This window comes from Poromitra crassiceps (assembly GCF_964638095.1).
Source record: "Poromitra crassiceps genome assembly, chromosome: 23".
Lineage (NCBI taxonomy): Eukaryota > Metazoa > Chordata > Actinopteri > Beryciformes > Melamphaidae > Poromitra > Poromitra crassiceps.
Genome location: NC_139639.1, coordinates 555,001 through 615,000, shown reverse-complemented (window position 1 = coordinate 615,000; position 60,000 = coordinate 555,001). Strand labels below are relative to the sequence as shown.

The following is a 60,000-nucleotide window of genomic DNA, read 5'->3' as shown; positions in this document are numbered from 1 at the left end:
CCTGGCTTCCACCCGCCGCGCCCTGGCTTCCACCCGGAGCTCCCTGGCTTCCACCCGGAGCTCCCTGGCTTCCACCCGCCGCGCACCTGGCTTCCCCCCACCGTGCACCTGGCTTCCACCTGCCGCGCCCTGGCTTCCACCTGCCGCGCCCTGGCTTCCACCCGCCGCGCCCTGGCTTCCACCCGGAGCTCCCTGGCTTCCACCCGGAGCTCCCTGGCTTCCACCCGGAGCTCCCTGGCTTCCACCCGCCGCGCACCTGGCTTCCCCCCACCGCGCACCTGGCTTCCCCCCGTCGCGCACCTGGCTTCCACCCGCCGCGCCCTGGCTTCCCCCCGCCGCGCACCTGGCTTCCCCCCGTCGCGCACCTGGCTTCCACCCGCCGCGCCCTGGCTTCCCCCCGCCGCGCACCTGGCTTCCACCGCACCTTTTAGTCGGGGTGACGGGGAAACGGGAGAAGGGGCAGTGCGGTCGCCGCGTGGGGGAGGGCCTGGTGTCGTTGGCTAAAGCGTGTGGCGTTGATCAAGTGCTTTGAGGCTTTGAGACTTTGTTGTGGAATGTGAGCTGATGGAGGCCCGCTGCAAACGTCTGAGAGGAACTTTTACGACTCAGAAAAACGACACTCTTGTCTTGACTTGACTTTTGCCCTATGCACCTCTTGGCATGTTGAGAGATGTGTCGTATTTTACCCTTTTCAATGGCATACATAGACATTCTCTCTCACACGCACACACACACGCACACGCGCACGCACGCACGCACGCACGCACGCACGCACACACACACACACACACACACACACACACACACACACACACACACACACACACACACACACACACACACACACACACACACACACACACACACACACACACACACACACACACACACACAGAGAGAATGAGCCAAAGGTACATTTTCCATATGTCCACTACCAGTCAAAGGTTTGGCGACACCTAATTCAGGGGTGGGCAATTATATTTCCTTGGGGGGCCACATGAGAAACCTAGATTGTTGCCGGGGGCCAATATTTTGTTTTGGTCATAGCGTAACCTCAAATTTGATCACTGGATTAAATGATAGAAAACATACGGTGCACTTATTCAGGAAGAAGCACATTCACGACACACAAGTGTTTCAAAATAAATCATACAAATGTAGGTCATCTCATTTGATTTTTCCAGCTTCATAAGTAAAATGGTGTAGTTTGTCTTAGGGCCAGGCAGAACCAGCACGAGGGCCGCTTCTGGCCCCCAGGCCGCATAATGCCCGGGCCTGACCTAATTGAATGCATGAATGCATGTTTTTCCATTATCTTCAAGCCATTTTCATCTAAAGGTTTATGCTTGAAATATGTTTCTTATTAGACGGATATAAATAGTGAGGCTGATTGATGCCTCTGTGAATTTATTTCCAAAGCCTTTGCCTTTCCATCAAGGCAAAGGGCGGATAATATAAGATCGTTTCGATTTGTTTAACACTTTTTTGGGTCGCTGGGTAATCCCATTTTTGTTATTTCATAGTTTTGATGTTTTTTCTATTATTCCAAAATTGAACAATTGTAAAAAGAAAGAAAAATGGCGTGTGTCCAAACTTTTCACTGTGGCATTGAGTGGAAACATTGAATTGAGGCATGCGCCACACGGTCAATGTTCACCCAAACAGGCTGATGGTGTTCATGTATGTGGGTCAGTCCTCCTCAGATGGTTCACTGAAGAATGATGGCCAGAAGCAGGTAACCAAAGCCCAGGATGTAACCGCAGCCCTCCTCCTTTCCACCATCAATCCTGTTCAATTAGGTTATTGGAAGCAGCGTTCATGGGATGTTATCCATTCTCCTCTCAGGCTGTGGTCCCACGGCAGTCACAACATGGCCACATTACTTTGATGTATCATCATGTAATTACTCATCGCAGAGAAAATCACCGCTGCAACGCTTGATGGCACATTTTTCCAGCGTTTCTGTCCACAATATGGAAATGATTTTAGGGGAATTTAAGGATATAAATGATGAGAACAAGCTATTGGCTTTTGTAGAATTTACTGTAATAGCCCCGATGAGAGGAAGGACTAAGACGCTTTGCAAACATTTGCCAGGCACCAGACGTTTTTCCACCATGATATACTGTACGCACAATGTCTCCACAGCGTTTGGAGAATTTAGCACATGAAGAAAGTGCTATTTTCAATCCCGTAGTAGTATCAGTACTAGTTCAAACTGTAGTTCCAGCCCTGCTGATAATTCCCACAAAGCATGACAGGCATGTTTGACAAAAGTGGAATTTTGTTTCTTCACTAACTAGTGTTGTAACAAGGGAACTAGTTAGCCAACTAGTTAGCCGACCACTGGTTTTCAACCAGTGGTCTGCGGCAGTGGTCCGTGAAGGCATTGCAGGTGGTCCCTGACCATGCAATAATCTAGTGTCACTGTGGGAATCTCTCTTTTAATACATCTCTTAATACATTTCCATAATACATTTCCATAGCCTATTAATTATTGTTTGTGAATAATCAAATTCATGCAAAATAGTATAAAATGTAGAAAAGCCAAACTGACTTTCAGGATTAAAATAGTGCCCATCACCTTGGTAGCCTAGCTGTGCTTTTGCTAATGTTGGAATGCATGCATCCCTAATGTCCCATGCGTATGCATAACGAACATATTTGTGCCTGAGGATATATAAAAAACATTAGTTTACTGACCATCTAAAAAGAGTTACTACTTGATTTAGCCAATGAAGGGGCCTTCTTGCAAGTTTCGGTGAAAAGTAATAGAGATAATGTTAGTGTCTGAAGGGCGAACTTAAATTTTGGAGTGGGCTAACTGCTATGCTGTTAGCTAGTCAGCTCACCAGCAACCACCATGGATTGGTTACTGGATTAGCTTCCCTCACACCAGTAGTAGTCCCCAGGGTGCTTCTTAGTCAGAACGGTGGTCACTGGGTCACAATTAGTTGCAAACCCCCCTGCTATATATTAAATAACGCCACCGTGGCTATTATTGCCATATCAGCATCTATTTCTATTTCCTGTCAGTCAGACGTAAAGTTCACTAGTGCACAGTCTTCACAGCTGTCGAGGGGATCAGACGTAAAGTTCACTAGTGCACAGTCTTCACAGCTGTAGAGGGGATCAGACGTAAAGTTCACTAGTGCACAGTCTTCACAGCTGTCCAGGGCTCCTAATGGCAGTGATTAAGAAGCTCTTTAATACAGTAAAGGGGATTAGAAACACTAGGGGCAGCACTAATCCTTCACCTTTAGTCCTGTTCTCATGGAGCCACAATATGCACCAGGCGATAGCATCACAGGACTGAACTTAGTCAATGTCCATTAGGGCCATGTCCTGCTTTATTCCCACCAGCACATTTCAAGGCATTACGCGTGCTTTGTCAAGCCTCATAAAAAGGCCTTGCAGTGCGATCACACACACCCCCGACTGGTTTGGGGAAAAAGCACTGTTCCATGTGAAGTTTTCATAAGCCATTATAATAATGTGCCTGAGTCTCTGAAGGGCAGGAAACAGACAGGCAGATATATGCTTCTGGGATGACTGTTCCTCTTCCTTTGCATGAATTGTACAGTTTCTCTCTGCATAACCAGGGGAGGTGCTCACTGCTCACACACACACACACACACACACACACACACACACACACACACACACACACACACACACACACACACACACACACACACACAGGCACCAAACAGCTGAGAATCCTCACTCAAATACATGCAAGCTCTGTCTCCCAATTCTGCATCTGATTTGCTAATATACATTCCATCTGTGGCTTGGGTCATGCTTAAAACATGGCAGCAGGTTGGAGAGGGAAGGAAGGAACAATATTTTTTTTCTGCAGGTGAATTTAAAGTTGACGTGTTTAAATCGACTGCATAATATGATGCATAATGCACCGAAAGCTGTTCTTTCACACATGGCCATGGCCATAGTCACATAATACATGACAACACATGGCCATAGTCACATGACACAGTCACATGACATGACATGACATAGTCACATGACAACACGTGGCCATCGTCACATGACATAGTCACATGACATGACATGACATAGTCACATGACAACACATGGCCATCGTCACATATACTGTAGGTTACATGGCAACACAGGTTTTGTCCCTTTACGAGATCAGAATCTTCCATTTTGAAGAAAGCACCCACACACATGTTGAATGGATCCAGGTCCACATCGCCTTGGAACAATGGATCTTCCATTCTCCATTGCATGGCCTTCTCCACCCTGTTTAACTTCTCTCTCCCAGCTGAGCCAATTTAGAAATGATATCCTTGTGCTGTTTGTCGTATTTGAACATGATATCTGTATAACATATGCATGCAGCTCTATGTTCCTCCATTCATTGTTTTCCCAATCCCATCCAAAATGAGGCCCTACGCTCCCTCAGGCCTCAGCCCCATGTTCCCTCAGCATCAGGGTTAGGGTTAGCTAGGCAAAAGTTATTTTCCCAGGATGGCAAAGGCATGGCACGCCATACTGTGCCTCTGATTGGGTTATGTTTAGGCATGGGGAGTGAGGATTGGTTGGGTTTAGGCATGGGGAGTGATGATTGGTTGCGTTTAGGCATGGGGAGGGATGATTGATTAAAGACAGGTAATATCAGGGTAAGCCAATCAGAGGCAGAGTATGGCGGGTCATGCCTTCGTCATCCTGGGAAAAGAAATATCACGTTAGGTACTGATCTGAGGGAACATAGGGCTGTGAGAATTTAGGTCTAAGGGAACATAGGGCTAAGGGAACACAAGGCAGAGGGAACATAGGGCTGAGGGAACATAGGGCTGTGAGAACATAGGTCTAAGGGAACATAGGTCTAAGGGAACAGAGGGCTAAGGGAACAGAGGGCTAAGGGAACAGAGGGCTAAGGGGACAGGGCTGAGGGAACATAAAGCTAAGGCAAAACACCAGCCAGCCAGGCTGCGTTCGGCTAGTAGTTCCCTGCGAAGTGGACTGCACAGGGTATTCAGCTGTATTACTTAACATGGCTGAATACCCTGTGCAGTCCACTTCGAAGGGGAACTACTAGCTGATCGGAACGCAGCCACGTGTTCTTCAATGTACACTTGCCTTAAGCAGGAACCAGTAACCATGTTTTTACTGCGTCAATCATTTTGTTTTGCCAGCAAACTCACAGCTTACAATTTTGTAAGACACATTTTGTAAGACAATGTTCTTTGCCCCCAAGTTTACCCTTTACCCCCCACAGAGAGGAGACGTACAGTATACAGTATTCTTTAGTTTACCCTTTACCCCCCACAGAGAGGAGACGTACAGTAGACAGTATTCTTTAGTTTACCCTTTACCCCCCACAGAGAGGAGACGTACAGTAGACAGTATTCTTTAAGAAGGAAGGGTTGCTCTTGTTTTTCTTGGTAAAATCACATTTGGTCTCTGTGGCATGGCTGATTGGAGAAAGGTCCACTCTCTCCTCTCATCTCCTCTGTTTTGGACGGCCCACTGCTCGTCTCTGCAGGGGAGAGTGTTTCTCTGACAGGAAACAGGGTCATGCCAAGCATTAATCATTCATATCTAAATTTGTGCCGCGCAAAGATTCAATTTTCTGCACTTTGTAGGGTCCGCTATTGGCTATATGGTTTTATTTATACATCTAGGGCCATTCATTATTTATGTGTTTTTTTTTTGCCATCCAATCTTCACGTCACTTTCTTGAGGGAAAGCTGATATGCGTGCAACTGTATGAATACAGGGGGCGTTTTGGACCCTTAATTGAATTCCTGTATAGCCTAATGCTTTTCCATACTTGTAGTGCCAAGATCTAAGACCTGCTAAATGAACCAATCACGTCTGTTTCTCCAGCTCTCAGTATCTGGTGAAGGAAGAAGACCTACTAGGGCCCTATTTAAATGATCTATTCATAGTATTCCCATGATGTCACAAGCATTTTCCTACCAATATGGCCCTATAATACACACAGCTCATCGGCTGTTTGTGTCACTTGATTGTAATCACCTGTTAATTGATTACAATCACCTGTTACTTTCCTACCAAGATGGCCGTGTGGTGATGTAACAGAATACTCTCAATAGCACATGGTCTAAAGCTCATGGAGCAAGTGCATTCCGTGATGTCACCCATTGTTTGTGGACTCCCGTTTTGAAGCCTTGACTTTGGCATTTTGACCGTCGCCATCTTGGTATTTTTGGAGCCAGAAGTGATGTGCATACAGTACGGACAAGAAGAGCCACAGGGCAGCGTGCCATTGGTCTGCGATCGGTGAGCTGCACGATCACTGGACAGGCAACCTGTCAATCATGCCCCAAAACATACCGTCTTTTTCATTGTCTATTTTACTTATTTAAGGAGACTTGAAACTGGAGATTGAGGCCATAAACTCATTAGCAAAGTGTTTACTGGGGCCATAAATGAAGCGAGAAGTAGCGGGAAGGGATTTCCTCTCCGCTCCCTGCGTGTCGCTCTCAAATGCCTCTGCCGCTGTGAAACAACAACAACAATGCTAGCTAGCGTTGCTACACACACTGAAAATGGCAAGTTTTGATGGAGATTTGGATTGTGCAATAAAGCAGGCCTGCTTGGTACTTTCAGTGGATGGTTGTAAAGATAACAGAGCTTTTTTCCCGCTAGGCCAGAGTGAGAGTCAGAGCAGCCATTCTCTCTTATGAGCGGGTACAGCGCGAAACGGAGATACTCTCGCCAACGAGACTAAGTGAGAAGTAGCCCCATTTTCTCATGCACTTCCATGTAACCGGACTCCTTTTTGCAGCCAGTGGAGTCGCAACCCTGCAGGCCATTCGAAAGAATGCAGTTTTAAGTGACTTCCTCATTCCTCATCACAAAACAGAGCTACGAGCTAGCCCACTGCTCTAGGTGTGTTTTGGCATACCAATCATAACCAATCAGAGTGCCATCTCCCATTCCAGGTGCGCTTGCACCTCGGCATACTGCGAGGCTATTTCAATGGCGGATCCGGCAAGTTGGAGAAACGTTCTGTGAGGAAACGGATCAGTTTGTGCACACGAGCAGACCATCTACGTGAGCTCCCTGAGGTGAAGGAGGCAGGTGAGACAGATACCGTAGTGCAGGGTGTGTGTGTGTGTGTGTGTGTGTGTGTGTGTGTTGTGTTTCGAGTGAAGGGTGATGCCTTTGCAGTTTATTTTCACGACTTTTTGCTGGGCTGTGCTTTTTAAAACATTTAGGCTGCTGCGTTGTTTTTCTTGGTTGTAGGTTGCATATTTAGCTATCGGCAAAGTCTGATGATGGTTAAAGGGACATGCACATTGTGCATTGGTGAAATGGTGAAAAAGTATATGGCAATTAGAGAGAGAGAGAGCGAGAGACAGAGAGGCGGTGCTGTCCGTGGTGCTGAATGAGGTAGGAAGTGTGTCACCAAAATATTGTAGATGTTCCTCTGTTGTGGTGTCTGTCAACTAACCAGGCGATGGACAATAGCTACTACAGGAAGGAGGAGCAGGAGAGGACGGCCACAAATTCCCCATAGCTGTAAATGGTTTATTGATGGAGTCATGGAGAGACGGGTCAATGTGTGGCAATAACAATGGGCATCATATTTGTTTTTGGGGGGGCATGCTGGTGCAGCGGTAGCGCCCTCGCCTCGCACACTCGTCCCAACAGCAAGAAGGCCCAGGGTTCGATTCCCGTCCGGGATACTGTTGAGACCGGTCCAATTTCCCAACACCCCTCCCCCCTCCCCACACATGAAAGAGTTGGAAACCGGCAGCATTGACACTAAACTTTGTGCCACTTTTCACCGGGTTTAAAATTGTCTATTTGCCCTTCAAACCAGAGCAACAGAAAGCAACCCCATGTAAGGATATACCGCTGTTTCTGTTTAGACACATGTCCTGGTGAGAACTCAATCTGCCTGCTTTTATAACAGAATTTGTTTTGCAGAATCCCTCCCTCTCTTGGCTCTGGCAAAGATATAACCTCCCACATCAGTGCTCTATTTAAAGCCTGTACCTGTGTGTCTCTTCCACATGCTGCTGGCTTGGAGCCACTCTGCTCTGATAGTATTGTGTTTCTCTCTCCGTCTCTCTCTGTGCACAACAGGCCACTACTGAGCCCAAGAAGCTGAGCCATGCTGGATCCAAGCCCTCCCTCTCCGAGAGCAGCGGCCGACTCCCTCAGATAGCCATGAACACCTGCAAGTACAATGGCGGCGTGGTGAGACCACTAGTGGGCAGCCTGGCGTCCTCGTCGCGCCGCAACCTCGCGGAGCTCGACTCGGAGACGCAGCCCCTGCAGACGCTGCACAGCTCTGGCCTGGAGGTGGTGGTGTCCAAGGGCAACGGCGGCGAGGACCCCAGCAAGGCGTCCAACGAGAGCCTGGTCAGGGAGGGCGGCGGGTTAGGGGGCGGGGTCAATGCGCCGCAGCAGTCCAAGAAGAACAAGGACATTGGCTACAGGCTCGGCCACCGGAGGGCGCTGTTCGAGAAGCGGAAGCGGCTCAGCGACTACGCGCTCATCTTCGGGATGTTTGGGATTGTCGTCATGGTGACAGAGACGGAACTGTCATGGGGCGTTTACACTAAGGTGGGTAGCTCGTGCCGGTGTGTGTGTGTGTGTGTGTGTGTGTGTGGGGGGGGGGGGGATTGTGTGTTGTCATTGCTATTGTTCATTTTTGAGTTGTGTGGGCTTGTGTCTGATGTTGCTGTCAGATCTATTTAGAAGGATTGTTAGAGCAGCAAAATATTTGAAAATGGCGGTAGGAATGATGCACAAATGCAAACAGATAAGAGTGTTTATTATAGTGATATTTGCAAGATCTGTATTATGACAAATAGTTTGTCATAAAATTTGGAAGTATGGCTACAGTATTCTACTTGGTGAATCTCAATTGCAGTCATCATTATGAGTTACCTACAGTGGTTCTCAAAGTGGGGTCCGGGGACCCCCAGGGCTCATTGAGGGTGTTCCAGGAGGGCCGCAGCAAAAAGGGGAATAATTTATTTTCACTATAATTACATCAATAAGTAATACAAGGACAGAATGTCTGACTATTTCGGTCATGGATTTCATACCATTTCTGTAATAAAACATCTGAAAGCAAAAATCTTATCAGATGAGGGGCCCTGGGACAAAATCTTATCAGATGGGGCTCTGTGGTCTAATTTGTGTCAGTTTAGGGTACCTTGACGTGAAAAAGTTTGAGAACCACTGACCTAGATTATTCTTAAATATTCAGAAGCTTCACTTGCTCAGTCTGAACATCAGATTGGAGTTTAACCAAAGCGCCCTACTGTTGGCATCATGGCTCTCTGTCATTTCACTTGAAGCAGACATCGAAAATCACTACCTCAAAGCAGGAGAGGGAGAGGGAATGAAGAGAGAGAGAGAGAGAGATGGAGCGGTTTAGAGAGAGAGAGGAGGAGAAAAAGAGAGATTATGCAATTCTGCATCCTCATATGATGCCAGCTTTCTCCTAACGCCGGGGACACACCGGTATGCGGAACTTGCGCGCATGCGCCGCGCCGCGCACCTCCGCGCAGAAGTCGCTTAAAGTGTCCACACAGAGAGCGCAGCTCACTTTGCGCGCTCTGCTCGTCCGCTATATATTTTGCCCCAGATCTACTGTCTTCGTTATCATGGGTAGTAAATAACGGCATAAATATATAAAGTAATATGTTTGGGATAACTGTTAATGGCTACCTTCGGCGGTATAAAATGCAATTGCATCATATTTAAGTCTGTTCTCCTCCCGTTTTCCCAGTGCGTGCTGTTGTAGAGAGAAGGCGAGTCCTAGCTCTCTACTTGTTGCTCCGCAGGCAACGAGCCCCTAGAAGCCGCTCCCCCTCTCCAACTGCTCTTTCTCTCTTTTCACACTTCCAAAGGGGCAATCAACAATGTCAATAAACATTATTTCACTTTGAAATTGGTTTTATTTGACCAATGTCCGGTTTCGGAGTTCCTGTCTGCCCTGATCTGATCTGCTCTGCTTGACAGAGTCGCTCACGGGCGCAGACGGCCGCGCAGGAAAATAGAAATCCAGGCTATGTTGCGTGCCCTGAGCGTCCGCTGAGCTGAGCTGAGTTGCGCGCAATTCGGTGTGGACTGACAGATCTGTTAACATGGTGTCCTAATGAAAACTGGCTGCGCACAAGGTCGCGAATCGTCGCGCCGCGCAGCTTACGTGAAGGAGTCGCGTGCGGTGTGTTTTCACCGTAATTATGATTGCTTGGCGATTGCCGACGTCAGCAATCTCCTAAGATTACTGCCCACTTTTTCAAACGGCCAAAAAATGCGAATTGATTTTTTTTAAAGATCTAGGTATAATTGAATTTTCATATTTTGTATGCCGTTTTTATACTCGTTCAAGACCACAAATAACATATTTACAAGAAAATCACAGAATTGCCTCACCACAGGCTTTAACCAAGTTGCTTTAGTTGCCTAAACCTAACAAAGTTGTTTTACTTGCCTATAAACACAACCAAAATTGTTTTATTTTTGCGAAGGCAGCAAAGTTGTCAAAATAACCGTCATTTTGCTTCAAATTTACGTTGTGATTGTAGATGTAAATTGCCACATTTTAGAAACGTATGTTGCGAATGATTTTGTTTAGAATCTCCATTGATATTGTAGGCTACATATTATGCTGGTTTTCAGACATTTAAAATTCCAACGTTTTACTCTGGCAATTGGGTTGGAAAGAAGAGTCGGATGCGTCACACTGTCTGGCGCTGACCCGAGTCGAGACGGAGCCACAAAACCAGGAACAAAGGGAAGGCGGGAGTGAGGACATCAGCGGGGGGGGGTTTGGTTTCAGGGAGGCAATGACCGTTTCGCCACCCCGTGACCCGACATTGGCCTCCTGCATCAGCCAATCAATTCTGTTATGTCAGCATGTTTGGGTGTCAGTCAGACAGAGCAGGTTCTAGCACAGTATCTATAGGCTGTGTACTGCTGCACACAAGTATGTAATAGGTCAAAAGTGTGGGTGTTTGCAAACTGTGCTTCATCTGTGGACAGCAAAACAAACCACTTTAACGCCACAGTCTGTATGTGAGTAAAGACTGAACAATGCCTCTTTAACTCCACAGTCTGTATGTGAGTAAAGACTGAACTATGCCTCTTTAACTCCACAGTCTGTATGTGAGTAAAGACTGAACAATGCCTCTTTAACTCCACAGTCTGTATGTGAGTAAAGACTGAACAATGCCTCTTTAACCCCACAGTCTGTATGTGAGTAAAGACTGAACTATGCCTCTTTAACTCCACAGTCTGTATGTGAGTAAAGACTGAACTATGCCTCTTTAACTCCACAGTCTGTATGTGAGTAAAGACTGAACTATGCCTCTTTAACTCCACAGTCTGTATGTGAGTAAAGACTGAACTATGCCTCTTTAACTCCACAGTCTGTATGTGAGTAAAGACTGAACAATGCCTCTTTAACCCCACAGTCTGTATGTGAGTAAAGACTGAACAATGCCTCTTTAACTCCACAGTCTGTATGTGAGTAAAGACTGAACTATGCCTCTTTAACCCCACAGTCTGTATGTGAGTAAAGACTGAACAATGCCTCTTTAACCCCACAGTCTGTATGTGAGTAAAGACTGAACTATGCCTCTTTAACTCCACAGTCTGTATGTGAGTAAAGACTGAACTATGCCTCTTTAACTCCACAGTCTGTATGTGAGTAAAGACTGAACAATGCCTCTTTAACTCCACAGTCTGTATGTGAGTAAAGACTGAACAATGCCTCTTTAACTCCACAGTCTGTATGTGAGTAAAGACTGAACAATGCCTCTTTAACTCCACAGTCTGTATGTGAGTAAAGACTGAACTATGCCTCTTTAACTCCACAGTCTGTATGTGAGTAAAGACTGAACTATGCCTCTTTAACTCCACAGTCTGTATATGAGTAAAGACTGAACTATGCCTCTTTAACTCCACAGTCTGTATATGAGTAAAGACTGAACTATGCCTCTTTAACGCCACAGTCTGTATGTGAGTAAAGACTGAACTATGCCTCTTTAACTCCACAGTCTGTATATGAGTAAAGACTGAACTATGCCTCTTTAACTCCACAGTCTGTATGTGAGTAAAGACTGAACTATGCCTCTTTAACTCCACAGTCTGTATGTGAGTAAAGACTGAACTATGCCTCTTTAACTCCACAGTCTGTATATGAGTAAAGACTGAACTATGCCTCTTTAACCCCACAGTCTGTATGTGAGTAAAGACTGAACAATGCCTCTTTAACTCCACAGTCTGTATGTGAGTAAAGACTGAACAATGCCTCTTTAACTCCACAGTCTGTATGTGAGTAAAGACTGAACAATGCCTCTTTAACTCCACAGTCTGTATGTGAGTAAAGACTGAACTATGCCTCTTTAACTCCACAGTCTGTATGTGAGTAAAGACTGAACTATGCCTCTTTAACTCCACAGTCTGTATGTGAGTAAAGACTGAACTATGCCTCTTTAACTCCACAGTCTGTATGTGAGTAAAGACTGAACAATGCCTCTTTAACTCCACAGTCTGTATGTGAGTAAAGACTGAACTATGCCTCTTTAACTCCACAGTCTGTATGTGAGTAAAGACTGAACTATGCCTCTTTAACTCCACAGTCTGTATGTGAGTAAAGACTGAACTATGCCTCTTTAACTCCACAGTCTGTATATGAGTAAAGACTGAACAATGCCTCTTTAACTCCACAGTCTGTATGTGAGTAAAGACTGAACTATGCCTCTTTAACTCCACAGTCTGTATGTGAGTAAAGACTGAACTATGCCTCTTTAACTCCACAGTCTGTATGTGAGTAAAGACTGAACTATGCCTCTTTAACTCCACAGTCTGTATGTGAGTAAAGACTGAACAATGCCTCTTTAACTCCACAGTCTGTATGTGAGTAAAGACTGAACTATGCCTCTTTAACTCCACAGTCTGTATGTGAGTAAAGACTGAACTATGCCTCTTTAACTCCACAGTCTGTATGTGAGTAAAGACTGAACTATGCCTCTTTAACTCCACAGTCTGTATGTGAGTAAAGACTGAACTATGCCTCTTTAACTCCACAGTCTGTATGTGAGTAAAGACTGAACAATGCCTCTTTAACTCCACAGTCTGTATGTGAGTAAAGACTGAACAATGCCTCTTTAACTCCACAGTCTGTATGTGAGTAAAGACTGAACTATGCCTCTTTAACTCCACAGTCTGTATGTGAGTAAAGACTGAACTATGCCTCTTTAACCCCACAGTCTGTATGTGAGTAAAGACTGAACTATGCCTCTTTAACTCCACAGTCTGTATGTGAGTAAAGACTGAACTATGCCTCTTTAACTCCACAGTCTGTATGTGAGTAAAGACTGAACTATGCCTCTTTAACCCCACAGTCTGTATATGAGTAAAGACTGAACTATGCCTCTTTAACTCCACAGTCTGTATGTGAGTAAAGACTGAACAATGCCTCTTTAACTCCACAGTCTGTATGTGAGTAAAGACTGAACTATGCCTCTTTAACCCCACAGTCTGTATGTGAGTAAAGACTGAACAATGCCTCTTTAACTCCACAGTCTGTATGTGAGTAAAGACTGAACTATGCCTCTTTAACCCCACAGTCTGTATGTGAGTAAAGACTGAACTATGCCTCTTTAACTCCACAGTCTGTATGTGAGTAAAGACTGAACTATGCCTCTTTAACTCCACAGTCTGTATGTGAGTAAAGACTGAACTATGCCTCTTTAACTCCACAGTCTGTATGTGAGTAAAGACTGAACAATGCCTCTTTAACTCCACAGTCTGTATGTGAGTAAAGACTGAACTATGCCTCTTTAACCCCACAGTCTGTATGTGAGTAAAGACTGAACAATGCCTCTTTAACTCCACAGTCTGTATGTGAGTAAAGACTGAACTATGCCTCTTTAACTCCACAGTCTGTATGTGAGTAAAGACTGAACTATGCCTATTTAACTCCACAGTCTGTATGTGAGTAAAGACTGAACAATGCACAACAATCGTGAGGCAACCCAGTGGCATTTTACGTTTCTGCAAATGTAAATTTGAAACAAAACAGCAGTTCATTTGAAAACCTCGCCGCCTTTCCAACGTTCAACACAAATAAAACTTTAACAACTTTGCTTATGTTCAGACGAGTAAAACAACTTGCTTCAGGTTACTACATTATTATGGTTTGGGTTAGGCTTAAATAACAAAAACGTTAAATGTGACTTACTATCCACCTTATTTTTGAATGCCCCACTGTAAAAAAGAATCGTGGGTACAAGGTCCGGTTTAACGTGACTCATTGTTGCCGCTTGCCATTTCCTTTGTCATACTCTGGCTGCAGAAACCGGAAGCTGGAGTCCGTTATAAAAGTTATAAATATAGTCACGTTATAAACAACTAACCAACGCTGGAGGTCCGTATGGAAACTCAAAATGTGTGTTACTCGAAATGGTTAAAAGTTAAATCAATTTGGTGGCGTTTCACTGCCATGTAACATAGCTAGCTAGCCGCTAACATTAGCCACAGTTAGTAGCCGACTACCCACAATGCATTACGTTATCCCAGCACCCAAACGACACGGCTGTAGAGCAGAATGGCTTTGCTGTAAAAGGGTAAAATCCTCATAGACGTTTTTTTTGTCGGGGGCTGGGGGGTTATCTAAATTGGTTACACCGGAAATAGAACCCATAGTTAACGTAAGGCAAAATGGCCGCCAAAAATAAGGTGGATACGGTTGAAATGTAGACGTTCAACATGCCGGGACATGAACATGGCGAAAGGGAATCGTATTCACGGCCTCCATCCACCCCGACCACAGCAACGCCCTTACTGGCCACCGTGCTGTTTCAATAGCAGACTATTTACATTGATATACACGCATCTCTAGAAACATATATTATGCGACTTATTTTTGGTTCGTGACCAGGCTGCGTGAGGGGTTTGTGTGTGTGTGTGTGTGTGTGTGTGTGTGTGTGTGTGTGTGTGTGTGTCAGTACGATATGGTTCATCGGTGATGTGTGTGATAATCTATTGGAAGATTTATCGGGTTTTAAGAAAGCCAATAGGTTTGTCTATGGAGGGCCACTGCTATGTGGGTCTCAAGTCAGTTCATCAAGCTCACCTCAGCGGAGACGTAAATGACCTCCCGTGCCTGAGTGGCACGACAGCACAGACACCCCTCCCTCCCTCCCACCCAGACACCCCTCCCTCCCTCCTCCCACAGACACCCCTCCCTCCCACAGACACCCCTCCCTCCCTCCCACCCAGACACCCCTCCCTCCCCCCTCCCTCCCTCCCACCCACAGACAGTCCCCCCCCCCCACAGACAGACGGGTAGCGCCTGCTGTGGATGGTCCACTTTGCATCCCTCATGTCACAGCGTGCACGGCCTGACAGTGGAGGCTCAGCCAAGGTGTTCTGAGCCCTGGAGGAGGGAAACACGAGCGCTGGGACCCAAAAATCCTTGAACCTCTGGCAGGTGGATTAATTGGTTTACTCAATGTTATTTCACCGGGGGACTTCTCCAAACAATTTTCAGACATTAGAGTGTCTTGAGAACCTGAGGGGCAAAGCAATCTAGTTGATAGCTAAAAATACACTCCCTATAACACGGACCACCAAAGGACAAAGTGATATTCGGCAAACAACGCCCCCCCCCCCCCCCCCCCCCCCCCCTGTCACGGCCGTGACGATCATGAGCGGCGCGTCGACTCCGCTTGTGGGTTTTGTCGTTTGTTGTTGTCGGGGTGCCGCGATTATCATAACAACCCTCCAATCATAACAACCCTCCAATCATTAGCCCACTGCAGAGCGGCGTTTTTACACCGCGCCCGTTAAATTGATTTATCAAATGGCATTTTACCAACAGAGAGGGGGGACTCCAGTTGTACAGGTTCTCATTTCCAAGATCTATTGCCCCTATATATACACACACACACACACACACACACACACACACACACACACACCGCTGCAGCGCCGGCGTCCGCTTGGCCTATTTATCACGGCGCCCGCTCACGGTGGTGGCCTCCTGCCTAATGCTAGCCTCGCCGTTTCTGCACCTACCATTAAACGGAAAGTCCCCCTGTTAGTGCTGCACGGGTTGATTAATTGGTAGTTTAGGTGGTGGGCAACAGCGTCCATAGATAATCTCCCCCTGCACCTACACACCTGCCAGCATATTGTTTAGCAGCAGTGTCCCGACTGTGCCGTTTGTGTGTAAAACAGCCATTATCTGCTCTCAGCTAGCGTTTAAAGCTAATAAGTGGTGCGTGCGTGTGTGTGTGTTGTGTGTGTGTTGCATGTGCATGTGTTTGTGTGTAGATATTTGTTTATACTCCCCCAAGCCAACGTTCTCAACCTCACACGACTCCGGCAGTCTCTTCAACAGAAGGCTATTCTAATCAGTGGGGTTATTAACACACCTCACGAGGAACTTTCAGCTGGTTATGAAGCGGTCTAAATGTGTAATACTGACGCATCACATCTTTTTAGGGTTATTATTATTTTTAGGGTAATTTAGGGTTTAGGTGATTTTCTAAATGCCAGTGTGCTAGTCTCGAGACAGATGTGTTGGCTTGGCTCCAGCAGTTTACAAATGAACCCACCTACCCGTCTGTACTTTGCAGCTCTCAGAGTTGGTCCAAAAATAAGGCAGGATGTTCTGGCAAAATAAGGCAGGATATCCGCTTATTTCCCCCCAATCACCTGCCTCGGTTATGTTTCCGAGATTCGTGATTGGTCGAATAGCATCAAACTTCCTTCCAGTCTAAAGCCCGGAGGAGACTCAGGAAATGCAATCTTGCCACACTACCGCTTTTGTCCACAGGGGATGCTTAATTCAACACAGAATGAAAGTTCCTCATAGCTGCTTTACATTTCCTTGATAGTTGCTTCCTTCCATGTAGAACAGGGGTGTCCAAACTTTTTTGAATGGGGGCCAGATGGGGCCGGCCAGCTGCTTCTTGCATCAGTTATATAAAATAATAAAAATCACATACAATACAATTGTACTCTAAGGATTTTGTTTACCATCTGAAAACATTGGTTCTGCCTGTGTTGTTCCTACTTGGTGCTTGTCTACAAACTGTATGATAGAGCTGTCATTGTTAGGTGTACAGATTTTTTTTTAACTTGAACTTGCTTGATTAACCAATACTGTGTGGAGGGCCACAAATAGTATATTTTGAGAGACAAGCCGAGGGCCACTTAAGATCGGTCAAAGGGCTGCATCTGGCCCCCTGGGCCGGACTTTGGACTTGCCTGATGTAGAAGATAGAAAAGGTGTTAAAGGCACCTTTCGCAAATTCAGCTTTTCTTTTTATTCGATTTTTCTCAGCTAACGCATTTCACCTTGTTGTTTAGCTGCAGAATATAATGCAGAAATCAATGCTCATGTCACCATTGCTGTCTGAAGTTGAATATAGACATTGCAAATATGGAATACGTTCTCCATTATTCAAGCTAATAAGAGTGCGAAATAGTCTTTAATGCTTTTTTAATAGATGGTGTATTGTCATGAAAGATATGTTGTTTCATAATTTGACTATTTCTAATCATTTCTTCCGTGTGTTTGTTTCTCACCACAGGAATCTTCGTACTCATTTGCACTGAAATGCCTTATCAGCCTTTCCACTGTTATATTGCTTGGTCTTATAATAATGTACCATGCCCGGGAAATCCAGGTGAGTCTATTATTGCAGATGAAAATAACACCATTTCATTATACCTTCATTTTATTTTATTTCTGATTTCTCATTGTGGTGATGGTGATGATGATGATGAGGAAGAGGAGGATGATTTCTGTTTTGAGGGAATAGGACATTTTGTGGGCTCCAGTAAAGCAGGCAGTGTAAGGAAATATGAGTATCTTGTTGCATTAGATTAAATGGTGTGTATGACACATTTGGATGGTTCTGGGTTTTTTAGGTTCTGTTTTTTTTTTAGAGCCATGCAGGAAAACTGGCAAATAATTGGGTGTATTGTGTTTTTCACGTCATAAAGTGATACGGGTTGTGAACCGTGGGTGGTGTGCAGACATGACAGACAGACAGACAGACAGACAGACATGACAGACAGACAGACAGACAGACAGACAGAGAGACAGACAGACAGACAGACAGACAGACAGGCAGACAGAGAAAGTAGGAAGTTAGCGTTTCAGGAATCGGTCGCAGACGAAAGTGCATCACAACGTTAAAATGTCAGCTGACTAAAAATGCTACCAGTCTGTGTGTGTGTATGTGGAGATTCAGTTGGAACCGGTTTGATAAGAAGGAACTTCGTCTGGAACATATTTAAATAAAGCTGTACCCCCCTCTTTTGACAGGTTGTTTGTTGCACTGAAGTCTAGTCTTTAGATCCTCTTTGTCTCCACACGGCTCTACAATTCTATCATGAACTCACTCATTTTTCCCTGATACGATTTACTCCACTTTTTACAGTGTAGTTACAAAGTAATCATGTTGTGCGAATAACAATTCTACACGTTTTACTGCATATACATAATACTGTATTATACATGTATAGCACACGTATAGTGTGAATATATCACTTTGAATGTGAAATATGACACAATGACATGTGACATCAGTGCAGACTGTCAGCTTTAATGTCAGGGTATTTTTAGCCTTATATGATGACCAGTTAAAGGGCTTTAATCCTCTTTATATATAGAACCTCAATTTCCTCAACTCAATTTCCCAAATGTATCTGGACAGATTAAAGTCGAAGTGAACCGGAGGCGAATGCAAATGCGCGACCGTCAGAGACTCAAACAAATCTTTTCCGAGATGACAGGGTTGAGAGGCGGACCACAAGCCACAAGCCGCACAATGCCGGGTGTCGATGATTTGATTTGACAATTCTGGGGACTGGCTTTGGCATTGGCCAATCATGGCGTGTTCCACCCCCAAATCGAGTGGGATTCAGCATGTTGTCGTGCTAAGCGAGTGGGATCCGCGGAGTACCAGGCAGCCACCTGCTTCGTATGGAGCGAGGTGCTGCCCAACCCGCCTGGAATCTCCGAGGGGCGACCCCTGACAACCACGCTGTCAAGCGCATGCCTTTATCGCTATTTCTGTAAATACGATATTCCTGGAATGCGCGTTTTAACGAGCCAGTTACATTTCTTTGCATTCTTAGACATTATCGTTTTTGTTTTTTGGCCAAGTTAGTAGTTAGTTTATGGGATAGGAATTCTGCCAGATGACCGGCACTAGGCACCATTTTCTACTTCATTTGGAAGAGAAAATTATCCTGAAATGAAGATTTGATTGACAGCTGCCATGTCGTGATATGATTGGTTGAAATGGGGTAGAAATTTGATAGTACTAGGTGATGTCAGCAAACTGTAGATTACTGTTATCAATGAAATCTTGAAAAATGAACTTTTGATGTGAAAAAGTGTGAAAAACTAAAGAAATTAGATTTTTGTGATGCATACATTATTAAATAGGGGCAGTGCATACCCAGGTATTTGAACTAAAAGAAAAGAAAAGTCATTTTTGGGTTCAGCTCGACTTTAAGGATGTTTTAATCAAGTAGTCATTATCTATATAGTCCAAAACTGTCGCTCTGTATTGACTAATACAATACATTAAATCTGCAACTATACACATCACCAGATTCCTGCTAAGCTTAAAGGGCTACTTTGCTGATTTTCAACCAGCTTTGTATCATGAAAAAATCTATAGTATATTATGCAAATGAACAATATTTAACCTCCCTCCATCTTGCCGGGACAGAGAACTTCACAGAACTTCCTGGTCCAAATGATGTCATAATGATGTAATTTGGAGCAGTTTTGCCATGGGGTCACTATTATAATCACTATCACTATCACTCTCATTATTTCTCTGTGAATGAACAGGGAGCTCTTGGTCCAGACAAGATGGAGGGAAGTTAAACATTGTTAATTTACATATATACTATTATACGATTTTGTAATGATACAATCTGTTTGAAAATTGCCAAAGTGGCCCGTTAATTCTGGATTTTCTTTGGCATTTTTGTGTATTTCATTTCATAAATGACAATAAGTAATTAGAGGTCTGAGTCATCAAACAAGTCTTAGATCATGCTGTCCTGTTACAAAGTTTACAAACAGACATGGATAACTTGAATGGTTTATGGAGTTCAAAGTTTAAATATCAAACATCAGACCAAACAAGTGCATGATAATGCTGAAGGAAACGAAAAGACCCTTGGTATGTGTCTGTCCTCCCTCAGCTGTTCATGGTGGACAATGGTGCGGATGACTGGAGGATAGCCATGACGTACGAGCGGATCTTCTTCATCGTCCTGGAGCTGCTGGTGTGTGCCATCCATCCCATCCCGGGCCAGTACGTGTTCACCTGGACGGCGCGGCTGGCCTTCACCTACACGCCGTCGGTGGCGGACGCCGACGTGGACATCATCCTCTCCATCCCCATGTTCCTGAGGCTCTACCTGATCGGCAGGGTCATGCTCCTGCACAGCAAGCTGTTCACGGACGCGTCGTCGCGCAGCATCGGCGCGCTCAACAAGATCAACTTCAACACGCGCTTCGTCATGAAGACCCTCATGACCATCTGTCCGGGAACTGTTCTGCTGGTGTTCAGCATATCCTCCTGGATCATTGCTGCATGGACCGTGCGCGTCTGTGAGAGGTAAACGCAGGGGAGGGGGTTTAAAAAGAAATGAATTTAAAAAAGAAATGGATGTTCGTGGGGGGGCTAAGCTGAGAAACAAAATGGCTGATGCACAATCACCCGTTGTGGAATACTACTGTAGACACCTTCGTTTGTTCACTCTTTCTTCTCTATCTGTGCCACGCTTCTCAGTGTTACCTTGTTTTTCCGTCGCTCATCCCCAGGCTAGGTCACAGACAAATACAAACAAAGGCATACACACCCACACACACACACACACACACACACACACTCCTTGCGTTTCATTGGCTCAGTAATCACTCACGACTCCCTACGCCGTGTTTTTTATTGCTATTTTAGACGGCGTGTCCATAATTCATGAGTGTCTAATTGTTTGTTTGCTGAGTGGTTTGTTTTGGTAATGCGGAGCCGCCCCCCAGGATCCCCCTCACCCGTTTTCTCCCCAAAACTGCACATCAGGCATTCATCTCAAGGGGGCAGCAGGGATTCTCAGGCAGGGGGAAAATGCAAAGGATTCTTCTCTCCCTCTCTCTCATTTGGCATTTGCATAGGGAAATGAGACGTTAATGCCAGCTTTGATGTCTTAAAGGCATCTTGTTTAGTTGGAGTGGAAGGGGGGACTTGATAGGGTGGTGGGGTGGAGAGTGGAAGATCCAACTGCAGCTCTTGTCAGAGCCGTTACGATGCTGCACAAACCGCTTACTGTGATTGTCGTCCTACTGTTCAATCTGCCTGCTGTTACTAAGCCCCTCCCCCTCTACCTCTGTCTCCCTCTGTTAACACCCGTCACTAACCCCCCCACCCCCCCCCAACCTCGCACGCCAAATCCCTGGATCCTCTCGGAGCCTTGACACCCCCAAACTCTTGGCCAGTGGCGGTGGGCTTTGAACCACGCATCAGCTGACCTTTGACCTTTGACCCAGACAGAGGCAGGACAGTAAGGTGTAGCTGCCATAGTTGACCAGACTTTTTGACGCGGCTCAGTTAGGACACGGAATCATGCTTATTAGGAGTGTCTCTGTATCCGTTCTGTTTTATTCTGCGGTACCGTCTGGACTCCAAGCGGTCCACAGTGATTTCAGTGGGTGTGTACTTGCCTTGACAGACAACTCCTTCAGCCAATCAGCATCATCAAATCCAGTCCTTCAGCCAATCAGCGTCAGATACAGTCAAATACAAATCCACTCGGAAGAACGGCAAAGATCGTCTTTTCCACCGAGAAACTCCGCTCTTGCATACTCCTGTTCTTGTTCAATTGTTGTTATTGAGTCTATTTCTGCATCAACTGCACTTATGGCTGTGTCAACTTGACGTTACTGCTCGAGGCGCAAAGCCATGGGAGCAGCCATTAATGCTTTGCCAGCGGCATCCCTGATTGGTCAGTTACAATGTCAACTACGAGGCAGGTCCCTGATTGGCCCGTGGCACTTTGTACCCGCCCCGGCTGGAGGCCAGAAGGTCCCGCAGAATGAAAGAAAATATGAGTTCACCTGACCGGATGATTTACCGGGCTAATAATCCGGCTAAAGGAGTTATTATATTTCATATTCTGGCTGGGAATCTTATTGTCACCGATACTCTCTTTCTCTTTCTCTCTCCCTCTTGCGCTCAGAATTAGATTTAACCATGAAATGGTCCGGATTGGCTCAAGTAGTATACAACGTTATATTGTGTGATGGCCTATGGAGCTAGTGTCTTCACAAATACAATGGGAATTCCATAGGCTCATACTAGAGTAATACATACTTGACATAGTACATTCCTAATTCTATGCTATGGTTAATTTGGTGATAGAAAACTTGAGTAGATGATTAGATGAGAAAGCCAGAATGTCCAACAATAGGGTCAAGATGGATTGTTTGGTGGGTGTGCTCACCCTACGCACATGTGTGCACACACACACTCAAACACACACACACCAACACACTCCGTGCCAAACACTGCCCATTAGCAGTGCATGATGTTGTATATGTGTTAAGGTTAGTGGCATTGTGTATGTATGTGTGTGTGTGTGTGTGTCTATATGTGTGTTGTGTTACTGTGAGTGCGCAAATGTGTGTGTGTGTGTGTGTGTACGTGTGTGTGTGTGTGTGTGTGTGCACGCGTGCGTGCGTTTGTATAATGTTCTGTTGTACTTTCTATTTCCCCACTACGCTGCTCCATAGGACAGATCCCATGTGAGTCCCCGTTCTCTAGCCGTGGAAAACCAACCTGTCATTTTGCACCGAGCTGGCGCCACTGCTGCCCTGAGCGGGGTCGGGGAGGGGGGTGGGTGACATCGGGAGAAGGGGAAGCCCCTCCCCCCCAAAAAAACAATTAATCTCTTAATGACCTCCTTTCCAAACTCAGTATGGCAAAGGAGGGTTAGATGTTAGTCAGCATGAATGTGGCACTGTCCTTCTGATAAGGAAAACAAGATTTCATCCCAAGATCCATCTGAGCACAGCAGAGAGCTGCGGTTTGAGCAGCACTTTGAAGCAAGCGTCTCTTTGTTCACTGTTTTGTGTTAGGGCGCGGTAAGGGCTGGAGGAGATGTTCTGTGTTAGGGCGCGGTAAGGGCTGGAGGAGATGTTTTGGTGTTAGGGCATGGTAAGGGCTGGAGGAGATGTTTTGGTGTTAGGGCACGGTAAGGGCTGGAGGAGATGTTTTGGTGTTAGGGCATGGTAAGAGCTGGAGGAGATGTTTTGGTGTTAGGGCATGGTAAGGGCTGGAGGAGATGTTCTGTGTTAGGGCATGGTAAGGGCTGGAGGAGATGTTTTGGTGTTAGGGCACGGTAAGGGCTGGAGGAGATGTTCTGTGTTAGGGCATGGTAAGGGCTGGAGATGTTTTGTGTTAGGGCATGGTAAGGGCTGGAGGAGATGTTCTGTGTTAGGGCATGGTAAGGGCTGGAGGAGATGTTTTGGTGTTAGGGCACGGTAAGGGCTGGAGGAGATGTTCTGTGTTAGGGCACGGTAAGGGCTGGAGGAGATGTTTTGGTGTTAGGGTGCAGTAAGGGCTGGAGATGTTTTGGTGTTAGGGCATGGTAAGGGCTGGAGGAGTTGTTTTGTGTTAGGGCATGGTAAGGGCTGGAGGAGATGTTCTGTGTTAGGGTGCAGTAAGGGCTTGAGGAGATGTTTTGGTGTTAGGGTGCAGTAAGGGCTGGAGGAGATGTTTTGGTGTTAGGGCATGGTAAGGGCTGGAGGAGATGTTCTGTGTTAGGGCATGGTAAGGGCTGGAGGAGATGTTCTGTGTTAGGGCATGGTAAGGGCTGGAGGAGATGTTTTGGTCTTAGGGTGCAGTAAGGGCTGGAGGAGATGTTCTGTGTTAGGGCATGGTAAGGGCTGGAGGAGATGTTTTGGTGTTAGGGCATGGTAAGGGCTGGAGGAGATGTTTTGGTGTTAGGGCATGGTAAGGGCTGGAGGAGATGTTCTGTGTTAGGGCATGGTAAGGGCTGGAGGAGATGTTCTGTGTTAGGGCATGGTAAGGGCTGGAGGAGATGTTCTGTGTTAGGGCATGGTAAGGGCTGGAGGAGATGTTCTGTGTTAGGGCATGGTAAGGGCTGGAGGAGATGTTTTGGTGTTAGGGTGCAGTAAGGGCTGGAGGAGATGTTTTGGTGTTAGGGTGCAGTAAGGGCTGGAGGACAGGAGGAGCAGGAAGGAGTTGGTGCTAAAATGGAGCAGCTCCTTCAGGTCACCTTCATGAGCGTGCCAGAGGGCAATTTGTCTGTTCTCTTTTTTCCCCACTCCCTGTCCTTATGCAATTGTTATAGATCCATATTGTACCGAGTTCTTTATAGCAGCAAATCAAAAAGATTTGTCGAGGAGGAAAAGCTTTTTTAGTCCTTTGTGTTCACACACATTACCATCCCATTTATGTGTCTCCCTTCACAAAATTAATGGAACAATGGTTGTAATGGTTTACGCAGCGCAGACGATTCATTTTGGCTCCAGAAACAAAGACAGATAAAAAAACTATGTCCGAGAGGAGAAATGTCAAGTCATCTCGTGCGCTACACACTTGTTAGCGTCAGAGATGATTTTAGTTTGGGGATGTGTTTTAATAATCCAGCACAGCAAATATTTCTATCGCCAACTCTATGTAATGATGAGTCAGTGTTGCACATTCCTCTGCTCGGGAGGTGAGTGAGGGTGTTGCTTTGCATTCTCGCAGCGTTTCTACAAATGGAGGCCCTCTCTCTGGCGGGAGGAGGTTGTTTTGTGCTGAATGCAGCGTCTCCATTTTTAGTTGACATCCATGAATTGAATGTTGTCACCTCCCCCCCCCCCCCCCCCCCCCCTGCGCCCTCGCGTCCCCCCCCTACTGGTAAACATCCAAACAGCATGGAGGTTTTCATGTTTACTTACTCAATCCCATCACTCCAAGGAAAATAAAAGGGGCGCTTGTTTCCTAAAGTGCTGTACAGTATGTGGATTTTGTAAGTGTATCTTCTGTTATATATACACAGTCTATATATATATATACAGTATATGTGCTGTTACACCTGTCACATTGACCACACTCTTGAGCCAATCAAAGGGCGGTACGGTGTGAGATTGGACGAGCACGGAGTCTATCTGGAAAAGGCCTAGATCGGGGGAATGAAAGACACGCAACCAGGGGGAGACGGGGGAGGGAGGGAGGGAGGGTGGAGTTGGTAGGAATGCTATTGGTTACAGTATATTGATTTAACACTGGTCACTGGTCCCCCTTCCCTCCTTTCTTGATAGCCCATCTTCAGAGCTAACCTACCTCAACTAAGCTCCTTTGGCTTCTGGCGCACTACCATACGGCTCCCCTCCCTCCCTCTCTTACTCCTGACTGATCCCTCGCAGCTCTCCTACGACTGTACCCATCTAACGTAGCATGCTTTACACTACTTCCTCATCTCTCCCCACTACTTCCTCCCCTGATCCATAACAAGCAGGCCTAATCCAGCCAGAGCGCAGTGTTACACACTTGCATGCGTGCCTTGCCTGCTTTCCCCCCTGGTTCCTCGCTCGTTCCTCTCTTTAACCGGTAGCTAATTCTCTCTTCCTCTGGCTCTGACTCTGTGCTATACTCACTTCCTCTGTCTCTGTGCTACTCGGAAACAAAACACTCTTCGGAGTGTTTTTTTTTTCGAGGCGATGTGAGACCGCCGTTTCTCACCTCGTCCCTCCGTCCGGTGAGGACATCGTAGGGCCGTGTAACAAACAAGCTTTCCGGAAAGTTTAGCGGACTTTCCCTCGCCGCACCGCGACGGGAATCGGATTATCAGGCTTGAGTTACCGGTCAACTATAAATCTACGTCTGACATCCATGAGTGTCATCGCTTAGCCACCAGATCCAAACGACCAGCCGAGGACAGGCCGCCCGTACGTCCAAGCAGAGATACGTACACCGGTGCAACTTGAACTTTGTCACACCAATGCCAAGTGTGTGGTTTACATGAAATATTCAGGTGGATTTTACAACTTTGCAGTTTCGAGGCAACTGTACGACTGAGTGTGAACTGGCTGTATAGTGTCTCACACACTCGCAAGTGATATGTCTATAGGTAGAAATAATCCAATTGTGACATGACGACAGCCCAAGATGCTTATCTGAAATACTGAGGCAGCTTTGCGTGAGTAATTAATTCATTCTGCACCGCGGCTGCTGCTTTACATCGCTGGCTTCATGCTGGGGGAAGCTGAGCAGGGTTGACTCCGGTTAGTCCTTGGATGGGAGACCGTGGTGTTGGAGGACCAGGTGGAGGTGCTCTTCCCTCTGGTCTCAGGAATAATATCTCCATCCCCAACGCCCCAGGGCAGAGACAGGGAGGGTCCTGTGAGTGAGCACAGGACTGTGCCATGTCAAACTGAGGTCCTGACTCTCTGTGGTCAATAAAGATCCCATCCCAGATTTCCAAAAGTAGGGGTTTATCCCCGGTACCCTGGCTAAATACCCACACAGGCCTTCCTTCCATCATGGCCACCTAATCATCCCTCGATATCTAATTGGCAAATTCAAGCCTCAACTCTCCACTGTGATAGGCTGATGTGTAGTGAGCATTCTAGCACAAACTGGCTGCCGTGCATCACCCAGGTGGGTGCTACACATCGGTGGTGGATGAGTTGAGTCTCCCCTGCCATTATGTGAAGCGCTTTGAGCACTTAGAAAAGCGCTATATAAATGTAAACAATTCTTCTTCTTCGTCTTCTTCTTCTTCTTCTTCTTCTTCTTCTTAGTATTATTATTATTATTACAGTATTAATAATAATAATAATAATAAAGCCTTCAGATAATTCCCTTAAAAGTTACATTTACATTCCTTACACAGAGACCAAGTACTCTACAGGTATAGAATAAGGCGGTGAGGGCTGCGTGGCGCACAATTGCTCAACTGCACACGCCCAGAATGACGCATGAAGCGCACGGAGTGCGGCGCTAGAAATGAGCCCGCGATATTTCTAGCTAAAATACTGTAACACTGTGAAGGAGGAGGAGTGGATTCTCTATGGTTTGATGACTCTGATCTGATAACATCACTTGTGCTTCCATGCATAGTGATGATTGCAGCCTTATGGGCAGAGCAGCTACACGGTGACGGTGCCCACAAAGCATGTTGTGATAACAGGGGAATGTGAAGTGTGCATAGATATGATCTGCATTGAGGATCATAATGCTGAACAAATGTCGGCCTTTGCTCGAAGACAGGTCAGGTGGAAGAATGAGCATTTTACGCTCTCTCAAATGTCGTCCTGCCAACGTTTATTTTGTCGTTTTTGCATCGGACGCAGAAATGCACCTGACACTGCACCACATTCTGCAACTCAAATTCAGCTAGCATTGGGTTTTTTTCTTGGTCCATCGTACACTGTTAAAAGAAAGCATTCTGGAAGCCAAAGAGTCGACCCAACTCAGTGCTACCTAAGAGAATCAAAACTCTTATATAGCTGAAGTCTGCAGATTCCAGATTGAAGTTGGCAGTATCTGCTTTGTTTGGGGGAGGATGGAGACAAACCGAGTTAAAGGCCCATTATGTAAGATTTTTGCCCACTAGATGTCACACTGCCGGAGCTGTAACATCAAAACATAAACACAGACAGTCTATAAAACACATAGGCACGGCTTCCCATGCCACTGTAAAAACACTCGCACAGATCTGCCATCTACACTATGCAACCCCAGACACTCGTCTGCCATCGAGACATGCAGAGTAAGTGACACAGCCGACATACCGCACTGTAAACAAGGACCAGGAAACACACAGTTCCAAACCGCGATACAAACAGAGACTAACCTTATTTTCACAGCCATGGCCGCGTTATTTTCCCAATCACAGTCACGGCTTGATCCGGTACATGCTGTCAAGCCTTGCTGGGCCACTCTCTGTCCATTTATAAACGCAGGGAAGAGCTAAATCCACAGAAACCAAGCAGGAGCCTCGGACCGACGCTGCAGCAGGCTTGAAACAACATGCTGTGTTTTCACGACACAGAGAGGGGGCGTGGCTTCTTTCACTGCTCCGAACATTATAACTCTCCTGTCTCGCTAGATGTATAATAAGTGTTTTGCATGTAGTAGGGTCGAATATCGCATTTAGTGCCTTTAAGGCTCATTTTATGCTACATTTTTCTACGAAAATAAATATGTCCGTTTCAAACAATGTAGCCGTCACTGGCCACATAATTCCATGCGTCTTTCACGTTGGTATTATGTTAAGCAATACATCCACTAGTGGGCAGTAGAGAGTCAAATGTGTGTGTGTGTGTGTGTGTGTCTGTGTGTGTGTGTGTCTGTGTGTGTGTGTGTGTGTGTGTGTGTGTGTGTGTGTGTGTGTGTGTGTGTGTGTGTGTGTGTGTGTGTGTCCGCACGCGTGCGTGCATGTGTGTGTGTTACTGCTCCGTTTCGTCCGTATCCGTAATCTCTGAAAACGTGCACAACTACGCCCGGAATAGGAACAGAAGGCTCCGTCCCTATCCGTATTTAACTGTGAGCATACAGTCATTGAGCCTTTAGATGTGTATTCAATAAGGATGGACTCTGCCTGTCCCTTATGTTCAATTAGAAGTAGAACTACTCTGGAAATATTTTACTAGCTTGTTAAATGAGTTCCTCCTATAAGGATGAAACAGCTGGTGAAACAACCAAATGCTCAACTGTCTCAAACCAGCAGCAAATTGAGAAACAGGTAACAGACATTATGTAACCAGCTAATAGGAATGTCTATTAAAAACTTGTTTTGGGGCAGACATTTTGAAGGGCGTGTAAGGGTGAGCAGAGATTGAAGACACAGCTGACAAGCCTCCAGGCACTACTGAGCACTACCTGCTTCGTGTTGTCAGCGGCACAGCAGGCTGTGGATTTGGGAGATAACGCGTATGAAGGCAAAATGCAGAGTCAGCAGTGGAGGTGGCATTTCCACCTCCACTGCTGACTCTGCACTGGTTTGAAAGCTGGTATCGCCCCATGAAGGCTGGATGCCAGTCAACTTTAACACCACTACTACTACTTCATGGGCGGAGCTTAAAGGGGACAGTGAAGGATACATCTGAGGAAAGCAGCGAGTGTCCTTGCTGAGGAGAAAGCACGCTGACTGAGGCACTAAGTGTTTAAAGGGTATTCACCTTATGTAGCCACGCCCATTTGACCCGGTTGTGTGGTCAAAAATAAAATGGCTGGCTGCTCCAATATCATCTAACTCTGAATTAACTAATAACTTTGCCAATTGTATGTAACATACCAAATAAAAGCAAACGGCAATTACGGAATTACGTTAACGTCTGGGGGTCTTATAGACGTAAATAGCGCTCGGAGGAGAGAAAACTATCTGAAGCTTTCTTTGTTGGAGTCCAGCTATGTTTTACAAGAAAGTGCTCGTCATTGTCGATGATAAAGTTATCTGACCTGGCTAACAGTGGATACTCCGCTTGCTTGCTGTGTACCGAGCTCAAAGTAGTAGGCTATGTTCTTTATTTTACCCCCTGCACTGTCCGCTACAAAAACAACTCTCTTCTTCATGACGTTCTTTCATATTTCGCGCCGTGACCGCCGGAAGTGTTAACATGACCCGGAAGAATTTGGCCCACCCCCGCGTCTGAACATAAGGTGAATAGGGAATGTTTGAATGGCCTGCCCTAGCCTGCCTCTGATTGGCCTGGCCTGAAGATGAGGGAGAAGAGAATGGCCGTTCTGTTTTGTTGAATATTGGATAAAAGCGAGTACAAGTACAAAAAAGTGGATTTTATACAAAACCTCACTTCACCTCACCTCACCTCACCTCACCTCACCTGAGAGAAAAGGATTTCATCGTTGGAATAGAAAACCATCTTCACTTCAATGTCCAGCTAAAATAAGTAATGTCTAGAGACGGAAGTGTAGACAGAGGAAAAAAGTTAAAAAGCGTATTATATTGACAGTGACAGGGCGCTGAGGATAGGAATCTCCTGATGAAGCGCAGTGGAGCAGAGCTAAAGGTGTAGCTGACCTTTAGAGTTGAGAGTGGCTTGGTGGCTGGGCTGGGCTATCAGTTAAATTCTAACTTTGCTGAATGGATAGAATGGGGTTTTTTACCCCACCCTGACCACGCCCCCAGCCAGGCTGAGCCAGCTAAACCAGCGTCTATGACGAGACGTGGCCTCAACCTATGGGGTGTCTTGCGCCTAATCTAATATAGCCTAACATCTGTGATGGGAGGAGCACACTTGAAAACCAGTCATATCCTCACATTCACATTCTAACATTTTCGGCAGTGGTGGCCTACATGTAAAGGGTAGAGAAGTGACTTTTATTATTATTATTAATATTTATTTTTACCTTTATTTATTCAGGGGAGTCTCACTGAGAGCAATCCTCTCATTTTCAGGAGTGCCCTGTACACATTCACACCTGGAAGCTGACCAGTACAACCACAGTCTGATCTGCTGGCCACTGATCAGCTCCACTGGAGCAGTATGGGCTTAAGGGCCTTGCTCACGGGCACCTCAGTGGTGGCAATGAGGGAGGGGCAAGCACTGCATTTTCACTTTCCCTACCCAGATTTATCCTGCCGGTCCCGGGGATTGAACCGACAACCTTCCGGTTACAAGCTCACCTCTCTAACCGTTGGGCCACCACTGCCCTGTGACTGGAAGGTCATCATCAGTTCAATCCCCGGGACCAGCAGGGTGAATCTGCGTGGGGGAAAGTGCCAAGGGGAGCTTGCCCCTCCCTCATTACCACCACTGAGGTGCCCTTAACCCTAACCGCTCCAGTGGTGCTGCTCAGTGGCCAGCAGATCAGACTGTTTGTACTGGTCAGCTTGCAGGTGTGGATGTGATCAGGGCGTTCCTGCTCTCAGTGAGACCCCCCCCTGTAGAAATAAAGGTGGAAAACACAGATTTACATGAGGCGAACGGCGCTGCCTGTCTAACGGCGCTGTAGATTTACGACGCCGGAGCCTGATGTCTTCCATGGACGCCATGGCTGGGTTAGTACATCATCTCGTTGACATCTTAATTGGGTCTCTGTTTGCCCTGGATTTGTGCGTTACGGAATTGCGACATCACATCCTGTGCAATGTTTTGTGAAACAGACAAATTGAGAACAGCTTGTTTTGAAAAGGATTGAACAAATCTGATATTTCTCCAACAGGAGACACTTTTCCGTGCGATGTGTCTAGATAGTCTATGCAGAGAAGACTGGCTTCTCTAGCTGAGAGGCACTTACTGGACCCATGGCCCGAATCCAATGATGGACAATGTTTTCCTCTGACGTAGTTCACAAGAGTGCGACTGTGAGACTTTATAAAAGGGACTAATGGACCTGATGTCTTTTATATGGCCATATCCACAGTGCAATAAACTGTGGGAACTGCTACTGGCAGACTCTGTGGAAGTCTGCATTACGACAGATGCTGAATAGTAGGATGAGCTAGATTCAAAAATCCCTGTAAGCGGGGGGCACAAAAAAGATGTTCCCAGGTATGTTTGTGTCCACTCAATAATCAAACCACTTTCTACATCTTTCTAGCTGAATCAGCTCTTCTGCCTGACATAATAATGCTGTGACACATACATGAAAGAAGGCCACATAAATTGTTATAATATCAAATAAATCTTAATTGATTCAAAAATATATTTCAAATTGAAATTTAAAGATGTTTCAATTCCCGTGTGGATTTTACCTAAATTGTTATAGCATGTACTTCATCCAGCGGGGAGGCGCACATTGAAATTCAGATTTAACTAACTAACTAACTAACTAACTAACTAACTAACTAACTAACGAAGTCTGCCTCCAGAACCCCTTCAGACATCAGCTCTTGGTTTGGTTGGACTGCTTTTCGTGTCAGTTTCAACTGACAGTTGTGTTTTAGCACAACTCTCTCTTCTAACAGCGTAACAACATTCTTGTTTTTCATCATACATACAAACATACTGTAGCACAACATGCAGAAGCATGCTACAGGAGAGTCCATGTGCAGTGTGCTGCTGCTTGCCTGCTTTGCATTTTGACTGTGCTGCGAAAACACTGTTAGTCTTGCAGTTTCTTAATTAGGTCATCATCAGTTTGAGTGTAATCCTATCTGCTCGTGTTTTCTGCGAGTAACACGCTCCCCAAGGAGCACCCCGACATATTTGTCCTCAAGTAATCCCAGCCAGTGCTCAAATTCATTTCTATCAGTGCTCGTTGAACAATCTTTCATTTGTTTTTGTTGATGCGAAACCAAAATTCAGGCCAAAGAGGGGACGTGCTGGTTCTGCTGTTATTGTACACAGGCTATATAGCTGGAGTCTTTTTTCATCTGATACCCTACATGTGGATAGCCTGGGAGAAACCCTACATGTGGATCGCCTCGAGAAACTCATTCGCTTCGCTGTAGCGCTTGTCAGCGCATGAGGATGCAAGTAGAAGGAAGGATGTGATCGCTTGTGCGGAAGAGGTTCAAATGGCTGTTTTTAGTGTCGAATCAGATCTCGCATATATTTGTCTATATAAGTAGATGCAAAATACCTTGATTTCTTTCTGTTGGGTGTGCATTTTTTAAGCACAGTAGTAACAGTCGCCTGTGTGATATCTCCAACAAATCTCTCTTTTTAGGAAAACAAAGTATTATGCACTATAATCCTATTCCTAATATTAGAGTTTGGATCTCTGTGCGTTTGACAGGTTTCAAATAAAGTGATTAATTCGGCGAGAACCGCTGAAATTAGCAGCTATTTAGGCTGCGTTCATATAGATATTTTGAAATACTGAGCGATGGACTTGAGCATACTTTTTTTGTTCTCAAAATGGAAATATATAGTGTTTTTGAATAACCCTTCAGATATTACTGATGGGAGTGTGTGTGTGTGTGTGTGTGTGTGTGTGTGTGTGTGTGTGTGTGTGTGTGTGTGTGTGTGTGTGTGTGTGTGTGTGTGTGTGTGTGTTGTGTGCATGCGTGTGTGTCTGGGGGGGTTGTTTTGATTTGATCCATCACTAGTCGTTCAGAGGATGTATTGTCAGCTATTGCCACCTTACTGTATGTCCTCAGGACCGGCCATCTGTCTCTGGTGTGTCATGGCAGAGAGGGAGGAGATGGTCCGGGTTCAAACACCGCCATGAGTTTTCGAGGGCAAGTAAATGGAAAAGCCCCACAAAGTCATATAGCGTCCGGCCACTGGTTTGAACCTGATCCTTAAGAGGTCACGAGCCGATACCTTGCTGATATATTTGAATTGAAGCTGAGTTGATGTTGAAATGCCAGATGCTGATGATAGTATGTACTACTGCTTTGTGTTGATGAATTATCATTGTTGTGAAGTTAGCTGTATGCACCTTAGAAATTGACATCTGTGTTGTTGAGCGTGTGAATCATGCTGTACTGTATGTACTCCCTCCTCTAACCCTCCTCACCTACCACTAAATTACGTGGTTTCCGAGTTCATTTGGAGGTAACTTACAGTATTCTTTCATACAATGTTGGATAAGTAATATCATTTCTGAACTATTTAATTAAGTGATCCCAGAAGAAGAAGAAAAAAACTGCTTTCACTGTAGAGTATCCCATCAGGGGGGATTTAAAAGGGGTGGGAGACGAGTGACGACTGTATTGTGCAGACAATTCTACACATCTCGTCCCGGAATAGGTTGAAAGTGGTGCCAGCTCTACTCCATGCTATTCCCAAACTTGAACACAGTATATTGAGAGCTTCAAAATGCTATCGATTAGCTCCCCAGCCTCTGTCTCTGTTCCCGTATTGCTGTCCTTTTCAGAGGACACGATTATGGAAATAATGTAATAGTGCTAAAAAGATGTTGCCATACCCCCCCCCCCCCCTTTAGAGAAAAACAAATATTGTATTGGGAGACTTTCTATAGAAATGAACTCTGTTGTATAATTTGTTTTGTTCCGCTCATTGATGGATTATATTTGATACATTGTATTACCCGGGAACACATTGTAATGTTCACCATACTAAAAGGTACAGCACGTCTAGACATTTCCCGGCAAACCGCTCTGCCTGTCTTGAAGGCACGACTCACTTCCTGCCCGCTTTGATGACAAGTTGAATGAAATTAACATACGAGTCACTTGTAATTACAATATTTAGCCAGCTGATCAAGTTGAGCGCCCCCTGGCAGCGATCAAGGGGCAGCTGGTGAACTGTTGGGATGCAGGTAAAAGAGACAGGGGTGTCAAATTCAATGAGCTTCTTCCTTTGTTCCCCGTCCAATCCTACCCCCCTCTGTTTACAACCCGAAAGCCCCGTTCCAGAAGATGAACGCTCCCCCCCTTCCACTCGGAAACATTGCAATATTTATCAGAGATGCTTTTCATCTCTAAATGGACCCCGGGTTCCCCTTTGCTCTCAATATACTGGCTTTTCAGCATGCAGGACGCAGACATCTTTTTTTATTCCTGCATGGTATTGTACCGACTGCTTCTTCTCTGCATGTCATTTTAAGCAGCTTGAGTGCCACAGACCACACACTTTTTTGTCATTCTGAGGGGGGGGGAGTGCTGAGAGTGATTCCCCCCCCCCTCCCCTGACTTTGAGCATGTGAGTAGAAACCTTTTGAGAGGGAGAGGTGTTAAACTGCAGAAGGCATGATGATGATGAGTTCATTGATGACATTTGATAGCCGTGAAACTGTCTTGGAGGAGAAGGAGACGTGGGCATTTCTGCAAAAACCTACTCAGCTCTTTGTCTTTTTGTGCGAAGAAGAAGAAGAAGAAGAAGAAGAAGAAGAACGTCAGAAGTTCAGAGTTTGGCCCCCAGGTGCTCCAAACTGTACAGTACTTGTGCACTAATTAGAGGTGATTGTTCTGGCCATTTTGATTCCACGTGCTGGGCCACTGCTGGATCGTTTTAAGCCATTAGCCATTCATGATTGGCCTAGCCAGAGTCCCCTTTTATTAGCAGAGTCTTTTCAACATCCCAGAAATTAGACTCCACCTACATTGTCTTCTCAGTAAGGATGGTGATAGTGAGAGGTTGTATATAGTGTTGAATTAATAGTTTTAATCATTTTAACTCCAAAATTAAGTCTTATCTGATCTCCTCCGAGACAGCCCATTGGGAATAATCAGACAAGTAAAGTAGAATGAGGGTTGATGGATTAGGCAGGATTTGGGCTTTTGTCCTGCTGCAAAAGGTATGGAAATATCATCAATGCAACGCTTTTGATAGAAATATATTTGTATATATGTGCTGTTGCTGTGGGCCTTTTAGACTGACAATTCAAGCATGGCTGTCAGCTATTTCCAGCAGGCAACATGTTTGAAGTGATGATTTTTGCATTGCCAAACCTTTTCTGGGCAGCATCAACTCCACGGAGGAAGATTTGCAGCTAAATGTGACCAATAGGCCAATTGTTATTTCTCCTGAATGGCTCAGTAGGCTACATGCATTTTTTGGATGCATTGATATCATATTGGTTGGGTGTCACTTTACAGCGACATGGCTTCGTCTCTTTGTCATTCCAATCATGTTTTTCCCAAAATGGTAATTTCTATGCTAATTCACAAGCGAGAGTGATTTGGCTTCATACCAATTTTTAAACGCTCCTTCATTATCATTCATCTTATCAAGTTGATTTTCTTTTATTGACAGACACTGAAACAGACACACATGTTCAGTGTCCCCCCCCCCCCCCCCCCCCAGAGATCTCTCAGTTTGGAATCATCCCCATCAGATTCTTGAAAGAAACTGAAACGATTTAAATTTATTTTTTTCTGCCGACATGTCATTTTAATTTCCCCACCCATATCACATATTAAAATACCTCAGAGAGAATTGACTTCAAAAGCAAAGAAAGGCAGGAATGTCTATGATACATTCCTTTGCAAATTTAGTGTATGTTTTTACCTTTTCCATTTTTGTTCCCCAGAATTGGTTGGGTTGCTTTTTTTAGATGCAGGCTTGACAAAACAGGTCAATCACCCTCCCCCACCCCCACCACCTCCACCACCTCCTCCACCTGCCACCCCTGTTTGGTTCAAGCACTCCATCCTCTGGCATGCTCACATTCCACTCGCGGTGTCCAGTTTCACTGATTGCGTGTCTCCCGCTTCTTCTTATCTTCATTGCCTCAGGTATCATGACAAACAGGAAGTGACCAGTAACTTCCTGGGAGCCATGTGGCTCATCTCGATTACCTTCCTCTCCATTGGCTATGGGGACATGGTACCACACACGTACTGTGGGAAAGGCGTGTGTCTGCTTACAGGGATTATGGTAGGTTCCCCTCTCCGTCACGCAGAGATATTATTCGCAACATTCCCACTGGACAAGGCCACTGATTGCTTAATTGTAAAACTGATCGGCCCAGTTCTGATTGGCTCGCTCATGTTTGAGGCCACTGTTAAATACCACATTAATGCGTTGAAAAGTGAATTCAAATATGCATGACTTATCTGAAAATCATCAGCACATACCCTCATATTAGCAACTATAATGCTTAGTGAAATACTGTATGTTATATTAAGATGTATTGACGATGTACTGTAAGTGCTGTTCACTTTTGACCACTAACTTGAAAACATTACTAAGAAAATGGTGTGTTGGTTGACTTTTGTTTTTTAATGATGAATAGATTTGGATTATTTTGGTTTCAAGAAAGCATGCAAGGGGGAAAAAAGAAGAAAAATGGCTGGGTGAACCATTCTATCTGTGTTAGCAATGTTAGCATTATCTACCATATTAACTGAATGTTAACTATATAAGCCAGCAATATAAATATATTGTTTATATAGCTAACTAAATTTATCATATTTAGCCATCCATTTCGGTCAGATTAAGTGGCATTCAGTTTACTACATTAATACTGATAGGATGGCTAAAGCCGATAGCTGACATAACGAAGGTTCTACAATCTGTGAGACAAATAAGTAAATGATCTACCGGTACTTGTGAGAAAGTGTCTTCTATGAACATGTATTATTTGATACAATTATTTGATACTGTAGCTGCCAGTCTTTCCGAATTTCAATGTGAAACAGCCTGTTCAGCAATCTTGCCATATAGCTCCTCTCGCTTTAAATCTTTCACCCAGTCCTCTCTTTGTTGTTTTTTTAACCTGCTCCGACTTTCCTGATGGAAAACCAGAAGAATCCCAATCTGTTTCCCCTCGAAAAACCTCTGTCTGCAGCCTGAGACGCACCATGTTTTAATCATTTTGTACCAGCATAGACAGCATAAATGGCTGACCCTGTCTTGACTGAGCTGTTTGGGCCACAGGGCGCTGGCTGCACTGCGCTGGTGGTTGCAGTGGTGGCCAGGAAGCTGGAGCTGACCAAGGCCGAGAAGCATGTCCACAACTTCATGATGGACACACAACTCTGCAAACGAGTGAGTCACTGTGTGTTGCTGCTACATTTTGCAGAGTAATTGCAACAGAATATATCTCTGTTGTTTTCAGCTTGTTTTGCACTATTTAAAAGCAAATGTGCTACTTTGATGCTAATCATATGAAACGGTGGCAAGATTGGTAAATTCCTTGCCTACCAACACACAGTAAACACGGGGGCTTGAACCTGCACGGGGGCCCCCGTGTTTACCTCCGGCTTGGTTGGGCTCCATACAGGCACAATTGGCCGTGTATGCGGGTGGGAAGCTGGATTAAGGGTAATGTGTCCTGGTTGCTGCACTATTGCCTCCTCTGGTCGGGCAACCCGATCTCCAAAAAATTGTAAAATAGCAACGTTTTGGACCGACGTTGCTATGTTACAATTTTGGCTCGAAAATAGTAAAATGGTAACGTTTGGTAACGACCCCTCTGACCTCTCCCAGACCCTAACCCTAACCTCTCCCCATACCCTAACCCTAAACCTAACCTATCCCCAGACCCTAACCCTAACCTATCCCCAAACCCTAACCATAACCTCTCCCAACCCTCAACCCATTGGAAAAAAAACATTACCATTTTACAATTTTGGAGCCGAAATTGTAACACAGCAACGTTGGTCCAAAACATTGCTATTTTAAAACATTTTGGAGGCTGTGTTACGTCAGTTGGCCTGTTCTGGGGAGAGGGGAACTGGGAGGAATAGCGTGATCCTCCCATGCGCTACGTCCTGCTGGTGAAACTCCTTGCTGTCAGGTGAAGAGAAGCGGCTGGCGGCTGCACATGTATCGGAGGAAGCATGTGCTAGTCTACAACTCTCCACAGATCGGCAGAGGGGGTGGAGCAATGACCGGGACAACAGGGGGAATTGGACCAGTACAATTGGGGGGTAAAAGGGAGAAAAATCTGGGGAAATTAATTGATTAAAAAAATAAGAAAGAAGTCGCAAGATTGTGAACTCGCCACTTGTTCTGAATTGTGTTTTGTAGTATTGTCAGAGAATAGTGTTAATGACGGGTTTCTGAGATTAATAATCTAATTACATAATATGTAATTAGATTATTAATCTCAGAAACCCGTCATTAACACGACAACATTACAATATTATTGTAGCATGTCAAACTGGCATGACCCCTGGAACAGTCACTGTGCACGTGGCGCTCTCCTTAAATGTGCGATGATTCCCCTTGTGGTAAAATTACTATTCTAACATAATAAAGACCAATAAAGTTTAAAATTAAGTTAAAAAGTATAAAAAATATTTATTTACAAAAAGCAAAGTCACAGAGCTGTGGTCCAGCCCCCTCTCTCCTCTCTTGCCTTCTGGGACTGACCTAGAATCCTCTCATTCAGACCTCTATCAAGCCTCTCACCAGGAAGTCCTAGATTAGAGCAGCGTACTGCAGATAGTGCCCCCTAAGTCTTGAGGGAGGTATTACAACAACTTCTAAATTTCCTCTCCACACCCTCCTCGCCTCACAGGTAAAGAACACAGCTGCCAATGTACTCAGGGAAACATGGCTCATCTACAAACACACCAAGATGGTCAAGAAGATCGATCATGCCAAGGTGCGGAAACACCAGCGCAAGTTTCTCCAAGCCATTCACCAGTAAGTCCTGCATTACCTTTTGTTTTATGACATCTGCTTATGACATCTGAAATATACACCGCCAAGCCATCGAGGGGAGCCACTTTGCATGCCCAAAAACTAAAACTATGTTACAGAAAAGCACTTGTTATAAGATTCATGTTATTGCCTTTAATGTTATCCGTGTTAGAGAATGTTTTAGTCGTTGTATACTGGAATGTAGTTGTAGTTGTGAATATTTGGTAGCATCCCCTTTAGTGTTCGTCAGCCCACTCTCTTCAGTCTGCGTACAAATAACACGATTTTCCACTTTCAAATAGCGTGAATAGGCCAAATGTCCAAATTGCGTGCAGACCAGAGGTGGTCGTTAACTTAACCAGTCTCATATTTAAATAGCCTGCTGCCTAGCTTGGGAGTAGGGGTGGGATGGGAGGACCAGTGCATAGCGTCCTCGACGTCCAACCTTCTCATCACCTCCCGACGTGGGACCGTTTTTAACCCCCACCCAAACCCAACCCCTAACTCCAACCAAGTTGTTTTAATTGCCTAAACCCAACCAAGTGGTTTTTGTGCCGGTCGAGGGGTTTCCACCTGGGGCTTCCCCCGGGCAGCAGCAGTGACCAGGAAGCCAGGAAGCCAGGAAGAAATGTGTCTTTTGCGTATTAAATGCCCTTATTTTGAAAGTGTAAAACCATGGTATTTGTACGTAATGGGGGTAATCCCGGGTTGGTTTGTTTACAATGTCCTCTCCTAGTGTGATTGTTATTATGCTTACACATACACATACACACACACACACATGCACACACACACTCCAAAATGTACTGTAATGGTCCTACCTATTCCCTTCCCCCCCCGACCCCCTCTCCGACCCCCGACCCCCCTTGACCCCGTGCTTTACAGTGACACGTGTTAATGGTTCCACTCGTGTCGTGAATGTCGTGGGGTTAAAACTCTGTACTGTGTTCTGTCTTTGTTTTGCTCTATCACCGCAGAGCTCAGAAGTAAGTTGAGTCTTCTATGTCTCCTCCTCCTCCTGTTTCCTCCTCATCCTCCTCCACCACCTCTTCTCTCTCTCTCTCTCTCTCCTCCATGTCTGCGTTTGACATGCATGAAAGAAAAAAAAAAGGCTTTATCAAAAGAGAAAAGAACACAGGATGCGAGGCCGTTTTTACTTTTTTTCATCTTATACTTTTTAGTGTTCCATTATACTCCCCCCACCTCCCCTCCCCCTCCCATCCCCCCGAATGGAATGACACACAAAATAAGCATCAACATTTTTGCCACCGGTGTGGAGAACGTGGTGGGTTTGTCTGGAGGTGAACATGTGAGAGAGAAAGGCGTCTTGCACAGTCTGAGCTTGGAGCTTGTTGTCCTGGCCGAGCGGTTCTTCATCATCATCATCTCTGAAGGCATCTCGCACAGTCTGAGCTTGGAGCTTGTTGGCCATCATCATCTATGAAGTTGCCGTGTACTGTATAATGTGGCCCATGATTAATATAGCTTCTCTGGGGGCTATATTAACTGCATCAACAGAACTCATCCTATACTCCTGATGATGTTGTTGTGATGATATGAACACACACACACACACACACACACACACACACACACTGCACTGCACTGTACTGTACTGTACTGTTAGTTCTACAAAGGTTGAAATGTTTGCTGTGGGTTTTTTTTTCCATGTTGATTTTGTTTGACTTTTATGTCTCTTTTCTTTCTCTCTTTCTTCTTCTTTTGTTTGAAAAAGGCCATGATGTGAGATAAAATGGCATTGATGACATGACGTGATGGATATAATAACAAGATTTATTTTTTTCAAAGTGATATTATTAAAGTAGCCTTTATGTGCTGCTTTAATGAGGGGGGTCACTGTTATTTTAGGGCCTTTTCGTCGACAGCTATAACGGCATAACAAAGCCCTGCAAACGGACACATAACTGTACGAGGCAAAACGGCTTCCCACAGAGATACAGAGCCGTGAGCGAGCAGCACTCTGCCTCCACTCTGATATACTGATTTGCACATGAATGAATGCCCTTGAATGTCATCCTATAGCTGTCTCATCATTTGCCGAAGAGGGATGTTTTCGCCCCGCCTCCTCTCTCGCACATGCACACATCGGCTGTGTGTTGCCACCAACAAAGACACATTATGCACCTAAATGATAACAACACAGCCATCACGTATTGGGTCGTACTCGTAGAAAAGGAAGGCATGATGTTGAAGGCATTCTACAATAGGCGTCCAATTATATCACTGATTTGTACGAGTTATTTTAAATGTCTATGTTTATGCATGTTCAGCAGTGTCAATTAGGCGAGCGTCATCTTAGATCTGTGGCATACTGTACACACACACACACACACACACACACACACACACACACGCGCGTGCGCACACGCACACACACACACACACAAAACACCACACTCAGAGACGCACCTTTCATTGCAAGTGCACAGAGTGGCACACAGTCACTGCACGCGTACTGAATGAGCAGTGTGTATATTTTAAGTCACTGTGCGTGTGCAGCACCGACAGAGGGCGGGGGATGTCATCGTTTTCCTTTTTTAACTTCTTTTTCTCTCCATTTTGAGTGAGAAGGGGTTGGGAATGTTTTGATTTCAAACATATTTGGGGGGTTTTACTTGGTATGGAAGCATATTGCATTGTTTCTGGGGGGAAAAAAACTTTTTCACATAATTTGAGATGTTTTTTCTTGTGAAATGGAAATTCTTTTTGTGTTGTAACAAGATCCTCTCTCGGTATCAGGGCTACTTCTCATTACGGCAAATAATGCTTCTTTGTTCAAAGAAAAAGCTTTCGACGTAACTTCAATGAGAAATCCATCTTGTTATAATGAGGAAAAGACCACGATAACACACGATAACACATGATGGTTTTGTTTTGTTTTGTTTCTGTTTTTTTTCTTCTCACAATGAGCGTAGTATGCTTCCATGGTTTTGCATGTTTTGGTTGATACTGCATTGACCAAGACTGGGAATGCTTGTATCTATATATATTTCTAATGCATGCAATGTCATCTGTCAGAGAGCTGTCCCGATAAAAGATCTGACGTTCTTCCTCCTCCTCCCTCTCTCTACCCAATTGGCCCCCTCTGCCCCTCCGTGCCCCCTGAACAACCTGTCTCCTCCCTGCGCTCCCACTGTCCCCTCCCTCTTTCTTTTGTCCTCTTGCTCCTCCCCTCTCCACCCTCCCCTCTCCACCCAGACTGCGCAGTGTGAAGATGGAGCAGAGGAAACTCAACGATCAGGCCAACACCTTGGTGGACCTGGCAAAGGTGAGGCTCCCTTCTCATGTAACTGCTGGGGTACGAGCTCTTCAATCTTTCACTCGGGTTGTTGGTCACTTGGTCAGTACGAGTAGCAAAATGAGTGAGGTGACTGACAAGATGGAAAGGTAAATATTTGACGTGGATCATGGTATAAGCGTGTGGATCATGGTATAAGCGTGTAGTGGATCATGGTATAAGCATGTATATCTTAAAGCCCCAGCGTGGAACATTCTGCTGAGCGGCAGCAAAAGCGAAATCTGCTGCCACAAGTGGTGAATACAGATACATTCTTTGTACATTCAAATATCAGCCTTATTTTACTATTTCTGCTTGTACTTTCCTAACCTCTCTGCAGTGTTTATAACGGATTCGCTGGGGGGGGGATAGCTCCAAATATCTACAAATGATTTCGCTCATCGCGCCGCTAATCAAGCTAGCAAGCATAAACATGTTTCACTTCCTATACATGCTTCACAATAAAAGCGTCCCATTCGATTGTCAACGGAAAACTTTTAATTCAAAGGAGCTGCTGCAGCAGGAAATCCAGGCAACTTGACGTGCTCCGGGACGGAGTCTGGAAATTGCATGGTGCAGTACTAGCAGGACGATACGTCATACAACCACCATACGTCATACCACCATACATACGATGTCATAAATAAAAGTTCAATGACGGCAATGACTGTGCAGAATTATGCTTCTGCCACAAATCTTTCCTGCTATGTCATAGGCTTGCTAAATGTAAAGAACTAAAAAAAATGGTTAGAAAATGCAAATAATACAATTTCAGTGGAGCGCTTATGAAACTGTGACGGGCAAACCATCTCATTTGTGATCACTACAGCAGAATAAAACCTTTACGAATATCCCGAGTCATCTTTCGGATATGTCATGTCCCATTTTTGTATTTCAATATATATTGAATCTCTGTAGCCTACATCGTCCCTAAAGCTGTATTTTAACAAGACTAAAATCTTCTCAGGTCGGGCCCTATAGAACTCCCTGAAAATACACCATAAACAGTATCTGATCTCCAGAAGCTGCATGCAGCCTGTCCAGCACCTCAATAGCCTCTGTCCTGCTTTATAGAAGCCAGCTGACCAGCGGAGCAGAGAGGGGGGTTCAAAGAGAGGTGGAAGGCTGCAGCCTCATTTGATGTGGCTGGCATTTGCACTCTCCCATCTATTTTAAAAGGTTCTCTAAGGCCAGAACCTTTAATGTGTGTTTACTTGCCCTTGGTCTGCTGGCTGGTCAGATCCCTCTGTGTACGTCCCTACAGCAGTTCAGCTGGAGGCTGCTTACCTCCGGTATCTCTCTGTGGTGATGCAACTCTTTGATTTCTGCTTGAAACGCGCTGTGATGCATTTCAAAATTGTGCGTGAAGTGCACAAATGTCTGGGAAACAGCTTAACGGAGGATTACATAAGTTACGACCTCTACGGAGCTCCATCAGCGACGACCAGTATGGAATCGCAATGCAGATGGAATTTACATTTTCACAGGAGAGAGATGAGTGAGCTCTAGCTAATTGGCACAGAGATCCAGCAGAAATGTCTAGTGACGATGCAAAATACGCTAATAACTGCTTTGTCATTTGCTTTTTTGGCTTGGCTTAGCTGAAATATCTTGTCGCTCGCTCACAGCAGCACCGTCCTCCATCGTTGAGAAAATGTGAGTAGGTGTGTGTGGAGGGGACTGGGAGACTCTTGAATACCAATGGGCAGGGATGTTCTGCTCCAAAGCAGAGAATAGGAAAGTGAGTTCTGAAAGTCAGAAAACTCCTGCAAAAACTCGGCAACCTGGTGAAGTAATCGCTGAGTCATCTGTGTTGACCGACCTCCCCCACAGAAATATTCCTGTCATTTGATGCTGTGTGGGCCAGTCAAAACCTTATATGTTTCATAAGGGAAGGGATGATGAAGACAAAGTTGTAATAGTGGAGGTAATGTATACTGTAAAAAATTTCCATCTTAACAAGTTAGTCTTGGACCATCCGTGGCACCTGCACTACATCGTTGGCTTGCTGCGGAAGCTAAAGCTGTGTTCACACCGAGATATTTATTTTTCTCTCTGTCGCTCGATTCAACCCTTTGGAATCGCTCTGTCGCTGTGTTTAAATCGCTCGTCAACAGGCACAATAATTGATGGACATCTGGGGGCTATAACGTTATGCAATGTCATGATGTTTGTCCACTACGAGCCACCGTAGTTGTTTACAAGCTAAGCCTATCAGCGTGCTCCTAACGCGAGCTCTATACCGGTAGTACAGACTTCACTTCATGTCAGCTGTCAGCCTGTCAATCAGCTGTCAATGCGGTTTGTTGCCACACAATAAACCAGCGGTTTGTTCCAAGCCAGTGTGATCCTTGACTCACTCTCACACGGCAGCCAATCATCGTTGAACAGCGAGCGACTTTTGCCAGCGTAATTTCGCTCGAGTTGGGATATTTCATCTCGGGCGACGAGCGAATTTCCGCCCTATCGCTCTGTCTCTGTCGCTCGGACGCCCAGCGATTTTTCTCCCGGGCGAATATACGCTCAATCGCTCATTTGCATTGACTTTGTATGTAAACTCCATGCCAGCGAAAAACTTTAATAGGTCGGTGTGAACGCACCTTAAGCAGCTCTGGCTGTGGTAGTCCTTGGATGGGAGACCATGGTGCTGGAAGTGGTGATGGAGGACCAGTAGGAGGTGCTCTTCCCTCCGGTCCCACGAACGCTACGCCCATCCCCAATGCCCCAAGACAGAGACAGGGACTCTGTCCTGTGAGTGAGCACCGTCCTTCAGATGAGACGTCAAACCGAGATCCTGACTCTCTGTGGTCAATAAAGATACCATCGTTAGTTAGCGCAGTAGTGTAACCCACACATAGCCCTTCCTTCCATCATAGTCACACATATACACCCCTGATATGTGAAGCGCTTCGGGTGCCTTGAAAAGCGCTATATAAATGAAATTAATTATAAGTATCAGACATGACATTTGAATCTCACTTCAGTATGACATACAGTGTTTTGTTTAGCAACAGATCTTTACTGTCTATGTACCTAATCATTTCAGTTGTAATGAGTCTGATCAGTGAGTCGCGCCACTGAGTCGAGCAGGTCTGTGAGGCCAGTTGTAGTTTCTCCACCCATGTTTGAACAGCCTGAGATAATGACATGGCTGTTATCGATGTTAATGTTGAAAAATGACCAATTAGTTTGAGTAAGTGGTCCGCCCGGCCATTTCAATCTAAAGTCCGTTTATAATTAATCACTGTCCTAACATGACATTGTTCGCGTTATCTCAGCTGATTTAAAGTATTGGCCTAAAAAAATGTGCGATGAATGTCAGATTTTTAATGGCAATATTTTAAGTTAATGTGAGATCATGTTATGACATCGCTGCCTCATCAGATAATATGACATCAAGTGTGACAAGTGGGATGAGAGTATGACCGGTCAGAGGCTGTAGAATACATAGTATGTGGACTGATCCAGGAAATTCCACCATACAGTTTTACACACACGTATGTACATACTATTATATCTTAAAAATTCTGAATGATTTGATTTTCTAACAATTTTGGATCCACTTTGACATGTGTTGCTAAATGCATAAATGGCAGATGGTTATTTAATTACTAATTTTAGGTCTGTTTTTATAATGTTAACAGTCTGAATACAACCATTGCATTCTTTCCCCCCCCCCGATACATTCCTCTCCAAAAAGTTACATAATGTTGCCTCCATTAGTGTGTGTCAGCAGCTAACAATAAAAGGAAACAAATGTATCAGAAAAGCAGAACTTGGTTGTTACAACCTTGAGAGGATAGAATCTATGCTGACTTGCTGAAATTATTCAACTTCTTCCAGAGTAGTTACTGTCATTTCTTTCTTCCCCTCAGGCAGAAAGTCTGTTTCAAATCAGTTTTTCGGGGTGTAGCGGTACGTTTTAACGATGATACGCATGAGTATACGTGGCTGTGATACGACAAGCACGATATTGGCTCTCGAGCCGTACGATACGATTCAATGAGTTGAAATCGATACAGCAACTTTTTTTGTGCCAAAATAGAGGCCTTGCATGGAATATTTGTGTAGTTCTATTCTTGATATATTTCTCATAATCAACACAGCGACCTGCGTATGTTCCATTGCCATGTACAGTACAAAAAATGATTATTAGGTTATACAGTAGGCAGCCATCCTGGAATAAAGAGAACTACTAGGGGTGTAACGATATGTTCTAACGATACGATACGTGTCACGGTACGTGGTTGCGATACGATACAAGGACGATATTTGCTCATTTAGAGCGATACGATACGTAGGAATATAAATCGATGTATCGATGCAATACAGTAGATAAATCGTTCTTTTTTCTTCCACGTCAGCTATGAACTCCTGTGAGCTATAACATGAACAGCAGACACCCAGTCACCACTGTTTTATTATGTTTCAAGATATGTGACAAACTTACATAAAGAAATAATACCTAGAATCGGTGCAGTATCTTTTCATTTGATTTGAGTTGACAAACCTATTTGTGTGAATCACTGCATAGTAGTGATAGTGATGCGTGGATCAGGGTTTTTTTTCAGACCCGCACCAACCCAACCCGTTATGAGAGCCAGTCCGCCCCGCCTGCTCCACCAAAATATACATTAATGCCGAACCCAACTCAGCGGGCCGCAAAACTGCCAATTGAATGCAATAAGGACTCAGGACTTGCTCTCCAAGGTGCTGAAATACGTTTGTTCTCCCCCTGGGAAGATCTAGGCTAAGTAAACAGATACATTCTTCCAAACATGTTCTTTATTGTCAAACAGCAGCAAAACATGTAACCCTTCATAGACATACTAAGCACTTTTTCCACTGTTTTCTGCTGAAAATCAATGTATATGGGAATTTAGTAGTGTTGTTGATGAATCCAGGTCAGAATCCTGACATTTAGTGCAAATTTGATTAATTTAGGGGTCCGGGTAAACAGGGGGAATTTGAATGTAGCAGTTATCAATTCGAATTTCCCACTTCTTCCTATTTGCTAAAGCGGTTGGGTCATGTGACGTTGGTGGTTTGTGTCGTCACCATATAAAGTTGTAAACAGCTTCATTCGCCTCCCTTCTCTCGTCCTCCCCCTCCTTTGTCCTGCCCTGCTCTCGTCCCCGTCCCTCTCTGTCCTCCTGTTCTCGCCCCTCTCCAAACACATTGACTTTCTCTCCTTCATTAGACCCAGAATGTGATGTATGACCTGGTGTCGGAGCTGCAGGAGCGCAGCGAGGAGCTGGACAAGCGCATCGGCACGTTGGAGGACAAGCTGGACACGGTGACGGGCAGCCTGCAGGCGCTGCCCTGCCTCATCTCGCAAGCCATAAGCCAGCAGCAGCAGGACTTCCTGGACGGCTTTGTGCACCGCTTCCGGCCCGCCTCGCTAGCCTCCGAGCGCTCCGAACGCTCCGAGCGCTCCTGGACTTCCACAGCTCGGCGGCGGCGCTCGCCCTCCACGGCACCACACACCTCCTCTGACAGCGGATAACACCCGGAGAAAAGCCCCCTTCAAACCCCGCCTTCACCCAGACCAACTTGTCACCTCGCCCTGTTCTATACAAAAACATCCCTAGAACCGCTGGTGAGTCCATATCTGGACTCATGACAAACACATATCTTGACCTATGACCCCCCTGACCCTCCCTCCCTCCCTCCCTCTGTCCTTCCTCCCGACCAGACGTCAAATCCAAAAACCAATGCTTCTGTGACTGAGTCTCTCAGCGCAGGACTGGATCCAAAAAAACAAATGAAGACTCTTAAATCACAAAGAAACACACACAGACATACATACAAACACACATGCATCCCCCCCCCCACCAAAAAAAAATTACTAAAAAAGGGAAAGAAAAAAAAGACTGAAAAACCGAGATAAAGTAGAGATATGGTTTATGTTTTAGCCATTGTATGGCTGTTCAAGTTAGCTTTTTTGTAAAAGCCCTTGTATAGTTAAAAAAAACAAGAGACTGAGTTCAGGGTCGCTGGGGTGAGAGCTGGCTATCACACCGGAGAGTCCTTAACCAAGAGAGGGGGGGGGGGGAGTTGGTCTGTGGAGCCGAGGGTCTCGGCTCACCTGCTGGCCGCGGAGGACGTCGGTCCATCCGTCCATTCGTCCACCTGTCCGGTGAGGGGAGCGCGTCAAAACATTGGACTTCCCTTTCAAAAGACTTGTGTCGTGGATTGTTCCCCATAAGCTAAGGTGAAGCTCTGACGTCCGTTCAGTGTCTGAAAACGCACTTAAGGGGGAGGGGAAGGTGTCACACAGAAGAAGAAGCGCACAGGGGGGGATGCACATGGCGTTACTACTGAGTAGGAAAAATTTACACAATTGCCAACTTCAAGGTTTCAGTTTCCTTGTTCTTACCAAGGGAAAGTTGAGAGCGACTATCTTTTTTAGTTACATATTGACATGTGATTTTTCAGTGCCTGAATGTATAAATAGTAGAGGGTTATTTAATTACTAATTTCAGAGCTTTTTTACGATGTTAACAGTCTGAATACAAGCATTGCATTCCTTTTTCAGATACATTCCTCTCCAAAAACTCAAAGAAAAATGTCTTAATGTACTGCATAACATTGCCTCCATTACACAGTAACTCTAAATGTTTTGAAAACCTTTTTCTTTTTTCTATTTATACTAACACCTTGAAAAACAAAAAAAAAGTTCCGTTCAGAGAGAGAGAGAGAGAGAGAGATTAAGAGGAGAATTTCTGGGCGTGTTTGTCAGAGAGTGAGCGAGAGAGAGAGAGATTACCTTTAGCTCAATGCTGCACACTCATACACAAAACAATGAAATAGGCTAGTCTAGCTTTTTCACCACCACAAATCAGAGCTTCCACTGGTCTTCAGATAATGGCATGGCTTTGAGGTTTGCTGGGATTTTACGGCCACACAGCGCACAATACTGGCCCGAACTGAGAAACTAACTTCGCCCCTTTTGCACGGTTCCGTGCAAAAATGACGACGGGACAAAAAAAGTCGTTTGGATAGCTTGATGATTTACATGATTTTGATTTTTGTTATGTTTCACTTTTGTTGGTTTGTTTTTGTTTATTGTTTCTTTCTTCTTCTTTTTTTACTGAAATTCCCTTTTTTTTTATTAGGATACCTAGGACTTTTTAGAGTTGCAGAATCTAGAGAGTTGCAGTAATGTGATACTGTATAAAAATGCATTCCCATGTTTAAAATATGACACGAAGAAAAATCAACGTTTAAAAAGGAAAATCCTGAGACGATACAAATCAAAGTGCTGGAGAAACTTGGGTTGGTTACGGAACAGTGAATTGGTCCCTCAGCGAGTTTAACATTACAGTGTTAGCGTTTAGATTTCCATTCGTAAACGACCTTGAAACCCACGGTAAGATAGAAGAATCATCCAATATAGAAAGCATGGTAGATGACTCAACCTAGAGTTACGATGACTGAATTTGGTTCAACGAGGAACATTTTTTAGAATCCAACGAGTTTCATCTCAAAACACACATATGATGAGCACATGCAAGCTTTGTGTTGAAAATCCGGCAGGTTTAGTGGGTTAGCATCATACGTTAGCATGCTTTCCTAAAGTAGTTTGTATGGTAGGTAGTCTGCCTGCGTCTGAGTAAACCGAGGCCTGGATGTTAAAGAATGTTACTAATCATCGTTATCGCCCCTAAACCCAGCCGACAAACAGGACGTCGTTCACCTCTTTGTGAGATGCTCGGGGACTGAAGCAGGCTCTGCAGAGAGCGCTTCATCTAAGGACACATTCAGTTTGTTATGAATGGGACTTAATCAAGCATGGATATTAGCTTTTTCTTTCTCTTTTTTTCTTTCTTCAACTTGAGTTGATGAAGCATGACTTCTTTACTGCCCCCCCACCTCTCCTACAGTGCTACTCCACCCTCGAGTGCGAAGGGGATCTACCATGTCATTACGGTCTCCGTTTCAATCAGTGTCCTTCAGCCCAGGCGGGTGCAGCTAGTGGCAGACTAGCATGCTTGATTATGACCTTACCTGCCTGCTACGTAGCTAAGGTTTCCACCTCTTCATTACACCCGAGATTTAGCCTCTCTCGTTTGTCATCTGTCATCATTAAGAACATTAGTCCCCATGCACAAAGAGGCTTCTCGGATGGCCCGCAGCGAGGACCTCTGAGTGGTTCAAACGCATGCAGGGGAAGGGGGGATGACACGGAAAGAAAGAAGCGGGGGGAACCCCCGGGTCATGTTCCATGTTGCACTCAGTGTGTAATATTCAGTTACACCGGGAAAGGGTCACCGATGCTGGAGCGTCTTCCCCCCAGAGAGAGAGAGAGGAGAGGAGACAGCACTGTTATTAAAGACTTCACCCTTCATCTAGCAGTAGGGGAGAGAGAGCGAGTAGATTGGAAAAGAGAGAAGGAGGCGAGCCACATAGCTCATTTAGTGACAGACGTCCGTTTTGGCCCATGGGGGGGTTGTGAACAGCACGAGTGGGTGTCCCGTGAATATGACCTCATTGTAGATGTCGCAGAGCAAACGGGACAAATGGTGTACCGCAGGGGAGCGGCCAGCTGGGTGCAGTGCACAGCATGTTGCAGATATGCTAGGAGTAGGAAAAACAATGAGAGAGGAGACAAAGGGTATATATACACGCAGATCAGAGAAGAGAGAAGGTTTTCCACCGTTTTGTTTTCTTACCGATTGGAGGTGTGAGCCAGGTCGCTCGGTTCTTTTTCGTGCACCCTGTTGTGAGGGCACTTGCCTCTTCTCTTTGCTTTTTGTCTGTTCTCCTGTCGTCGACGACAAAGACCTGCCACACACACACACACACACACACACACACACACACACACACACTGTCATAGTGAAAGCGAGGGACATTCATGGTGTTATTCTGATGACGGTAGATACAGTGAAAGTGATCAATGCATCCCAGAGTCTTTTACTATCCAGAAGTAGGCTTTCCTCATAGAGCAGGCATCAGAATATACTTGTCTACTGAACAAAAACCCCCAAAAGTGGAAAAAAATGTAAACCATCATTGTTCTGTGTACACTGCCACATAATGCATCATGTACGTAGTAGCACTGGAATAAATCAACTTTTAATGGATGGCAAATGGGTTTTACATGGTATGTTCTCTGTATGCTGTACGTTGTTCCTTCATTTTGCAGGTGAACTTTTGTCCTAGCAAGGAGAGACACCAAGGTCAAATCATTAAAGACTATCTTCAGCTATGACTCTCTTCTTTCTTTCTTTTTACTATAGATTCACTCATTCCGTTGGTAACGCTTCCTTTTATGGTCCCTTAATGACTACGTATTTACCTGCTAAATATATGGTAATTATAGTATATACTAGAAAGTGCTTGCCCTGCGTGGCTCAACTTCGCATCAGCGAGTGCTCGAGTGACATCACTGATGATGTCGTAGACATTGTGACATCATCAGTGACATCACTGATGCATTGTGACATCATCAGTGACATCACAATTACAGTGACATAACTGATGATGTCATAGACGTCATCATCAGTCGGACACAAATTGAAACAAACAAACAAACAAACAGACCCCACTTACTCCCTATGATGATGATGATGATGATGATGATTGGCTAATTACCACTTGTAAATACTGTAAGTACCAGGTAAATAAGTATTTAAGTAAAGTAAAATTAAAGTAAAGTATATTATTGGGTACCAGTAAGTAGTAACCAGTTTGTTGTTGCAAGCACAACTATGTATGAACTCCCACAGTAGCCTATGGCTACTTATTAGTTCTTGCAAAGATGAGCTCAGAAGAAGCAGGGCACCTCTACATCACTGCCTTGCTAGGGAAGGAAGCTAAGCCGCTCTGGCTGTGGTTATTCCTTGGATGGGGAGACCATCTGGTTCTGGAAGTGGTGTTGGAAGACCAGTAGGAGGTGCTCTTCCCTCGGGTCCCATGAATAATATCCCCCTCCCCAATGTCTCAGGGCAGAGACAGGCACTCTGTCCTGTGTGCGAGCAGCACCATCCTTCGGATGAGACGTTACACCGCAACACAGTCTCACACACACAGGCCTGCCTTCCATCATGGCCACCTAATCATCCCTCGATATCTACTTGGCACTTTCAGTCCTCAACTCTCCACTGTGAGATAGCTGATGTGTGGTGAGACTCTCCACTGTGAGATAGATAGCTGATGTGTGGTGAGACTCTCCTCTGTGAGATAGATAGCTGATGTGTGGTGAGACTCTCCACTGTGAGATAGATAGCTGATGTGTGGTGAGACTCTCCTCTGTGAGATAGTTGATGTGTGGTGAGACTCTCCTCTGTGAGATAGCTGATGTGTGGTGAGACTCTCCTCTGTGAGATAGTTGATGTGTGGTGAGACTCTCCTCTGTGAGATAGCTGATGTGTGGTGAGACTCTCCTCTGTGAGATAGTTGATGTGTGGTGAGACTCTCCTCTGTGAGATAGCTGATGTGTGGTGAGACTCTCCTCTGTGAGATAGTTGATGTGTGGTGAGACTCTCCTCTGTGAGATAGTTGATGTGTGGTGAGACTCTCCTCTGTGAGATAGTTGATGTGTGGTGAGACTCTCCTCTGTGAGATAGTTGATGTGTGGTGAGACTCTCCACTGTGAGATAGCTGATGTGTGGTGAGACTCTCCACTGTGAGATAGCTGATGTGTGGTGAGCAGCATTCTGGCGCAAACTGGCTGCCGTGCATCACCCAGGTGGGTGCTGCTACACATTGGGAGTGGATGAGGCTCAACACACACACACACACACACACACACCAAGCCATGAAAAGGGCTATGTAAATGCAATCAATCAATGATAATGATGGGAAAGGGCAGTGATGTTAAGCGGATGAGAGTGACTGGTAGCAGCCTGGCTGCTGCGCTGACAGCCACACATGCACGTTATACGACTCTGACAGCCACACATGCACGTTATACGACTCTGACAGCCACACATGCACGTTATACGACTCTGACAGCCACACATGCACGTTATACGACTCCTTCTATAAAAGAATAAACGGCGAGTCAGGAGCGTCCTAAAACATGATTACAGCGGGACGTGTTGATATAAACATAAACACACACACACACACACAGCGCTCCAGGACACGCAGCTGCCAAGGCCCCGTTCCAAGGTGAACTGTGAGAACACACACGCACGCACAGACACACACGCACGCGCGCGCGAACACACACACACACACACACACACACACACACACACCATAATGTTGGAATAACGAGCTCCTATTCATGACCACATGCACAAACAAGGCTCAGCTTTGTTAATTACGGCCAAATCAGGGGGGACTTGGCAGCCGAGCGATATCCCATAAGAGGCAGAGGCAGATACAGGAGACACAGCATGGAGACACAACACAGGAGACACAGCATGGAGACACAGCACAGGAGACACAGGACAGGAGACACAGCATGGAGACACAGCATGGAGACACAGGACAGGAGACACAGCACAGGAGACATAGGACAGGAGACACAGCATGGAGACACAGCACAGGAGACACAGGACAGGAGACACAGCATGGAGACACAACACAGGAGACACAGCATGGAGACACAGCATGGAGACACAGCACAGGAGACACAGCATGGAGACACAGGACAGGAGACACAGCATGGAGACACAGCACAGGAGACACAGCACAGGAGACACAACACAGGAGACACAGCACAGGAGACACAGCACAGGAGACACAGCATGGAGACACAGCACAGGAGACACAGCATGGAGACACAGGACAGGAGACACAGCACAGGAGACACAGCATGGAGACACAGCACAGGAGACACAGCATGGAGACACAACACAGGAGACACAGGACAGGAGACACAGCACAGGAGACACAGCATGGAGACACAACACAGGAGACACAGGACAGGAGACACAGCATGGAGACACAACACAGGAGACACAGCATGGAGACACAGCATGGAGACACAGCACAGGAGACACAGCATGGAGACACAGGACAGGAGACACAGCATGGAGACACAGGACAGGAGACACAGCATGGAGACACAGCACAGGAGACACAGGACAGGAGACACAGCATGGAGACACAGCACAGGAGACACAGGACAGGAGACACAGCATGGAGACACAACACAGGAGACACAGCATGGAGACACAGCATGGAGACACAGCACAGGAGACACAGCATGGAGACACAGGACAGGAGACACAGCATGGAGACACAGGACAGGAGACACAGCATGGAGACACAGCACAGGAGACACAGGACAGGAGACACAGCATGGAGACACAGCACAGGAGACACAGGACAGGAGACACAGCATGGAGACACAGCACAGGAGACACAGGACAGGAGACACAGCATGGAGACACAACACAGGAGACACAGCATGGAGACACAGCATGGAGACACAGGACAGGAGACACAGCATGGAGACACAGCACAGGAGACACAGCACAGGAGACACAGCATGGAGACACAGGACAGGAGACACAGCATGGAGACACAGCACAGGAGACACAGCACAGGAGACACAGCACAGGAGACACAGCATGGAGACACAGCACAGGAGACACAGCATGGAGACACAACACAGGAGACACAACACAGGAGACACAGCACAGGAGACACAGCATGGAGACACAGCACAGGAGACACAGCATGGAGACACAGCATGGAGACACAACACAGGAGACACAGCATGGAGACACAGGACAGGAGACACAGCACAGGAGACACAGCATGGAGACACAGCACAGGAGACACAGCATGGAGACACAACACAACATTAAATCCTGGATGCAAGAAAACTTTTTACAACTCAACAGCAATAAAACAGAACTTCTCCTCATCGGCTCCAAGTCCACTCTCTCCAAAACCAACAACCCCACCCTCACCATCGACAACACCACTGTTTCCCCTTCCTCCCAGGCACGCAATCTTGGTGTCATCATTGACCCCACCCTTTCCCTTGAACCCCACATCCGTCAAATTGTCAAATCCTCCTTCTACCACCTCCGTAACATTGCCAAAATTCGCCCCTCCCTCTCACACTCCACTGCTGAAACTCTCATTCACGCCTTCATCTCCTCCCGCCTGGATTACTGCAACTCACTCCTCCACGGCATCAACTCCACCCTCATCAACAGACTCCAACTGGTTCAGAATGCAGCAGCTCGACTCCTCACCCACACCAAATCCTGGCACCACATCACCCCTGTCCTCAAAGAACTCCACTGGCTTCCCATCCCCTACCGCATCAACTATAAAATCCTGGTCATCACTTACAAAGCCCTTCATAAACTGGCCCCCCCTTACCTCACAGATCTCCTCTCCCCCTACCAACCCTCCCGGTCCCTCAGATCCTCCTCAGCCGACCTCCTTTCCACCCCCAAGTCCAAACTCCGCAGCTTTGGGGACAGAGCTTTCTCTCGGGCAGCTCCCAGACTCTGGAACGCCCTCCCCCAAGACATCAGAACATCAGAGTCCCTCACAGTCTTCCACTCCCGCCTCAAAACCCATCTCTTTTCCACCGCCTTCCCTTAGTCCCTCTGCTCCCTCCCCCTATCCTTGCTAGTGTGCTGTCTCTGTCTACTGTCTTGTCCCACCACTATCGCCCCCCCCCCCACATAGTACTCAGTGTTTAGTGTAATCTCTGTCGTTATATGTTCACTAACGTCTCCCCCCGCCCCCCTCAGTGTTTAGTTTTGTTTAGCCTATTGTAAAGCGTCTTTGAGCCCTGGAAAAGCGCTATATAAGTCCCATCTATTATTATATTATTATTATTACAACACAGGAGACACAACACAGGAGACACAGCATGGAGACACAGCACAGGAGACACAGCACAGGAGACACAGCACAGGAGACACAGCATGGAGACACAGCACAGGAGACACAGCATGGAGACACAGGACAGGAGACACAGCATGGAGACACAGGACAGGAGACACAGCACAGGAGACACAGCATGGAGACACAGCACAGGAGACACAGCATGGAGACACAACACAGGAGACACAGCATGGAGACACAGGACAGGAGACACAGCACAGGAGACACAGCATGGAGACACAGCATGGAGACACAGGACAGGAGACACAGCACAGGAGACACAGCATGGAGACACAACACAGGAGACACAACACAGGAGACACAGCACAGGAGACACAGCACAGGAGACACAGCACAGGAGACACAGCACAGGAGACACAGCATGGAGACACAGCACAGGAGACACAGCATGGAGACACAACACAGGAGACACAACACAGGAGACACAACACAGGAGACACAGCACAGGAGACACAGCATGGAGACACAGCACAGGAGACACAGCATGGAGACACAGCACAGGAGACACAGCATGGAGACACAGGACAGGAGACACAGCACAGGAGACACAGCATGGAGACACAGCACAGGAGACACAGCATGGAGACACAGCATGGAAACACAGCACAGGAGACACAGCATGGAGACACAGCATGGAGACACAGGACAGGAGACACAGCATGGAGACACAACACAGGAGACACAACACAGGAGACACAACACAGGAGACACAGCACAGGAGACACAGCATGGAGACACAGGACAGGAGACACAGCATGGAGACACAACACAGGAGACACAACACAGGAGACACAACACAGGAGACACAGCATGGAGACACAGCATGGAGACACAGCATGGAGACACAACACAGGAGACACAGCACAGGAGACACAACACAGGAGACACAGCATGGAGACACAGGACAGGAGACACAACACAGGAGACACAGCACAGGAGACACAGCATGGAGACACAGCATGGAGACACAACACAGGAGACACAACACAGGAGACACAGCATGGAGACACAGCATGGAGACACAACACAGGAGACACAACACAGGAGACACAACACAGGAGACACAACACAGGAGACACAGCACAGGAGACACAGAATGGATACACAACACAGGAGACACAGGACAGGAGACACAGAATGGATACACAACACAGGAGACACAGGACAGGAGACACAGCATGGAGACACAGCACAGGAGACACAGCATGGAAACACAACACAGGAGACACAGGACAGGAGACACAGCATGGAGACACAGCACAGGAGACACAGCATGGATACACAACACAGGAGACACAGGACGGGAGACACATATACAGTTGAATAGACTCACTCCATTTTACAGATCCGGTACCATGTAACTACAAACTATTTTTAATTCGACTTAATTAGAATGTATTTACTGTGTGATTACATTGGTGTTCATGTCTAATTACAAATAGTTGATACGTTGTTAGGGAGCTGTAGCTACTAGCTACATATCTAATGCCAGTCTTAATGTCCTCAGTTAACATCCATTCATTCAGCTCTGGCGTATTATATGTTCAAGGTTGAAAGGCAAAGAAACCAGGAAAGACAACAGGCTTCAAAGTAGCGAGGATCTCCCCCTAGAGGGGACTGAAGATCTGCCTGCTGCAGCGAGAGGAGGCGAGGGGGAGGAAGCAGACTGCAGCGGACCGAAGATGACCCTTGGAGGGGGCAAGGACGAGGGAAGGAGATGTCTGGCGGGAGTATTGAGGCTCGGCCCTCAGAGTGTGAAGAGCCACGGGGGGAGGAATCAGGCCACGGGGCGTTGAGGATCACCCCGAAGTGTGAAGAGGTCCTTCTGGGACAGCTTGCAGCAGGCAGGGGAAGTCATTTATTCAATTGATTACATGCCCACTTCTTCCCCCCTGTCTGCCCCCTGGGTGCTAATAGCTAGCAGCTGCATTATGCTAAACACCCTCCCCTCCCTATCACTTGGTGCTAACGTGGTTTGGCATACACTTGGGGGAATCAGAGAGGATGGGGAGTATTGATCGTGGTTTTTTGGGTTGTTTTTTGTTAATGCACGGCGCTGGAGTGGTAGAGAGAGTGGGCGTAAAGGGCCTTTTCAGCCCGGAGAACGAGGATGGGTTTTTTGAGTGTCATTTATCTCAGCATCCATCATTTCTCTCTCTCTCTTCCTATCTCTCTCTCTCCACCTCTCTCTCTCTTCCTCCCTCTCTCCACCTCTCTCTCTCTCTCTCTCTCTCTCTCTCTCTCTCTGAGAGGTCTGAGTGTAGCAGAATGTACTGATATAAATGAGTGTGTCTGCTGGAGGCTGCCGTAGCTTCCCTGCTTCATTTAGCTGTGAAGGAAGAAAAGGGGCCCATTTTGGAGGCCGGCCGCACGCCAAGTCGTGACGACTGTCACACACGGCCTCCTCTCGCCATCATCCACCAGTACCTCCTTCTCTTGAACACAACGACATCGCTCCGTCTGACTCATCTGTTCAATCCAATTAATGCATACCTCAACCTCCACTCCAGCAATCAAAGTCAGCCTATTGATTGATGGTAGGATGCCAAGAATATTAACATTAGATTTGTCATCATGTACACATAAACATTGTCATGAAGACGTGATTTTGCATTGTAAGCAAAAATAAATAAATCTATCAATCAGTCAATGCAAATGTTTTACTGTAACTGACAGCTGACATCACTTCCCATAAGGACATATTCAATGACCTTGAGATAAAGCAATGCAATGTAAATGCATTGTAATATTGAAAATGCACTGGCGTCAATAAATAACACTGACATTATAAAAAGGGAAAATTATATCTCCTTTTCTATATTTTAAGCTCCACATCACGACAGACTTAATCTGGACTGAGCTTTACACATCACTTATACTCGTTTTACACTTATATTCCAAACAAGTTCATTTCGTCTATCTATTATTAACTATTAGAGTTTTCTTATTGAAAGACTGTGTATACTCTGAGGAAGACTGCAGGAAGCAGCAGTCGAAACTGTCAGGTATGACAAAATACACACAGTCTTTCAATAAGAAAACTCTAATAGTACACTTTCCTGGGCTCGCCTGCTGCGCTTCGTTCGCATCACTGATGACATCCCAATTGCTCTTATGGCATCACTGATGATGTCACAATGCCTATGACATCAACAGTGATGTCACAATGCACAATTGCTCAAGTGACAACATCACTGATGAGATTACATCAATGATGACATCATCAGTGGGACAAAAATTGAAACAGAACAAAGAACAACCATTGCCCACATTAGATAGATAGATAGATAAATAGATAGATAGATAGATAGATAGATAGATAGATAGATAGATAGATCTTGAATCCTGTTTTTATTTCATCATTAAAAAAACACACATTTCAAATGACATATTTCACTTCCACCTTATTTCACATATTATACAACATGCTTATGTTACACAGAGCAGACAGATGTGTATGCTCTCTCTTCTATGTCATACTGCCTCCTATACTACAGTACTGACTATGTCAGCTTCATACGTCAGGCCAGTATTCTGCTGTATGTTCTGCCTCCTATCTGATGCACAGCCTCTCTGCACAATAGCCGTGTTTTGTATGGCATGTTATGCACAGCGCCTGCATTGTCAGAGGACATGCAAGACAGATGAGCTCGCTCCAGGGCACAAGGCCACTGGTGGGATTCACTATACTCATTTGAGAGAGTAGCTTACACTGCATGTTTACTGCACGGCTTCCCAAACTTTCTCAGCTTGGGACCAAGGAGATTCTTTTATTTATTATTTATTTATTTATTTACATTTTTCACCCTTTCCTTCCAATTCCCCAGGCCCTCCCCCCCCCTGCACACACTCATAGTCAATACAGTACAGA

At 45.7% G+C, this 60,000-nt stretch overlaps 1 protein-coding gene across 2 annotated transcripts; it reads left to right on the top strand.

The window, feature by feature from the left end:
• Positions 1–8,172: 8,172 nt before the first annotated feature.
• kcnn1a (potassium intermediate/small conductance calcium-activated channel, subfamily N, member 1a) lies at positions 8,173–47,799 on the top strand (the record flags this gene model as incomplete). 2 transcript variants are annotated; one of them, XM_083659174.1, is made up of 8 exons in its annotated part: positions 8,173–8,571; positions 17,577–17,669; positions 20,215–20,633; positions 36,139–36,280; positions 37,283–37,393; positions 38,871–38,998; positions 42,215–42,284; positions 47,494–47,799. In XM_083659174.1, 8 exons carry the CDS (start codon positions 8,173–8,175, stop codon positions 47,797–47,799), a joined length of 1,668 nt encoding a protein of 555 aa, XP_083515300.1. The 2 variants fall into 2 exon arrangements, with proteins under 2 accessions (XP_083515300.1, XP_083515299.1); XM_083659173.1 differs by having other exon boundaries at positions 17,574–17,669.
• Between the last annotated feature and the right edge of the window lie 12,201 nt (positions 47,800–60,000).